Genomic DNA, 72,089 nt, shown 5'->3' with positions numbered 1-72,089 from the left:
CATTTTACCTTATTCTACTATTTATAGCACGGGGACGAATTACCCGCAAAGGAAGGGAAGAAGGGTATAAGGATATAGGGACAATCACACACGAAGATCGATAGCTGTAAGGAAAACATATATATGGGACATGTAATCAAGGTCTAACCGAGCCAACACATCTCTTACCGGCACATTGGGCTGTTTTACTCGGGCCCGAAGGGAGTTTTCTAAATTCGATCTGGCGACCAGATACACCTCGCACGACCTAACAACGTGCTCGATGTCGTGATAACCTTGGCCACAAACGCAGAGATTGCTGCTGGCAAGATTGAAACGGAAGAGTAGTGCATCTAACGAACAGTGATTGGACATGAGTCCAAAGAAGGTGCGAATAAAGTCCCGACTCAATTCCAGACTTTTGAACCACGGTTTGAGGCTAACCTTAGGGATAATCGAGTGAAACCACCGGCCCAATTCATTTTCATTTCACTTGCGTTGCCAGTTATCGATGGTATTTTTGCGGACTAAAGAATAAAATTCATTGAAGGCGATTTGATAAATATCGCCTTCAATTGCACCTACACCTAATGAGTCAGCCCTCTAATGAGTCAGCCCTCTCATTACCCGGAATGGAGCAATGTGAAGGGACCCAGATAAAGGTAATGACATAACAGCGTCTGGATAAAGCACTCAAAATTTCTCGTATTCTCTCAAGGAAATACGGCGAGTGCTTTTCCGTCTCACTGAACGGATAGCTTCGACAGAGCTAAGACTATCCGTTACAATGTAATAGTGTTCAACAGGTCGTGAGGCGACGCTGTCCAGCGCCCGGTGAATCGCTGCCAATTCAGCAATATACACTGAGCAAGGGAACTGAAGACTATGGGAGGTGCTGGAAATTTTGTTGAACACTCCAAATCCTGTGGACTCGTTTATAGTGGACCAATCAGTAAAGTACATATTATCACAATTGATACCCCCATACTTTGCATCGAAAATCGTTGGAGCGATCCTCGATCGTTGATAATCTGAATATCCATGGATATCTTGCTTCATGGACAGATCAAAATGCACAGAGGAATTGATGTAGTCAGGAAAACAAACACGGTTGGGAATATACAAAGAAGGATCAACCTGCATGGAGATGAATTTATGATATAAACTCATGAATCCAGAGTGAAAATTTAACTCGATCAGCTGCTCAAAATTTCCGATCACAAATGGGTTCATGACATTACACCGGATAAAGAACCGAAGAGATAATAAATTGAAGCGATCTTTTAGTGGGAGTACGCCTGCCAAAACCTCGAGACTCATGGTATGCGTTGAGGACATACATCCCAACGCAATACGGAGACAAAGATACTGAATTCGCTCGAGTTTAATTAGGTGTGTTTTGGCAGCTGATTGAAAACAGAAACTGCCATACTCCATCACTGAGAGAATAGTTGTTCAATACAACATTATGAGATCTTCTGGATGGGATCCCCACCAGGTGCCGGTAGTTGTACGGAGAAAGTTTATTCTTTGTTGGAATTTTTTACTCAGATACCTAATATGGGCCCCCCAAATCTTTTCAATATTATCTGATGAAAGTCTGCTACATCTTTCACTGCGAACTTGTCCTGCTTTCGGAAAAACTCGCTCACATGGTACTGAACTGAAGTAGTTTCGTAGGTGTGTATTCTATGGATGTCTTATTGTCCTTATCAACGAGTGGTGTGCATAGTTGTACTTTCTGTTATCCCCAAAACCTTGCTGCTTGAAGCGAGGATCTAGCAGTATTGGTTAGGCTACTAATTAACTGTATTGTATTAGTCAAATCATTTCATTCGATACGCATATGCGGGAATTGCATGAAAAAGTAATTGGCCATCTAGGAATTGGATTTATCATAAATAACTGTGCTAGTGTCTAGTAGAGATATATACGATGGGGTTTTCAGAAGAAATGTAGTCTGTCATTTTGTAACGATCGCCATTTTGGATTTACATAGTTCATAAATGTGTTCTACACCAGATGCTATCCCTGGTCATTATGCACAATGCTACAGTGCGTGCGACAACCCTCGGTTGAGACAACGATATCTCATATCCATATTTCTAACCTGACCCGTCTCACAAAAATTGGTGCCCCCCTAACCTCGAGTAAACCGCGAGTAATCGGTCGAAACCTACTAAATATAGGCTCGCCCATCTCTAATTTTCGGTTTGAATAAGAGTTGTATGTCTAAAATGACACCATGGTCCTTAATTTCGCTAACGCACTCTATTTACATGCCGAACAATACATAGTTGTGCAATATGGTCTGTCTCGTGTACGAAAACGAGATAAAGAACCATTTAGCGGGGTTCACCTCCAATCGATTGAGAATACACCAATCGGCAAAAGCATCAATTTTTCGTTGAAGGAAGCGACAGTCTTCAATCGAGCAGATCTGAAGGTAATTTTTTAAATCATCTGCATATGATAGCCGTGGCCCTTCAATTTCCAGAATTTCGCAAATGAAGTATATCGGAAATATCAAGGGCTCAGCAACGGAAAAAGAGAATTGACAATTCCCAATTCCCAGGTATGATTGGAATCATAGCAGAAGGTTGCCGTTAATCCCAAGCCTGTCCAGTTTGGCGGCAGCTATATGGTGGTTCAATTTATCAAAGGCTGCAGTCAGATCAGTATAAATGGCGTCCGTTTGGGCATGCTTTAACATACTGTCAGTTCTAATGCACGGTTTGCTGAGAGCGTCGAGCGGTTCCAAAATAACGATCTCAAACAGTTTTGCCAAAGCGCATAGCGGGGTTAACATCCCGTTTATTTGTCATGTGCGTTTTGAGAAAAGCTGAAGCAATACAGTCGGGTACCGGGTTGAACGACGTTTGTAGAGGCGAATGAACTGCAAAGTTTAAAGCCTCTTAAAAACAAAGAAACAACAACAACGACGTTTTGAGCTTTGAGAATGACCTGGAAATCATGTCCGTATTGATGTCAATTCTATTCAAGGTTTGGGTAGAACGAGTGGAGGTAACTAGCGGCATGCCTCATATGGTCGACGGTCAATTTTTCGTGGGTGAAAACACTGGTGAATTTCACTGAGAATAGATTGCAGATACTACGATGAACGTAACATTGGTCTGATATAGCTATCCGGAAATCGTCGGCATTGCTGTTGGAGTTACAAAAACAGCACTGGAGTTACAAATTAGCACTGAAAAAACATTAGCATGGGTAACGAAGTGTTTGAATTTAATATGACCTGAAATGTGTTTAGCATACGGATCAATAATTGATTTTAGTCTGTCCGACAATTTTTTGGCGAAGACTTTAAGATAAATAAATAAATAGAATATGTTTTTCTTCTCTCTTCAAGTTTACATCGCATACAGCTCTAGATGAAAAAATAAACAAGTCATCAATATTCACCACCCAAGGATCATCTATGGTAAATGATATAATACAATGCTACCTAGCGATTGCGCCTGAAGAAACGTATGGAATACGGGTTAATTCACTGCCGTCGTTTTGTTTAGCTAATCGGCAGGTACAGTATCATACCAATATTCCACCCTCATCAAATACATTTCTTTTGTTTCGATTTAGATCTACGAAGTATTTTCTAAAGTGTCAGACTTCCCAATAACTGCTGTTAAGGCACAGAATAGTGACATAAAATCGACACAAGTTACATCAACTGTTGTTGGAGAACAAACAATAATATCAGAAAAGACGTCAATCACATCTTCAACAATCGGTTCAAACTGTATTGTGAAACAGAAAGTTCTTATTTCTAATAGCACCATAATGGATCATGTGACCATTGAAGAAGGGTAATATATTAATGATCAATGCTTTAACCAAATAATATTATATCAATTTTCAGGGTAACTATCGACAATTGTATCATTTGTGACAAATCGATGATCAGTTCCGGTTCTACACTTCGAAACTGTTTGATTGGTTCAAACTTCCTGGTTTCTAGTAATACAAAAAAAGAAAACGTTCATCTTTCGAACTCGGATGGCTTTATGGAAATATAAAGTTTAATTTTTTTTATTTAATTTTTTATTTTTGGTATAACTCAATTACAATCAAAATGAAGGTAATAACGATATACAACAGCTATACTAAATGATAGAAAAGCAAAAATCCAAACCATCGACAACGAATTTGTTTCTCCTCTATTGCTATACACTATTTGCAATCCACACTTATTGAATTTTACCGTTGCTTGTCCCACGGCAGGATTAGTACAGACTATCCAATCCTTTTTTTGTTGAACGATTTCGGCAATCAAACTGAACTTTGTAACTTTCACAATTTTTACCTGGAATAAACAAAATATGATATTGATAGAGAACAAATAAAAATACACGCGAAATACACTTCCAACATACCTCAACCAACTTTCCCAAGAGATCCTCTTCCATTGGTACTAGGAACTGTTCATAAAACTTGTTGTGACCCACGTAGTGTTTTTTATCGTGAGAAATCTCCGTTACTAGTATTTTTTGTTGTTCGCCTATTTTGTATTTGCTCGCGTTGGGTTCATAGCTATAAAATAAATCAGTCAAACGCTTAGTCCGAGTTTTCACTAAGTTTGGTGGAATCCGTTGCATTTTCGCTGCCGGGGTACCTGGCCTTGGATAGAACTGATTAATGAAAAGGCTGGGAAAGGCATATTTCTCGCACAGCACCATCGATTGTTTGAAATCGTTTTCAGTTTCCGTTGGAAAACCACAAATTATATCTGTAGCGATACTTATTCCAGGAACAGATATTCGTAGAAAATCCACAATGTGTTCAAAATCCGCCCGGCAGTATTCCCGTTTCATATCGGCGAGAACAGAATCAGAACCACTTTGAACCGGCACGTGAAGAAAACTATACACCTTTGGATGAGCTAAAATTTTCGCCATCTCTTCTAGATATTCCAGTATATATGGTGGATTTGTCATGCCAAGACGAAGCATGCAACCGTCAGGAATCACGTCAACCAACTTCCATAGCAGCTCAGGTAATGACGAACCAATATCTCTTCCGTAAGTACCTAAAATAAAATGTAATGTAAATACAGCAGAAATTCAGTGAATGTTGATCATTAAACCAGCAAGCCGGGATAAAAGACATTCCAATAGGAAAGGCATAAACATTTAAATTTTAAATATATTCCTAATCATACTCACCCGTATCTTCCGAAGTGAGCCATATTTCGCAAACGCCTTCATTGAAAACTGCGGCAGCTCTTTCAACAATCTCATCCACCGGGTAACTAACCAGGTTGGCACGAGCAAATTTGGTCTTGCAATATGTGCACGCATTCAAGCATCCAGAGTTGATGGGAATAATCTCGATCAAAGGATTTTTTCTCACCTTCGGAAGGGCCAACTTAGGACCTGCAACCCGTTTTCCGTCCACTTTTTTAGCCTGTAATAATTGCACCGAATGTCCTTTCAGAGCTTCGTCCACAACCTCCACCACCCGATCTATTTGATGAACCCCAACAACACTAAGGCCCTGGATATAATCAGACTTCGGGGCTGCCTGCGGAACACAACCTGCCAATACGACATGTTTGCCAATTTTACGACCATTCACAATTTCATTTCTGAAGGTATCCTCCGATGGGTTCTTTACAGTGCAGCTATTTAGCAACCACAAATCTGCTTCCATTTTATCCGTTGTTAGGTTATACCCATAGGCAGCTAGTAGACCGGCCATATACTCACTGTCCGAATTATTATGAGCACAACCCCACGTTCTTATGTATATATTCTGAGTACCGGGAAGAATACTTTGTAGAATATTCTTCTCGACTGGTTCCACTTTGGGGTCAGGATCTTTAGCATTTTTAATTCGTTTGGCTCTGACGGTTACATTTGTATTCTTTGAATATCTTTCAATCGGTGTGATATCATTGGATCCTATTAAATCTTCTATATCGTGTATTGCTTCGTTACACGACGTCATTTTGTGTGCTCCACGAAATTGTAATTCGTAAAATTACTAAAACTAATATGTTCGCCGCGTTGTTATGTTCGGAATTGAAAAATAAAAATTTGCATGTGAATAATCAAGATACTCTAGTGAGGTGAAAACGTTATATCAAAATTAATGTCAATCCAAGATACATATATGAAAGTAGGTGAGGTCATTTTATCACTACACTGAGAGGAATAGTTAGTAAATACGACGAATTTGTTGGTACATGTTACCAATTCTCTAGTCATTTTCTACCCTACTAATCATTAGTACATATTACGAAAGAAAAATGGTAGGCACAAACGTCAAACAAACTACGATTTGTTGGTTCAACATTGGTGCAATATTAGTGAAAATTTTGCTTCTCATTTGTGAGAGATAATCATCAGGGATAATAAAAATGTTTTTTAATAATTATTTTTAATTTTAAAAATTCTATTTGATTACATTTAACTCCACATATTTAGAATACATAATAATAATAATATATAACTTATTCTATGAGCAGCGTACACGAGAAAAGTTCCCGTTCCTCTTCCTGCTGCATCGCTCTAGTTTGCATTATTTAGGGAGTGTCGGTAGCACCAGCCCATTTCATACGCATTTTGTTCTCTCGTGTCTCTATGAAGAAAAGAAATACATATGTTAATAATATTAAATATGTATATATATAATGAAACGTAACATCAACAAAATGCTTACCTCCGAATCGCTTCATCTCCAAAATAGAAATAGCGATTGCAAAGTGCGCACATCACAGATGTTAGGTATGACAAAAAAACAAAGTTACTAATGGTATGAAGTAAAATCTACGAATCTCTGGTAGGAACGTTCATTGCGTCTGACATCGCTTTTACGCAATTTTGGTAATATTTACAAAACATTTGTATATTCTACCAATGTTTTGGCTACTAAAGATTTGGTAGCTGCTTTTACTTAACTATTTCTCCAGTGTACAGATGGCCGTACACTGTTTGTCCGGAGGTCAAACATTAGACAGAAAAAGTTTGGTTTGAAATTTGTACAAACACTGATTTGTTTGCCATTCTTCAATTTTCAATAGTGACAAACAATATCAAAAATTGAACATGGAAAAATTGACTGAAATATTTAAGGTATCCTAAGGGTGCTCATACACTGTTTGACCGAAGCCAAATATTTGACTTTTTTGGACAGATAAAATTTGGTCAACGTGTACTGATCAAATATATTCTACACAAAACACGACAAGCAAATATTCAATTATTGGATGCCTAAAATATTTTTTCAGTCTGTTCTTCGAACCTGTCGGTACATGGTTAGGTTACCTTGAATATTTCAGTTGATTTTTTCCATGTTCGGTGTTTGATATTGTTTACTACTGTTGAAAATTGAAGAGTGGCAAACAAAATAGTGTTTGTGCAAATATCAAATCAAACCTTATCTGTCAAAAAATAACAAATATTTGACCTCCGGGCAAACAGTGTACGGCCACCTTAACTATGTACCGACTGTAAACAGATGGGGTTAATTAAAGTTTTTTTTTTGTTGAATAAAACAAAAACGGTTTTGGATATCAATGAAATTCTTTATTCATTTGAAAGTACATTTGATGCCATTATGTATGGAACTCGATTTTTTTTGCATGGCCACCATGGTCACGCTTGCAGATGTCCAGACGCTGAACCCAATTTTCGACGGTTTTCAAGCATAAATTGGCCGATACTGCTGCAATTTAATAACACGCTCACCAAATTTGGTTTTCAATAAATCGATTGTTAAATTTGCGAATTCACAGTAAAGTGCCGGTCTTGATCATCACGGAAAAAGTACGGCCCGATGACGCCGCCGGACCACAAACCGCACCAAACGTGTACGTGTGGATTGCTGCCTGACTAATAACGCATTTTGATGAAAATCCGGATCATTTTCAAGTTGTTACTCAGCCCAATGCACGAACATACGAAGCTTCTGGTGGTCAAGCGGCTTCAGTTCTTGCGTCAATTTGATCTTGCAAGAATGTAGGCCAAGATCTTTCCGCAAAATTTGCCACAACGACGTCACAGAGGTGCCCAACGCTTGAGAACGATGTGTGAGAGACTGATTTGAGTCTTCCTCAATTGATGGGCTAGCGGCAGCAATATTCTCGACACTACGGACACTTCTTTGTTTCACTGGCGCGAGAACATTTTGTACTGTGCCTGTGGATTCAAAATTTTCCACTAGACGCTCAATTGTTGACCTGGCAGAACGATTATGACGAACACAAATTGGACGTAGCGCTTTTAAAAATGAGGCCATTTACTCCGAATTTTGATAATAAATCTCGACACGTTGTTGGATCGTATATCTTTACATTATAAAATGGCAAACCTTACTGAAAAGAAATGTCAAGAGAGCGGGAAAACATATGGCGTCTAGTTATTCTAGGCAAATTTGCTTGTCTTGTTTTGTGTCGAATATATTTGATCAGTACACGTTGATCAAATTTTATCGGTCAAAAAGAGTCAAATATTTGGCCCCGGCCAAACACACTAAGAGCAAAATTCGGTAGTAACTTTATCGCAAGGTTGCAATGTGCAGCAAACGTCAAAATTTTGTTTTGATTCTCTCCGTTCACCGTTGGTTGTGATTGAGTTGTTTTACAACATAGTGATTTTCGTTTTTTTTTAGACGAGAGCATTCCCACCAGTTGCTAAATTTCGGTTGCTAAACACAATTATGCAAATGTAATTTTCCGATATATAGTGCCGTTTTTTACCTCTACGTAATTTGTGCAGGACGCATTACAGGATATCTACGTCCACGCAACAATCATTAGCGATGGAGATCGATTCACGGTCGAATAAAGATCGATTCATCCATACAACTACTCGGTTCGGCAAGAAACTGTTGTTATATTAATAACTAGCTAACCCGGCAAACTTCGTCCCGCCCATTTACTTGATTAATTCTCGAGTAATGCAGAAATTTGTGTTTTATTTGTATGGCAGCCACCCCTAAGAGAGGGGGGAGGGGTATCTAACCACCATAGAAACATTCATTGCACCCTAAAGTTTCCATATGCCTAATTTGGTTTAATTTGCTTGATTAATTCTCGGGTAATGCAAAAATTTGTGTTTCATTTGTATGGCAGCCCCCTCTAAGAGAGGGAGAAGGAGTATCTTAACACCATAGAAACGTTTATTGCATCCTAAAAACTCCACATGCCAAATTTGGTTTCATTTGCTTGAATAATTCTCGAGTAATGCAGAAATTTGTGTTTCATTTGTATGGCAGCCCCCCCTTTGAGTGGGGGAAGAACTGTCTAACCATCATAGAAACATTTATTGCACCCTAAAACTTTCACATGCCAACTTTGGTTTCGTTTGATTGATTAATTTCGAGTAATGCAAAAAATTGTGTTTCATTTGTCTGGCAGCCCCCTCTAAGAGAGGGGGAAGGAGTATCTTATCACCATAGAAACATTTATTGTATCCTAAAACCTCCACATGCCAAATTTGGTTTCATTTGCTTGATTAATTCTCGAGTAATGCAGAAATTTGTGTTTCATTTGTATGGCAGCCCCCCCTTTGAGTGGGGGAAGGACTGTCTAACCATCATAGAAACATTTATTGCACCCTAAAACTTTCACATGCCAACTTTGGTTTCGTTTGCTTGGTTAATTTCCGAGTAATGCAGAAATTTGTGTTTCATTTGTATGGCAGCCACCCCTTAGAGAGGGGGGAGGGGTCTCAAAATATCACGAAAACCTTCCCCGGCCCCAAAAACCCCTACATACCAATTTTCATGTCGATCGGTTCAGTAGTTTCCGAGTCTATAAGAATCAGACAGACAGACAGACATCACTCCATTTTTATATATATAGATAGATGATCATATCAACTGTCTCTGCTGTCCGGTGGTCTAACTGAACAATGGAAGAATAGAAGGAATACTCTTACTTCTTAATAACTACTTTGTAATGTACTTTGTTATGTCATAGAAGGAATATATTTACGCCTTAAAATGACAACTGTGTAATGTACAAATTATTGAAAACGATAAAACATGTAACATGTACACGATTACAATTCGGCTCTGGTACTGCTTAAATGCTAATGAGCCTAAATAAATAAACAAATGAGCTGTGTATGTATATGTGTGTGAAATCAACATTAGCCATGAATGATGTCCGCTCGTCGTGATGTGTCTTCTAGTTCGCACGCAAATGTGTTTTCATTCCATTCCATATTATGTTTGGCTTTAAATTTTTTCAGTTCATTCGCCTCTAGTCCTGAGGAGAACCCTTGTGGAAAGTAACTATACTGCATACTCCTCCTTCACCTGTCTTAAGAATGCTCGCTGGCAACGATTTTGCTCCGATGACCATCAAACAATAAGTGGTGTGGTTTCAAATCGCGGATGGCTTATTTATACCAAATAAATTGAAAACGGGCAAAAACGAATGTCTTAGTTCCTCGGTTTTGACGGTACGGGAAGGAAAGCACACAAATCGGCAGAACAAATGTATGGAAAAATGGGAATGCTTCCTAAGAATTCGTTCGCTGTGAAAATAGACGACTATTTTCAAATTTTATTAACTTTATTCATAAAAACGTGACCTTCCTGAAAGACATATTTCTACGTCAAAAATCTTACTGTGAATTCTGCAGATTGTATATTTATTAAGAATATAAGCAATGTTCTTAGTAAATATACACTCTGTCCATCTACCATAAGACCACCCTGATTCTTTTCTTTGCAACACAAACAGTTAGAATTTCCGCAAGATACATTCATACATTGTTGAATGCTTAGAATAAAGTATATTTAACGTCAATTTCGTTCAAAAGAGTTGTTTGTTTATTTATTGTGCCTTAAATATAATATTTTCAGCTGTCCAGTTTCTATAAAACCATTTCAAAATTCATGAGTATTATCACTGAAAAATTCGAAACGACCGGCTGATTTACATGTCAATAATTGGAAACATTGCCATTTCGACTAATAACCTGGAAAATTCGTGTTGGAATACTATTTACCAAATTCTGATGAACGGATTTCTCGATATGTTTCCATGTTTCCAAAATTACGACCTTAAGCTCATCAATCGTGGTGTACCACTCTCCGTCAGTGTAGATCCTGCGTACCAGGATCCCCCTAAGATTTTCGACAGGATTCAAGTCTGAAGAGCGTGCCGGCCAGTTCAAAATCCATTGCTTAGTTTCCTTGCTAGTATGAATAATAGCATTGTTTTGCTGTAATGTGATTTTTGTGACGATTGCACAGAATCCCGCCCAAACCATGCACGAGCCTCCACCTAAATTCCTGGTTGGAAAAAAATATTTTTACTCCTTCCGTAAATCACACCGGTACCAATTGAAACCATCAGAACCATCCAAATTTAACTTTTTTCGTGGAAAATACAAGAAAGACCTGTTCTTATAGAAGTTGGACAGAGTGTATATACGATATATAAAATCGTGTTAAAAACATATTTTAACATCAAATATGATACTTTTTATGATGAAATATCCATCCGTTTTCCAATAATTAAAAAAAATCAATTCCATGCAAATTCCAACGATTTTGTGCGCTATTTGCTAACCCTAGCCCGAGGACGCTTACAGCATACCTGTTAGTTGTCTATGTACTTTGGGAATCGAAACATTTCTCAAGACCAAGGTGTGTATATACATACTAAAAGTGTGACCGTGTCGTCAATAAGTGCACGAGGGGAAATGGTATGAATATACAGAGCAAGGCGCATACAAGTATATCCTAATACTTATGACAGACATACAGCTGTACTACCGTTGTACTTCGAAAGTTGTATGTCTGTCACCATGTACAACGCTAGAACCAAGGTGGTATAGTAAGGTGGAACGTTATGTCAGAACTGCTGTTCAGCCATTACTTGAGTTCGAATTGACAGAGACCAAACGAACGGCTAGAGTTTTCCGAGAAAGAGGATAACAAATGGCATGCAATGATGAGTGCATACCGCTATGTGTTTGCTGCGCATAAACGTTGGTTTTGTTTACGCTGTTAACATCATTGTTGTGTTTCGGTGACTGCTGCAAGTTGTTGTCTGCATTGCTGTTTTACGGAATGTGAGGGTTGTTGCTGTTGCTGCTGGGATTGGAGCGATTGTGGGAGCTTTGCTAGTGGGTATATGAAAGGGTCACTACCGGCGGGCTTGTGCCGTACTGCTCTAAGTTCCATTCGCTTTGGTGGAATTAGTCGTTGGCGACCCATTAGGATTGAGTGATAGCGATACGCTGTGGATATCCATGCATATCGTTTCCCGGCGACAGCTGCTTTAGCTGGAGACTCACCTGATCGTACGGGTTGTGAGACACAACAGCTAGTTCGATTGAAACCGGCCCAGCGTATGTATATGTTGGTGTGGACCGCTATGTAGCATAAAAATTAGACCTGCTTTGTTTATAAACAAAAAAGTCGCTGTCATTTTTTTATCCCCTCTCGCATCTTCCATGCCTTATCATCATACTGTCCGAAAACGAACCACCTGTCAATTCCAGCTCCTTGGCTAGAACCATGCAAGCAACTCGGTACAATCGCTGTACCTGTACCGACCTATTTTACCGCTGTACATGGCTACAGCTGTACTGTGCGCAGCGCCATAGACGGTTAGTGGTGGGTAGCATGAACAAACCGATCAAAACACTTGGTAAACGTTCTTTTCATTGACTTTCTCTTGAGTTATTAACTCAGATTTTAAACTTGTTTGTTATGTTTGATAGTTTGAATGCTAAATAAAAACCTTTTTCATTGAAATATATGGTGAAAATCGGAAAAAATTCTGATTGTCAGTTTGACATGCGGTACAATGTACAACCAAAGTATTTTTTTTTTTTTTTTTTATCCAAAATATATATTTTTATTAAGGCTCATATGGCGTCAGCCTAACGGGGCCGGGAGTTCAATTTTTCTACAATGTTTGCTTACAACTATGTTAGTAATATGTAACCGATTACTCGCGGTTGGCTCGAGGTTAGTATTACAAGTGTTCTCATAATTGGTATGTTGCAGTCTTCGATGCTCTGTACGTGTGCCCGACACGGGATACCTGCTATTGGGATGCAGCTGACCATTAATCAGCAACGCCCCCCTAGTCTGTACCCCATATCTAGCGTGGTGCGTCTTTCTCGACTCGAGGAATCCAGGATAGAATGGTCACTAGCCGGCGCAATCATCAGCTTGTGTAGAGTTGTCATAAGCGGTACAACCTTTGGCTCTTGTTGAATGATCAGTGGACTGCACAACCTTTGGTCCGTGTATCTGTAAAGAGAGTATGTATGTATTGCCGCGACTAAGTAAAAGTTTATCGTTTGGATAGGAGGGATATGAAACGGGGACACAACGAAGGAAACATCATTAAACGTTGACATCGGCGTTTCTGAGGAACAGGTATAGATGAAGCAGAAGATCAGGATCACGGCTACCTAAGATATCCCGGACGGGGATATCCGATTGTCTGCCTTGTGCTCTCAGTACTCTAGAGAGCTGAGAGCGAGCAGCATGGAACCGGATACACGACCAGACAACATGCTCGATGTCGTGGTAGCCATCGCCACAATCACAAAGATTGTTTGCTGCGAGCCCAATGCGATAGAGATGCGCAACCAAAGTATGTCTGTTAGAGATGTGCCATCCGCTCATGAGCTGTTCCGAAGAATCGACTCTTTGAAGTGAGTTGACGCGGAACAGCTCGCAAAAAAAAATCAAACAGCTCTTCAGCTCACTTTGATGATGATGAAGGAGAGAAAAGAGCTGTAGAATTGAAGAGAGTGTGTGAGCTGTAAGATTCAAATGAACTGACCGTCTCTCGCTCTTCGTGTTAAGACATCAGTTTAGTTTAATTTGTCCCTCGTCTTTTCAACTGTTATATTCGCGTTGACGGAATTGAGCTTTGTTTACCAGTTTAGGGGGCGCCAAAAATAATAATTGGCTCTCAGGCAGAATGAACACGTTTTTAAAATTCAAATTATTAATGAAAATTAACTTCTGTGTATCAAATGAGTATTCTATTTCAATGAAAAACACTTTGTTTGCAGGCGGTGCAAAAATCTCATAAGTTTTTTTTTTTTTTTGAAGAAAACTTTCTATTGTAATGTAAAGCCTCAGTAAAAATGTCGGAAATGTTGTACTCGCCGAGTCTGTTGTAAATAATAGTCTGGAATACGTGTTTCAAGTAATTAATAATATGGTGTGAAAAATTTCATTTGAATTTTAACATTTTCAAACTGGCTTCGTGGCTATCGAGTTTGGGACCCAAATTGAAAGTCGGCACTGACAACTGAGCTGAAGAGCTGTTCATAAAGAACAGCTCATTTAGATGAGCTGATATGATCAGAGCTGTTCATCATGATGAGCTGATTTGCACACCTCTAATGTCTGTCATGGTACGATGGTACCTGTACAACACTGTACACGTACAACGCTAGTACAGCTGTATGTCTGTCCATGGTATAAGGTGAGGTCGTTTCGTCACTAACAAGGAGCTGGAATTGACAGGTGGTTCGTTTTCGACAGTATGATGATAAGGCATGGAAGATGCGAGAGGGGATAAAAAATGACAGCGACTATTTTTGTTTATAAACAAAGCAGGTCTAATTTTTAAAGCAGCAGTCGCCGGGAAACGATATGCATGGATATCCACAGCGTATCGCTATCACTCAATCCTAATGGGTCGCCAACGACTAATTCCACCAAAGCGAATGGAACTTAGAGCAGTACGGCACAAGCCCGCCGGTAGTGACCCTTTCATATACCAACTAGCAAAGCTCCCACAATCGCTGAATTGCCAATCCCAGCAGCAACAGCAACAACCCTCACGTTCCGTAAAACAGCAATGCAGACAACAACTTGCAGCAGTCACCGAAACACAACAATGATGCCAACAGCGTAAACAAAACCAACGTTTATGCGCAGCAAACACATAGCGGTATGCACTCATCATTGCATGCCATTTGTTATCCTCTTTCTCGGAAAACTCTAGCCGTTCGTTTGGTCGCTGTCAATTCGAACTCAAGTAATGGCTGAGCAGCAGTTCTGACATAACGTTCCACCTTATTACACCGCCTTGGTCACTAAGTTGGTTAGGGGAACGGTATATGAAAACAGTACGGAAGAAAGCAGAAGGGGAATGATTTGCCTGAAGCGTGAAAGAGACAGACTGATCACGAGCGAGCTTGGGCACAAGCGTATTGTGTTTTGTTTACAAACAAAACACAGTAGACTTCCAAGGTGGCTGAAGAGTGGTTTTAGCAAGTTGGCCCACCTTAGGATATACTTCTAGGCGCCTTGATTCAAAGCTTAATAAGAATCTGACATTTGTAAGCAGAGATGCCAGGTTTATAGATATGTCTGTAAATTACGGACGTTCCATTTTTGTTACAGACTTTTTTTTTATAGTTTTATAATCTCATTCTAGGGAACATAAATAGATGCAATTAATTACACTGGCTTGATGCTGATGCTGCAAGTGGGTAAGATAATCGTTGTTCCAAATTCGTTTGATTTTTCGTTAATAAATCAAACAACCAGTCTGTGTTGTGTTAGACCCACTCACATCACAAAATTGAGATTCTATTGTAGTGCTTGACTTTCACTCTAGTAATGTCAGTAAAATTATTATAATGATGATGTTTCATACGAAAATGATTGAACAAGCGTAAGAATATCTTGTTTTTACAATTAAAGAAATATGAAATAATTATTTTTATTCAGATTTTCACAATTCAAAACAGCCTGCAAATGTGATAGAGTGTACAACTACACACTACTAAAAAAATGGGACTGAAGGTACAGTTTCGACATCGCGAATTTTGACAAAAATTAACTTACCTCAAACTAAAATTTACAGACATATTTCCACATTACGGACGTGAAACAAACATCTGGCCTCCCTGTTTCTAAGTAGAACACACGTTTGTTTTCCGGTGCATGTCGGATGAATGATACCTATTTTCAATTTTCTTTTCATTAGTTTTGCAATATATTCATATAATCGTACAAAGCACTAAAATTGCGACAATGTCGGAAATTCTGAACGTGCCGAGCTCAGCATCTTCTGATAGGTAAGAAAATCCATGGCGTTTATTTTTACACTGTACTATTGAAGTTGTAATATTAGTTTTAGAGAATAAAGTTGTAGTTTGTTTTTAGTTTTCCTTAGAAATATATTATTTTAGAAAGCAATTTTGGTATGTGATTTAGATTGCTATGCTTAAATTTCACGTTCACGTTTGCAGAGCATTAAAATTAATTTTCATGTATACAAAATAATGGCGTTGAGGTAAAGCGATAAACTTTAGAATTGGTATTTATATTTAGAAAGTACCTTTCCAAAAAAAAAAGTTATTAGAAGTTGGTTAGTAAGTCATCGTCATTTGCAAACTATAAAAGCTATCCTATTCAGTAGATCATTCAACTTCTTCATTTTTTGTATCAATTAGTAATTTGTCAATACTTCGATCGTGAAATAGAATAATAATCTTATACGTGGAAAGAGTGGAAATAATATATTCTGTCGATTGTATCGTTCATACAGCGAATGTACCGAACAAAAAGGTGATACGGATGATGCATTCATAGGCGATCTTATCAATTCTCGCGATGGAACAAACAGTATAGATATAAGTCGATGCTGTCCCGCCTCTCCAACGACGGTTCCCGTTAAATCGAGTCGCTCGAATTCATCCGGTTCACAAATACGTTCACCAAAAGCAAGACGGCAACGAACAACATCAGTCAACCAAAACACAATTAACCAAAATGAAGCCATAATTCGATCGAACAATCGCACAATATACACTGCTGGGCGGCCTCCTTGGTACAATTGTGCAGGCCAACAAGTGGAACCTTTCGTCATTGGAATTTGCGGTGGAAGTGCTTCTGGGAAGACAACTGTTGCTCGAAAAATCATCGAAAGTTTGGATGTTCCGTGGGTTACATTGTTGTCAATGGATTGCTTTTATAGAATATTGAACGAAAAACAACACCTCCAAGCTACCAGAAATGAATACAATTTTGATCACCCGGATGCATTTGATATAGAACTTATGAAGGATGTTCTACAGCGTTTAAAAGAAGGGCGAAAGGTTGAAGTTCCTGTTTATAATTTCGTAACTCATTCCAGAGAAGCTCATACGGTATAATCCCATCAAGCTGATGTCTCGAACTTGAATTGAACTCATATTTTACTCCACAGAAAACGATGTACGGTGCTAACGTAATTATTTTCGAAGGAATTCTGACTTTCCATAATCCAGAAATACTCGAGATGTTGGATATGAAAATTTTTGTCGACACTGACTCAGACATACGTCTTGCGCGACGTTTGAAGCGTGATATCCAGCAACGAGGTAGAGATTTGGAAGGTGTTCTTAAACAATATTCTACTATGGTGAAACCCGCTTACAGTAATTACATTGCACCTACAATGGCCCACGCTGATATTATTGTTCCTCGAGGCTCTAGCAATGTCGTTGCTATCCATTTGATAGTTCAACATGTTCACACGCAACTACAACTGGTAAGTAAATGGATTTAAGGTGAAAGTGGAAGGAAGCCACAAACCAAAATGGATGTCACAATGGCGCTCATTTTTTTCATCTCCCTGCCTCACCTCTCGCCCGAAAATTAATAATTTTGCGAAACAATGTGAAGAAAATGATCATTTTCGCACACTTCCCATCAAGTAAGTTTTAGCGCGGAACACTGCCACAGCTGCCTCTGCGGCCAAAAATATTAAACGGAAAAGTATTACATTCGATCAAAATGTCTCGGCCAACGAAGAAAAGAGTTAAGGCTCTCCAACGTGAATATGTGAAAACAATACGATCAACGAAGGAAAATATTAAGGAATTACCAACATCGTGTTACTGTGCGGAAGAACTTGTTAATACCATAGGAGCCCAATTCGCATGTGTTATAAAATTGTTCATGTTACGCTCGCGTATGGGGCTGTCCACATTGCACGTAACACATAACATAAAGCACGATTTTAGATGGAGGCGAATGAACTGCAAAGTTTAAAGCCTCTTAAAAACAAAGAAACGAGAAACGATTTTAGACTTCCTCCTCTTCCTCCGTGGACCGAGCTGTGTTTCCCTAACACGGACTTCAAAATCAATGTGCCTGGGGCAATTCGCTTTGCAAATACATGCAAGTTGGGGGTATTTTTGTTCCCACCGAGCTGTATTTCCCTAACACGGCCATCAAAAACAATGTGCCTGTGGCAATCCGCTTTGAAAGTACATACAAGTTGGGTGCGAGCAATCCACTCTTAGATGAATTTCAAAACAATGATGTACTTCTAAATTGAGAAGCCTGGGAAAATCGTCATTTCAGACACTAGAGGTAAAAGAATTTTCGCGGTTCGAAAATTACGTAAACATGAGAAATGCAATAATTTCAGAGTGAAATGTAAAATACAATGATCGTTTGACAATTCTTCCGTTCACATATTTTGGTAGTTCTAGACGTCATATCAAACGTAGAAGGACGGTCATCAAATTTACTTGTGACGAAAAACATAATCTATTACAATGTATGAATTGATCTTACATGGCAACTGTTCAAACCTTTTACTTACAATGCAAATAAGTTGAACTGAACTGAACTCGAAAATTGTTTCAATCGATCGATAATTCAATCAATACAATACAAATGCTTACTATGACAACGGTAGTCCCATGTCAACCATCCGGTTATATCATAGATATAACCCACCCATTTTTTGAGGTAGGACTACGTCTTACATTAAGGGTGCCAAATCAGAAAACAGGTCACGTTTTTATGAAATAAAGTTAACGTTAATAACTGTTTTTGCTGCGAATGGATTTTAACGATTTGCACATCGATCGTATCGGATTTTTCTAAGATTTGTTTGATATGCTATACATTACAATCCCATAGTCTGCATATGGTTTAAATTGATGAAAATTGGAAGCATTCCCATTCCCCCGTACATTTATTCTGTCCATTTGTGTGCTTTCCCGAACAGAGCTATCAATAACGGGCAACTTATGCAGCCGCTAGAATAGAAACAACGAAGGGGGATAGCGAAAAGATAATATTTGCGAAGTAGATTACCTTGGAGTAATCCCAAAGATCTACCAAGCTATGAGCACCGCTGTAAGCTCACCGGACTCGATTTGTTACATGATCGCCGTAATATTTCTAAAGCCTGTTTCATATCGGACCTAATATTATCCCACGTCGATTGTCCTGAACTTCTGCAACTAGAGAATTTTAACATACAACGACGGAGCCTGCGGTCTCACAACTATCTCCAGCTACCGTTTTCTCGTACAAACTACGGCTATAATGAACCGATGTCTGCTATAATGTGTCGCGAATTCAACCGATGTAGCTCCTTGTTCGACTTTGGTTTGTCGCGCGCAACACACGTCTTAACTCCACGCTTGCATAGTAAGTTAGCTGTCAATAGCGTATAGGTATTGCATCTCATCTGAGGAAAATTCTCAGAATCTTTCTATGCCCGAAAAAACAAAGGTCGGTTATTCTGTTCGCTTCGTGTTTTATGTTTCCCCTCGAGCTAGTGAATATTTCACTTGAAGTGCATCTGGCATTGTAATTAACACAACCATCCGAGCTTGCCATGGCTTTGTGTGTGTTGCTTGTTTTCGTTGCACGAAACTTAGAATTTGTTCATTTCCTGTATATGTAAATAGTACACCTTCGATACTTCTACTTGCCAATCGTATTTACTCTCGTGCGCATCGGCTCTGTTCTGATACAACAAGCTCCTAGCTTTGTTGAGAGTTTTGACCGAGAGTCAAGAAACGATTTTTCATAAACGGTCATTCTCGTGATTTATCATTTTTATCCTTCAACTGTGTGCATCTGTTAGACGAGTGTTTGATCCTTGTTTAATGGCGATGCACGGAAGATGCCTCTCGTTAAGCAATCAGTGCAATGCGTGCATTGCTATAAAGAAACAAATTGCGACATATGACCAACTATTATATTGCCCTCGCAAAGGCAATAAAGAATCGTTGCTTCTCGAAATGATTCTACAAAACCTACAAAAGCAAGTCATAAAACCTTTTCAGGGTCCCCGGAACTTTTCACTAGAGAGTTATTTATGAAATTTCGTATGCGCAAATAATATCCGAAATGATAAACCAACAAATAAAAAAAAAGGTTGCGTAGTCCTACGTCCTAAGCGGTTTTGTCTCGGATATACCTCTCGATTTTTTTTTAAATTAAAAATTACCAAATAGTTACCTCGATTGCAGGTTATTCCATTTCAAGTTTGTTTCATGTTAAATTTTGTTTCTTTATTAATGAAAGAACGGAATTAGGAAAAATAAATTTTGGGAAGAACTTTATCAGAAAGGACTGTTTCAAATGACTTTTTCAATCGCACGAATAAGAAGTTCCGTGATGATTAGTTACTTTAACAGAATAAGGCATAATTTCATAAAAGTCGGAAGTCCATAACATAGTTTAATACTGGGACTTCAGATTCTGGACTATCATGCTTATTTACCAGTTCAAACTATAATCGATAACTTATGTAGAGTGAGCGTACGAGAAATAGAACAGGCAGTGTGGGAGTTATAAATTTGTTGTAATTCATGCGAAATTTGCTGTTAATTTTGCAAATTAGAGTTGAGAGAAATAGTTTACTATCTAGTTCTATAGTTATGAAACACTGGTGTTTTCGTTTTGTGAATGTTTCGCTCGTGAACAAAACAATAAAGTTATAATTGGCAATCTTATAAACGAAAATAGAGTAGTTCTACATACAAATCAAATGGCAAATTTTGTGGTATGATTTACTCGCACCGAATAAAACTCAAACGATCCGAAGAATTACGAACGCACCCATACCACTGAATTTGACATTTGGGTTTGTCGTCTGTTCGGATGATGATCGGATAATGATCACTACCTAACAAATCGGAGTTTGTCTGCCACAGCAGACGGGGCAGCAGGTTGCGACTAGAAAAACTCAAGTCTATCGCTGTTTCGGTGCGGCCTCGTATGAAGGTGGGAGACCTGTCATTCAATACTACGAGTTCCACCTCCTCTATAGCTTCTGTGATGACTCTACGCCCATTGTCGCTGGGACTATACCACGTCTGGTGGTGAAACTGCGAAAAGCGCAAATCAACTCGTTCTGTAGGTTGGGGATCCTCGGATTCGGCAAGTAAGGCGAGTTTATTGTCACCGGAGTGGGATAGTTGATTTTCACTGCAACAGCTGGAAGTTCTGTGTTTAGGTTCACTTCAGTGAACTGAAATGGCAGGCGCACCCCTACTGCGACAGAATGGTAGAAATTGGAGTGTGTTCTCGGTACCCATCTGTATAGGCCGAGGATCTATTCAGTGTTGTGGTGTCGACCTTGTGGACTTCTTGGATAGCCAACATAATCGGGGAGTATTCCCGGACGAGGAGTTCAAGATCGCCGTAGTTGTTGAAGTAGCCGTTCATGTTCCATTGGATGGCCAGCGTTGAACCCTACAACGGCTGTTGTGGGGGTCTCGCCGTGTGTGTGATGCTGGGATGTGCGTTGATGAGAGCCTATCCATACCAGGATACGGGGTTTGATGCGTGCTGTCGTTGTTGGGTTGTTGTTTTTGTAGATGGATGTTTAGGCTGAGTGGATGTGTTGCGGACCCCGACAGAGCTCCACAGGCAGAAGCAGCCTGGTGTAGCCCCGCTGTCGGCAGAGATAAGGGAGCCGCGGAAAAAATGTTTGATGCTTTCGGGTCTCCAGTTTCTAGCGTTGCAGGTTTTCTGCGTCCGGAGGCATGGTAGCTCGTCCCGCAATCCTCGACGACCGTCGGACTTTTCTTATCGGTGGTTTGGGGGAGCACACCGTGCGCCGGAGGGTGTTCCCTAGTTCCGGTTCATCAATAACTTCCGCACCTGGGGGGCCCCGGCTGCCCGGAGCTCTGTCTGTCTCCATCTGTTCCTCGTTGTCTTGCGAGAAATACGGGGGTTGTACCTGCTTGTCCGTCTCGCTTTTTCTGCGAGGAAAAAGCGAGACGGACAAGCGGGTAACCTCGCTGTCCTGCGAGGAATACGGGGGTTGTACCCGCTTGTCCATCTCGCTTTTTCTAATGGGTGCCGGGGGTTGTCTGCCAGTTCCGGTCCTCCAAAGACTTCCGCACTGACAGGGCCCCGGCTACCCAATAGGATGTTGTCGATGGTGAATTCGCGGTTGATTTTGTTGTCTTGGTTGCTCGAATTATCCTCTCTGTCTTGTTGAATGTGAGTGTTCTGTTGGTTGTGTTTGTGAGCCATTGAGGCTTGGTTCGGTGGTATTTTTTTATCGAAAATATATATTTTTATTAAGGCTCATATGGCGTCAACCTGACGGGGCCGGGAGTTCAATATTTCGACAATGTTTGCTTTATAACTATGTTAGTAATATGTAACCGATTACTCGCGGTTGGCTCGAGGTTAGTATTACAAGTGTTTTCGTAATTGTGATGTTGCTGTCTCCAATGCTCTGTACGTGTGCCCGACACGGGATACTTCCAATTGGGATGCAGCTGACCATTAATCAGCAACGCCCCCCTAGTCTGTACCCCATATCTAGCGTGGTGCGTCTTCTCGACTCGAGGAATCCAGGATAGAATGGCCACTAGCCGGCACAAACATCAGCTCGTGTAGAGTTGTCATGAGCGGTACAATCTTTGACTCTTGTTGAATGATCAGTGGACTGCACAACCTTTGGCCCGTGTATCTGTAAAGAGTGTGTGTATGTATTGCCGCGACTAAGTAAAAGTTTCTAGATCGTATAGGAGGAATATGAAACAAGGACACAACGAAGAAAACATCATTAAACGTTGACATCGGCGTTTCTGAGGAACAGGTATAGATGAATCAGAAGATCGGGATCACGGCTACCTAAGATATCCCGGACGAGGATATCCGATTGTCTGCCTTTTGCTCTCAGTGCTCTAGAGAGCTGAGAGCGAGCAGCATGGAATCGGATACACGACCAGATAATATGCTCGATGTCGTGGTAGCCATCGCCACAATCTCAAAGATTGTTTGCTGCGAGCCCAATGCGATAGAGATGCGCATTTAGGTTGTAGTGATTGGACATAAGCCGAGATATCACGCGAATGAAATCACGACCTACATTCAATCCCTTAAACCAAGCACTCGTCGAGACCTTAGGGCATCCCCACCGATTGGTTGCTATAAGCGTTGGTAATTTGACAACTTTAATCGTTGCTACTTTGGATAGCAACCCCGGTCGCAATAGCAACCCTTTGGATTTTTGCACCGGTCGTTGCTATCATGGTTGCCTCTTCAATATTTTCTTTTTCGCACCGGACGAGGATGTTCTTTTTGTTGATATGATTGTTTGCTCCGAGATTTGAAAAACTCACGCGCCGTGGAAAGAAAAGCAAAAATCACTGTTTCATACAACAACTTAATCATGACCATCGCAGAACGGAAAGAATCAAAACAAAATTCCGACTTCTGCTGCAAATAGCAACCTTGCGATGAAGTAACTACTGCGTTGCCAAATTTATGAACCGGCTGCTACTTTGGGGTGCGTTGTTATTTTACTCACCCGAATGGCAACTCCCGGTGTGGTTGCAAAGTTATGGTGAAGGGGTGCCTAATCGTATTTAGCAACCGAATTTAGCGAGTGCGTTTAGTTTACGAAAGCGCACTTCAAGCTCAAAAGAAACGTGTTCCTGCTACCACTTTCCGACGTCGTCCTCCATCACTTTGGTGGGACAAGGAGTGCTCAAAGGTCTACCTTGAAAAATCATCCGCTTTCAAAAAATTCAGGAAAACTGGATTAGTGGAATGGTTTCGAAAGTACCAAGCTCTAGAAGCCAAACTAAAAGGTCTGATTAAAGCAAAAAAGCGTGGATATTGGCGGAAGTTCGTCAATGGTTTGTCAAGGGAGACAGCTATGAGCACTCTTTGGAATACGGCTAGGAGAATGCGTGGCCGGAACCATACAAATGAAAGTGAGGAATACTCTGACCGTTGGATTTTCAAATTTGCAAGAAAGGTTTGTCCCGATTCCGTTCCTGCACAAAACGTCGTACGCGACATTCCGCTCCAAGGCGATTATGAGAATTTTTCGATGGTAGAATTCTCAATTGCACTTCTTTCATGTAACAATTCAGCTCCGGGGTCGGACAAGATTAAATTCAACTTGTTGAAGAATCTTCCCGACTTGGCGAAACAGCGTTTGCTGAACTTGTTCAACAAGTTTCTGGAGCTGAATATTGTCCCACATGACTGGAGGCAAGTGAGAGTGATAGCCATACGAAAACCCAACAGGCCGGCTTGCGATCACAACTCGTATAGGCCGATTGCAATGTTATCCTGTATTCGTAAATTGTTAGAGAAAATGATTCTACTTCGTTTGGACAAGTGGGTTGAAACGAACAATTTTCTGTCAAATACGCAGTTTGGCTTCCGCCGAGGTAAAGGGACGAACGATTGTCTCGCGCTGCTATCTTCTGAAATCCAAATCGCATTTGCTCGCAAAGAACAAATGGCTTCCTTTTTTCTCGATATCAAAGGGGCATTTGATTCAGTTTCCATGGAAATTCTCTCAGAGAAACTTCATAATCGTGGACTTTCACCAATTCTGAATAATTTCCTGTACAATTTACTCTCAGAAAAGCACATGTTTTTCAATCATGGCAGCTTGAAATCTTCTCGTTACAGTTTTATGGGCCTCCCACAAGGCTCCTGCCTAAGCCCCCTCTTGTACAGTTTTTACGTCAATGATATAGATGATTGCCTAACTAGAGATTGCACGTTGAGACAACTTGCAGACGATGGAGTTATTTCCATCACGGGTAATAATCCTGCCGTTCTGCAAAATTCCTTGCAAGATACCCTGAACAACCTGTTCACGTGGGCTCTCAAGCTGGGTATCGAATTCTCTACGGAGAAAACTGAAATGGTCCTTTTTTCTAGGAAGCACGAACCCGCCCAATTCCAGCTTCACCTATCCGGCAAAACGATCAAGCACTCGATGTTTTTCAAATACCTTGGAGTATATTTTGACTCTAAATGTACCTGGGGAATACACATTGCGTATTTGAAACAGAAATGCCAGCAAAGAATCAATTTTCTCCAAACAATAACCGGACATGGTGGGGTGCCCATCCAGGAGACCTCATTCAGTTATACAAAACAACGATATTATCAGTGTTAGAATATGGCAGTTTTTGCTTCCGATCAGCTGCCAGGATTCATATTCTCAAGCTGGAGAGAATACAATATCGTTGCTTGCGTATAGCCATGGGGTGTTTGCATTCGACACATACGATGAGTCTCGAAGTTTTGGCAGGAGTACCCCCGCTTACTCTTCGGTTCACAGAATTATCCTACAGATTTCGCATCCGTTGCAAGATCATGAATCCATTGGTGATTGATAACTTCGAAAATCTACTCCAACAAACTCCTCAGTCAAGTTTTATGTCTCTATACCATGAGTACCTTACCCATGAAGTGCACCCTTCACCGGGCATCTCCAACCAAGTTTGCTTCCCATACTTTTGCAATTCCTCTGTCAATTTTGATCTGTCCATGCGACAAAAAATCCATGGAATCCCAGATCATCTACGCTCCGATTATATTCCGCCGATATTTTCGGCAGAATATGGGAAAGTTAGATCTGATAAAATATTCTTTACTGACGGTTCATGCATAAACGGGTCCACTGGCTTCGGCATCTTCAATGAAAATTCCAGTGCCTCTTTCAAACTCAAAGATCCTTGTTCCGTGTATGTCGCTGAACTGGGTGCGATATATTACGCATTAGGGATCATTGAAACATTGCCCATCGACCACTATTTTATTTTTTCAGACAGTCTCAGCTCAATAGAGGCAATCCGCTCAATGAAAGTTGATAAACGCTCATCTTATTTCCTAACAAGAATAAGACAACTATTGAGTGTTTTGGTCGAAAAATTATTCAAGATTACCTTAGCATGGGTTCCCTCTCATTGCTCGATTCCGGGGAATGAGAAAGCGGACTCGCTAGCTAAGGTGGGCGCTTCAGAAGGCACACTTTTTGAAAGGCAAATTGCCTATAATGAATTTTTTCACATTCCTCGTCAGTATACGCTCGTAAGTTGGCAGCGCATGTGGAGTGGTGATGAGTTCGGTCGTTGGTTACACACGATTATCCCTAAGGTCTCGACGAGTGCATGGTTCAAGGGATTGAATGTAGGTCGTGATTTCATTCGCGTGATATCTCGGCTTATGTCCAATCACTACAACCTAAACGCGCATCTCTATCGCATTGGGCTCGCAGCAAACAATCTTTGTGATTGTGGCGATGGCTACCACGACATCGAGCATGTTGTCTGGTCGTGTATCCGGTTCCATGCTGCTCGCTCTCAGCTCTCTAGAGCACTGAGAGCACAAGGCAGACAATCGGATATCGCCGTCCGGGATATCTTAGGTAGCCGGGATCCTGATCTTCTGCTTCATCTATACCTGTTCCTCAGAAACGCCGATGTCAACGTTTAATGATGTTTCCTTCGTTGTGTCCCCGTTTCATATCCCTCCTATCCGATCGATAAACTTTTACTTAGTCGCGGCAATACATACACACACTCTTTACAGATGCACGGGCCGAAGGTTGTGCAGTCCACTGATTATTCAACAAGAGCCAAAGATTGTACCGCTCATGACAACTCTACACGAGCTGATGATTGCGCCGCCATTCTATCCTGGATTCCTTGAGTGGAGAAAGACGCACCACGCTAGATATGGGGTACAGACTAGGGGGGCGTTGCTGATTAATGGTCAGCTGCATCCCAATAGGAAGTATCCCGTGTCGGGCACACGTACAGAGCATCGAAGACTGCGACATACCAATTATGAGAACACTTGTAATACTAACCTCGAGTCAACCGCGAGTAATCGGTTACATATTACTAACATAGTCTAAGCAAACATTGTCAAAATATTGAACTCCCGGCCCCGTTAGGCTGACGCCATATGAGCCTTAATAAAATATATATTTTGGATAAAAAAAAACAGGAAGTAGGTTATATCTATGGTATAACCGTAAGGGTGACGTAGGACTATCGTTGATTTGGAGATCATTTGTTTGAAGTTGAATCTAAATCCATTCTTAATGAATGAATAAACCAATATTTGGGGGACTTTGAAAACGAGAGCGTTACGTTGGAGGCACAAGGTTTTATGCATCCAATATTGGATACAAAAAACCTTGTTCTGAAGAATAATCTTCAGAAGCTTTCCTGCTAACTGCAGTTGATTGACAAATCACAAAACCAAATGTATGTGGTCGCAGTATTATTTGGATAGAAAACATTAAAATAAACTCTTTCGCTTTAATGTAATTTTCAATTCCAAGGGGAACTGGCAGATTATATTTCAGCAACGATCACTTCTCTCCAGGTTTCTTCTCGATAACCAGCAAACGAAAAGAGTTGCGCGCGTGTATGTGTGTGTGTGTGGCGGCTGCTTCGATGTCTTCCCGGGGAACCGTTTTTCGATGCTGATACTCTCTTGGTCACCTCCTCTTCTCCTTCTGATCGATCGGCTTTTCTGCGCTCCCTCACAGTTAAAAAAACTGATTGCGTTCCAGGTCAGGTCAGGTAATGAATCGCATGATCCCTCGCCGTCCGGCTCGTCCAGCAACGATGTTGTCTAGTCGGTGTCCTCACGAAAAATGAATGCGTTTCAAGGTAAGGTAAGGTATTGTATTATAGAGACTTTAAACTTTTTCAGTTCATTCGTCTCTAGCCTTGAGAAAGACCCTTGGAAAACTTTGCTCTACTCCAGCACTACACCTCCACCCTCTTGCCTTGAGAAAGACACTCGATCCCCCGCCGTCCAGCTCGTCCAGTAACGATGTTGTCCAGTCGGTGTCCTGCTAATTACACTTGATTGAAAAATAACAAAATCAAATGTATTTGGTCGCTGAGTTATATGGTTAGAAAACATTACAATAAACTCTTTCACATGAATGTATTTTTCAATTCCTAGGGGAACTGGCAGATTATTTTTCTGCAACGATTAGATCTTTCCGGAATTTTCTCGATGCTGAATGGCATCTAAACGAAGAGTTCCTCGCGTGTATGTGTGTGTGGCGGCTGCTCCGTTATCTTCCCAGGGAACCGTTTGTGGCATCACTCTCCTCCTGATGGATTCCCTTCTGGCCTGAGGTACACAAACAGGCTCTTGGTGACATCGTTCATCCGTGCTTTCATGATAAACGAAGAGCTTCACCACAACAGCGACAACATGCTCCAATCACTGTTCAATTATAACTGAGTGGGTTTACGAGCGGCACTCGCTTATATACCGATTGTAGATTTCAATAGCCTGTTTTGAAAGCAATTTTAAGGCTATTGAAACAAGTTTTTGGATCAAAAAGTAACAAGTATATAACGCGTAGACATTTTATCTTTCGAATGAAATGTTTATCATATCATTTCGTTCAGTTGTTTAGGAGCTATTAACGCTCAAAATCTCGGTCTCCGGCGTAACGCTTTCGTTTTCGAAACTTTGATTTTACACCCCGGTATAGAAATGAAAGACGTAGTCCTACGTCAAAAAAAAAACCGAATTTAGCAACTGGTGGGGATGCTCTTAGGGATAATCGTGTGTAACCAGCGACCGAACTCATCTACACTCCACATGCGCCTATCTTAGCTAGCGAGTCCGCTTTCTCATTCCCCAGAATCGAGCAATGAGAGGGAACCCATGCTAAGGTAATCTTGAATAATTTTTCGACCAAACCACTCAATAGATGTCTTATTGTTGTACCAGTGACGGGTTTGTTGAAAGGTGGATGGGTATCGGTATTGCAGAAAGTTAGCTCAGGAAGTCTTTCCACAATGGAGTTTTTGTCGGTCCAACGTCTGTCCTTGCTACGCTTCTGCGAATTCGATCTATGGGGATATCGTGAAAGTGATCTTCGATTTAGTGGTATATTGCTAGTATATAGTCTCTTTTTCCGATTCATTTCTCGTCGGCGTCTGGGGTGTGGTGAATGTGGCAATGGTCCTAGGTGTTGGAGGGAGATTACTTGTAGCGAATAGAGCGGCTTCCAATTCGGCGATTCGCGCGTCTTTTTCAGCGATTACTTTGAACTTCTTTTTCATCGCGTTGATTGGGGCGTTAATTTTTTTTATCCCGTTTTGCACCTTCCTGTTGAAGGAGTGTTATGGCTTGGTCTTTCTTCGTGTTTTCAATCAGTAGTTGTTCGAGCTTCGCGTTGAGTTGCTTTAAACGGGTGGCGCTGCTTTCAATAACTAGGGCAGCGGTGGTTTTGTTTCGGTGTGCATTCGCAGTGCATGGTTTCTCGGGTGAGTACGGGTGGTTGCCGCTGCATGTGCCGCACACCGGAGATTTGACGGTGCAGCGCTTCCGCGGGTGGCCGTATTCGTAGCACCCATAACACAGCAACGGTGTTGGATAATATGGCCGGGTTCTCACTCTTATCCAACCGAAATCTATAGTCTGCGGTGCCACGGTCCCATTGATGGTAAGAATCAAGGTGGGTGTGGGAATTACTTTGCTGGTTTCTTTTCTCATTATTCTAGGGACATCTATCACTTTCTGTTCTTTCAATTCCTTCTTAATATCTTCTATTTCATATTCATTTGTTTCCGGACAGTATACAACGCATCTACACGGATTCAACGTGGGGTGTTCAGTGATTTTAATTTCCGTTCCACCTGATAGTTTGGTCATAATTTTTAGTTTGTCGATCAACTCCTGGTTCCCCATCTCTATTATGTAGGATGCACCTCTGTTTTCAGACCTCGCATCGGCGATCTTGGTCCTCAAAAACGACTCAAAAGATTTACGGATCTCGAAAGGTATTTTGGGAAGTTCTTTCGAAACCCCTTCCAAACGTAGAATTTGTAGCTCTCCATAATCCCCGTTAGCATCACCCCATTCGGGAAAATTCCTTCCCGTATTTATACCATCTCTTCTATTTGGGGGTCCACCATTTTCAGGGTCCCCGGGCGAGATCAGCGGGGAAAGAAACCCCCCGTTGCCATAACGGGAGGTTTATCGGTGGTTTATTCGCCAATATTCACTATATTGTGGTGTACAACACTTACGAAACTGAAAAGAGTTCGCGTATAACACTACTGAATTTATTTAACAATTTCTTTCGCAATTCCATCTCGCGTGGAAAAAGTGCGCGTTTAGTATGAAATAAAAATACAACTGTACTGACAACACAGATTTGACGCACTGGATTCGGGTACCCGAAATGTAAATAACAACAAATGTTATGGCGCCCGTTCACTGTGTTATTTTCATACTATACTATATTTTGTGAAAAAGCAACCCCCACGGGGGATTTCACGCGAGTCGACTATTACGGACCCCGAATTAGTTCGTTAACACCTTCCTTCCTTTTCGTGATATTCCGCGGATTCACTCCGAAATAACCGATGAAAATTTTATCAACAGGGAACGCGTATGGTCACAACGAATGTTTCCAAGGCGAGTGTGATCATTATTGTTATCATTCGTTGCATTGAACTAAAAATGATATCAACACCCGAAAATAACAAAAAACTCAAAATGACCGAAGTACGACTTCGTGTTATTTTGATTGCTTCGTTACTTCGGACGTATCGAGCGTCAGAGGAAAGTGGTGTCCGAAGTAACAGTCAAGTATTGAAAATTCGAATCTGTACATTGGACATTTTTTTTGTATCGGCGATAGAGAGGCGAAAAGGATAGATACTTGAACGATTGTTTTCTGAATGCGTTCAATGATTGAGAGCTAATAGTGTGCATCCATTAACTCGATTTGTTTACATTTAATGCTTAGGACCTTTTCAAAAGTCACGCGAGGAATGTATTCTAACGGTGGGCTTAGACTAGGGATATATTTATGTGAAGAAATATGATTAGATTTACAGAAATCGCATCAACCGTTTACATTAGCGCGAACCTTTATAACGAATATATTCATATTTCGGAGAATTTATTCACCTGAAGTAGAACTACATCCAACTTTAATGATTTCTCACCAGTGAGAAATTCACCAGCGTTTACATATGCCTGAATTTATTCTGTTCGTAGTGGTTATATATACCTCAAAGAAATGTATCATATATATTCTCACCCGTTTACATCTATTTTCGCGTGAATAAATCGATCTATAGCTATAAATCTCCCTAATGTAAACCCGCCATTATGGATACACTTATTCGAGGTATATATAACTTGAATAAGTTCAGCATATGTAAACGCTTGTGAATTTCTCACTGGTGAGAAATCACTAAAGTTAGATGCAGTTCTACTTCAGGTGAATAAATTCACCGAAGATATGAATATATTCATTATAGAAGTTCACGCTAGTGTAAACGGTTGATGCGATTTCTATAAATCTCATCATATTTCTTTACATGAATATATCCCTAGTCTAAACCCACCCTAAGACTCGTGTCAGTGAAGCGCCACACAGTCTTATGAGTGAATTGATCTATTTACGTACGAAAATCAAAACAAAATGTGTGATTCGCTCTTCTCTCAGAAACACTAGCTAGCCATTGTATTAGTATAGGTAAACCCACGTGTTAAAATGGAGTAATAGTATTTGTGAGAGAAGAGCAAAGCAAACGTAAATAGATCAATTTACTTATCAGACTGTGTGAAGATTCATTGACACGAGTCTTTAAATACATTTGAAAAAATAAATAACAATTCAATACTAAAGTAAAATGTATGAACGATATGTTCCGATGAACAATTGCAAATACAAATATACATAGAAGGTGCATTTGCATATGAAGTAAAATTCTAATTATACGCGAGCGTAACATGAGCAAATTTATAACACATGCGAATTGGGGCTCTTTTGGGTATTAACAAGTTCTTCCGCATAGTAACTTGATGTTGATAATTCCTCAATATTTTCCTTCGTTGATCGTATTGTTTTCACATATTCACGTTGAAGAGCCTTAACCCTTCTCTTCATTGGCCGAGACATTTTGATTGAATGTAATACTTTTCCGTTTACTGTTTTTGAAAGCATAGGCAGCCGTGGCAGTGTTCCGAGCTCTGCAATACAAGTTTCTTACCCAATGTAAAAGTTGGTAAAATTTACATTATAAACCTATTAAACGTGAAAATAATTATTGTATTGATATCAACACAATTTTATTCTATTGATTTTCATGACATGAAACGCTATGACTCAGGAACAACATTTTATTGAGTGGTTTTTATAGCTGTTTCGATTATGTTGTCTGGCTTCAGTGTCGAATAAATAACGATGCTTCACCAATGCAAACGGAACCATCGCCGAAGATTGAAAAATACAAATTTAACTTCCAGAGCACTAGCTCGAGTTTCCCGACGTTTTTCACTATATAGTGCGACAGCAGATGAAAATTTAATATCTTGTGAGTAATCGATTAGAGTTTGGTTGATATTACTTGATGGGAAGTGTGCGAAAACAATCATTTTCTTCACACTGTTTCGCAAAATTATTGATTTTCGTGCTAGGGGTGAGGGAGGGAGATGAAAGAAATGAGCACCATTTGTGGCTAGCTTCCACCTTCACCTTAAACGCATTGTAAATTCTTTCTTCTAATAATATGTGTTCTAGAGAGGATTCAAGTTGCGTGAAACATTAGCCCACTCTTACATAGGCCAACCAATGCCGGAGTCGCTCAAGCTGTTGCCTACAACGCCACAAGTATAACTTCATCAGATATCCTTCTTTACTGAGATTCATTTCATGACATTCCATTTTCAGGCTAAAGGTCTTCACACGTTCATCCGCAACGCAGGCACACCAAGGGATGAGTTTATTTTTTACTCGAAACGTCTGATACGGCTGGTGTTGGAATACGCCTTGAGTCTTTTGCCGTTCAAGAATGTCCAGGTTGAAACGCCGCAAAATGTGGTTTATGAAGGAAAACGTATGGCGTGCCAGAAAATTTGTGGCGTATCGATCCTTCGGGCAGGCGAAACAATGGAGCAGGCGGTTAGTGATGTTTGCAAACATATTCGAATTGGTAAAATTTTGATTCAAACAAATCAGCTGACGGGAGAACCTGAGGTAAGCGAAACTATAGAATGATTCGTCTCCTGCAAAATCGTACGTTGGTGTAGTAATACTTGTTCTGTTATTCATTCCTTTACGATTGAAAATATATTCACTGACTCGTATCTTTTCAGTTATATTACCTGCGTCTACCCAAAGACATCAAGGATTATCGTGTAATCCTAATGGACGCAACAGTTGCTACTGGTGCAGCCGGTAGGTTGAAAATTGTACATAGAAATTTATATAACATATTTTCAAAATATCTTTCCAGCCATAATGGCTATCCGAGTACTACTCGATCATGACGTTCCTGAAGAAAACATAATGTTAGTTTCACTGTTAATGGCTGAAATAGGCGTACATTCTATTGCGTATGCCTTCCCGAAGGTTCAGATAGTGACTTCTGCATTGGATCCTGAGATAAATGAAAAGTTTTATGTTATACCGGGGATAGGCAACTTTGGGGATAGATATTTCGGTACAGAACCTACCGACACGGAAGTATTGTATGAATGAAGCTTGTGATCAATAAAAGTTGCAACAATATATGTATATATTCATTTATGATAGTTTTCTTCCAGAAAATCATTCAAATAACAACATAATACTTAACAGAATATTTACAAGAAATGCCAAATGCTAAATACACTAATGTACACCTGTTACAAGTAACCTGCCAGGATATGAATTCATGATATGAGCTTATGAATCCAGAATGAAAATTTAGCTCGATCAGTTGCTCAAAATTTCTGATCACCAATGGGTTCATAACCTTACACCGAATGAGGAACGGAAGAGATAATAAACTGAAGCGACCTTTTAGTGGGAGTACGCCTGCCAAAACCTCGAGACTAATGGTATGCGTTGGGGGCATACATCCCAACGTAATACGGAGACAAACATACTGCATTCGCTCGAGTTTAATGAGGTGTATTTTGGCAGATGATTGAAAACAGAAACTGCCATACTCCATCACTGAGAGAATAGTTGTTCTATACAACATTATAAAATCTTCTGGATGGGCACTCCATCATCTGCAAGTTGTCTTAGGCTGCAATTTTGTGTAAGGCAATTGTCGATGTCTCTTACATAGAAGTTGTACAAAAGGGGGCTTAAACATGAACCCTGGGGGAGGCCCCCATGTAAGACAACCGACTTACTGCCGAATCTCCGTGAGAAAAATTCAAATGTTTCTCACAAAGCAAGTTACATATATAACATTTTATTCAGTAGAGGCGGCAGACCCCGAGAGTGTAATTTGTCTGTCTCTTTATGTCCAAGAATACTGAAGCCATTTGTTTTTTTTTTCGGCGTAAGCCATTTAAATTTCTGAAGAAAGCAACGCAAGACAATCATTCGTCCCCTTGCCCCAGCGGAACACATATTTTGTATCTGAGAGTAGTCCATTCGTTTCAACCCATCGATCAAGGTGAAAAAAGATCATTTTCTCCAACAATTTTCGTATACAAGACAGCATTGCTATTGGGCGGTACGAATTGAAGTCGGACGCGGGCTTTTCGGGTTTTTGAATAGCTATAACTCGTACTTGTCTCCAATCATCTGGAACAATATTATGCTACAGAAACCGATTGAATAAATTCAACAAATGATGGTAGCGGTGTGCCCCCGCTAACTGTGTCCGCTTCCATTTCATCAACTGGCAACGTGGAAAAGATATTCACCCTTATTCTCATTTACGGCCGTATCCGTATATTGATTCGTCGGATACGATACGTCGTCAAAGAAAAAGCTATCCTCATTTACGGCCGTATTTCTGTGTACTAGATTTCTTTGGGTGACCTGTTTTATCGATTACAGATGTTTTTTATTTTTACACTTGTTGACGTAGGACTACGTCTAACCGGAAGATATAGGGGGTGAAATGGAAATCTAGGCACTGAACAAGTAGGAAAAAATGCAAGATTTGGAACGCTTATAAATCGAGCATTTCTCATTAGACGCAAAGGTTTTTGCATCAATTAATAGGAAATATATCTACGCATCTATCATAACGAATAACATTTCATTTTTCTTGAGATAAATAATTGAATAATTGTGAAATATCAAGCATTGTCAGCTTAAAAATCCCCGCTCCGCTGCCGTAACGATCATTCTCATTCAAACCGTACACCACATCGGTTCGCATCACAACACATCAACAAACCAACCCAAGCAGCCATGTCTGGACATGGTAAAGGAGGAAAAGTGAAGGGAAAGGCAAAATCCCGCTCGAACCGTGTTGATCTGGAGTTCCCCGCAAGGGTAGCCAGGCCGAGCGCGTTGGTACCAGTGCACCAGTCCACCTAGCCGGCGTTATATAGTTTCGGCCGCCGAAGTGATCGAGTTAGCTGGTAAAGCTGCTCGCGACGATAAGAAAACCCGCATTCGGAACAGAACACATTCGGTTCTGTGGACATCAAGATAACAGGCAGTTGCAGCGAGTGGCGAGTGGCAAACGCAATCGCAAAACGGCATCAGGTAGCAGAAGAAAAAAGTTTGTTCTTTATACACACTGCTTTGGTGGCAAATCCAGAACAAGGCGGCATCGAGGGCGTTCGAAATGGTTTTTTTTTTTCAAAACCACGAGTACTAAGTTTTCTAAATTGGAACCATTCCATAAAACAAGGCGCTTTTCAGGGCCATTAAACCTTCCAAAAAAGAGTTTAGGAAATACAGTTCAATGCTTTCTAAAACAATATCCAAAATAATAATAAAACACAAATTGATTTTTTCATAATTTGTTTGCCAGGATATGATGAGTATGTGAATTTGGCAGTTGTTCTGAGCTTATTGATTTTCACCAATTCTTAAATTGCTTCTAGATTGAAAGTACAGTAATTTACACTTATCTCGACATTTAGCTAATTGGACGGACCTGTAATGCGACATATTTAGTCGGACATTTTTGTAAACATAGAGTTCGGGGTCCAAATTATGACCCCACATTGAAGGTCGACACTGTACCACTGTCATCGCAAATGTTCAATTACAGGTTAAAATTACCTCCAATCCGATACTGAGTGGTGGTAATGCGACGTGCCATTGAATGTAATTTACTGTAAAATATGTCACAAGCTGGATGGGAAGAAATTTTCCAACTGTGAAAGCTGTGGCGAGTGGCAAATGCAATCGCTAAACAGCAAGGTTTAGCCGAACAAGATGGGGATATCGAGTGATAACAAAACAATAAACTCTTTAGATTGAAGATAATTTTGTGATCCTGAAAAGGACCCTTTTTAGCCTGCATGTGAATCCAACGAGCGAACAAATCGTAATGAATGTATTTTTTTGCCATCGCTCCCTTTTAACGCTCATTCGTTCGTCTCGTTGGACTCATCATGTATTTCAATTCTTTGAAACAAACCATCGACTTCAATTGAGATAATTCAATAAGACATCGCAGCTGATGTCGATTTTTAAGTTAAGTCCTGACACTACATGAAAAAATTATTTTGTTGAGCATTTTCATCACCTCACACTTGTGATTCCTAGCATATGTCTTCAGTATTCCGAACTCTGCAATTGCCCGTATCACTCCTCAAATAGACCGAACTATCTGGAATCGTTACCCGATAAAGCAACTAGCAACTAACAATGTCTCAATTTGCATCTGCCGAAGTACAAATGCAAAGCACTTCTAGTTAGCCGATACATCAGAAGTTCTCTAGCCGCCTAGATAGTACGCCGAATGTAGCAGCAGTTCCAGCACTGTATACTTGTTTTGAAAAGCGCTGCAAAGACCGTTGAATATTTTCCCGATCGTCTCAAGCTAAATCCTACAGCTGCTTCTCTGCTTGATTTTTTCAGATCATGCAAAAACCCCAATGTTTTATGGGAGTCTGAAAAAGCATACGGAGCAGCAAACTTACCTCGGGGGAACGCTCTATGTATCAACCTGTGAACGGGAAAATATCACACGCGGCGTTACTTTGCAAAGAAAACCTAATGATTCACTTGTTCCTGAACGAATCTCAAATCAAAACAAAAAAGACGGGTGGGTAATGTCGGGGACATAACCGGAGTGACGTAGGACTATACAAAGGAGACAGCTTTTGTTAAATATGTATTTTAAATATATTGTTTTATTTTCTTCTCCTACGTGAAAACCTACCTATCTACCTGAAAAATGGATTAGTTTACTGTTTTCTCTATATGTTGATGATTCTGAAAAGAACCTTTGGTGTGGTGTTTTTGTTATCACTCGATATTCCCATCTTGTTCGGTTAAACCTTCCTGTTTAGCTATTGCGTTTGCCACTCGCCACAGCTTTCCCAGTTGGAAAATTTCTTCCCATCTTGTGACATGTTGTTCAGTAAATTACATTTAATGCGACGTGCCGGAGAAACACTTTGCCACTCACTGAAACTAATTGTTGCCTTGATGAGCGCCGAACCGAAGCTGCTCTGTTCTTGATGCGGGTTTTCTGATTGTCGTGAGCAGTTATGCAAGCCAACTCGAGCACTCCGACGGCCGAAACTCTATAATCGCTGTTAGGTATACTGGTGCTCCGGCGCCAATCCGTTCGGCCTATTTACCCTTGCGGAGCAATCAGTGAATGCGACCAACAAGGAACTGGAAACCTGCACGGTTCGAGTGAGACTTTGCCTTTCCCTTAACTTGTCCTCCTTTGTTACGTCCACGATGCCGATGCCGTACAACCACACGGGTTTACGGTTTGAAAGAAAATAAGATATTTTTTTGGGGTCCGTGTGTTTTATACTCTAGCGGTACACACTCACAGGATAGAGACAAATCGGCAGACTCAGCCAGAGGGGCGAGTCCAACGAGACGAACGAATGAGCGTTAAAAGGGAGCGATGGCAAAAAAATACATTCATTACGATTTGTTCGCTCGTTGGATTCACATGCAGGCTAAAAAGGGTCCTTTTCAGGATCACAAAATTATCTTCAATCTAAAGAGTTTATTGTTTTGTTATCACTCGATATCCCCATCTTGTTCGGCTAAACCTTGCTGTTTAGCGATTGCATTTGCCACTCGCCACAGCTTTCACAGTTGGAAAATTTCTTCCCATCCAGCTTGTGACATATTTTACAGTAAATTACATTCAATGGCACGTCGCATTACCACCACTCAGTATCGGATTGGAGGTAATTTTAACCTGTAATTGAACATTTGCGATGACAGTGGTACAGTGTCGACCTTCAATGTGGGGTCATAATTTGGACCCCGAACTCTATGTTTACAAAAATGTCCGACTAAATATGTCGCATTACAGGTCCGTCCAATTAGCTAAATGTCGAGATAAGTGTAAATTACTGTACTTTCAATCTAGAAGCAATTTAAGAATTGGTGAAAATCAATAAGCTCAGAACAACTGCCAAATTCACATACTCATCATATCCTGGCAAACAAATTATGAAAAAATCAATTTGTGTTTTATTATTATTTTGGATATTGTTTTAGAAAGTATTGAACTGTATTTCCTAAACTCTTTTTTGGAAGGTTTAATGGCCCTGAAAAGCGCCTTGTTTTATGGAATGGTTCCAATTTAGAAAACTTAGTACTCGTGGTTTTGAAAAAAAAAACCATTTCGAACGCCCTCGATGCCGCCTTGTTCTGGATTTGCCACCAAAGCAGTGTGTATAAAGAACAAACTTTTTTCTTCTGCTACCTGATGCCGTTTTGCGATTGCGTTGCCACTCGCCACTCGCTGCAACTGCCTGTTGTCTTGATGTCCACAGAACCGAATGTGTTCTGTTCCGAATGCGGGTTTTCTTATCGTCGCGAGCAGCTTTACCAGCTAACTCGATCACTTCGGCGGCCGAAACTATATAACGCCGGCTAGGTGGACTGGTGCACTGGTACTAACGCGCTCGGCCTGGCTACCCTTGCGGGGAACTCCAGATCAACACGGTTCGAGCGGGATTTTGCCTTTCCCTTCACTTTTCCTCCTTTACCATGTCCAGACATGGCTGCTTGGGTTGGTTTGTTGATGTGTTGTGATGCGAACCGATGTAGTGTACGGTTTGAATGAGAATGATCGTTACGGCAGCGGAGCGGGGATTTTTAAGCTGACTGGCTCGAGAATTACGCATGTGTGAGACGGCGACCAATGATCCGTTCATTTTTTTTCTTTTTCCTTTCCAATCGTGCTTCATTCTATTTCGCTGCTGCTCTGGTTTCCCGTTTTGGTCGGTACGATTTGAGGAGCACGAAATGGACCAATCAAAAATGGACACATTGTGCATTTTGACAATGCTTGATATTTCACAATTATTCAATTATTTATCTCAAGAAAAATGAAATGTTATTCGTTATGATAGATGCGTAGATATATTTCCTATCAATTGATGCAAAAACCTTTGCGATCTAATGAGAAATGCTCGGTTTATAAGCGTTCCAAATCTTGCATTTTTTCCTACTTGTTCAGTGCCTAGATTTCCATTTCACCCCCTATATCTTCCGGTTAGACGTAGTCCTACGTCAAAAATGGAGAAGAGGTAGCTCTTACTAAACATCCTCCAGAGTTAGTGGCTCTGGTAGACTCATGCAGAGGAGAAGACGTCCGTTGTTGCTTCGGACGCTCTGCCTTGTTTCACTCGTTTCACCTTTTAGAACAGCGCATTCTCACACGACTCGTCACTTTTGGAAATCTCCTCAATAGTGGAATTAGACTAAAGGACAGAAGAAGGTATTTTAAATTTTCTCGCGCTTACTCCGTCAATTTCATCGTGTACATCGATGTTCTGAGTACGCTTTTCTCTTAGCGGGCCAAACGCAACGTTAAATTCGTTGGTGTGTTGCGTTGCGGAGTCTGCAACTCCTTTGAATGGAAATTTACGCCCAACTCTTTGATGGATATAACATCACCGTATAGCTCAAGTAAGGTAAGTAGCGATTCTTCGTTTAAAATATTTTCGGACAAATCGTGGATTTTAACTTCCACTCCTCCGTTGTCCATTGACAACCGAACTTTAATGTTTGCTTTATTCGCCTCCTACTCGTGTTTCTTATTGTGATGCTCGACAGCATCCTGAGGTGTCTGCAGTTCGCAACATTTTACGTGAGCGCAGATTTGAGGATGGTTCATTTGTATCCTTTCCACTTAGTTAATGGACAGAGCAACAGTGAATGGGCACTTGAGGAAGTTGGACAAATCCACTTTGGAGGTGTTCTCACAGAAACGCACAGTAGTTACTTTTAACTATGATAGCTGTTGAAAACCTGATGTGTCAGTGAGGAATCGCAACCATTATTTTGTTTCCGAAGTGTTGGCACGCGAAATACTATTTGAAAAGAAAAAGTGATGAATTTGAATGAAAAGTAATGACGCTATATCATTCCATCCGGATCATAATATTGATCGTTTGAATCATCAAACGGTTGTTGATCATATTTTCCACGTCATCCGGATTATCAGCGTATTGCTGAAATTGTTAAATAACTGGTGAATCACTCTGCGCTGCGGAATGTAGACTTGCTGAATCATTGTATTAATTTCTGCTGCTTGAATTTTTAGATAAGCTTTAATGAAATCACTGGAATACTGAAGTTTCAACTTCTGTTCTTCTTTATCAATGAATGAGACTTTTCAGTTCATACGTTTCTATTCAACTTCTGTTATTCCAGTTCACATTAAAACGTCGAAGGATGGATACCATAATGCTGGGTTATAGCGCTATGATGGAGTCCAACGCTTCATCGTCAAGAAGAAGGAGAAGTGAAATTAGAAAGAAAAATGCTATCATGAATTTATCAGAAACAGAGTAAGTTGAACTTATTTTTTAAATAGCTTGAGGTTTATATGAAAAATTTCAGATTTAAAAAGAACTTTCGCTTGAACAAGGCAGCATTTCGGTACATTCTTCAGGAGATCCGAGAAAAGTTTCCTTGCCAAAAACACCATGGGCTATCGGTAGAGGATAAGCTTGCTGCCTGCCTACGTTTTTTTGCAGAAGGAGGCTACCAAAATGGAACTAGCAAGGACCATGATGTGGCAATAGCTCAGTCAACGTTCTCGAAGGTGCTTGACGAGATGCTGATTGTCCTCGAAACGAAAATTTGTCCAAAGTGGATAAATTTTACGATGACGCAAAATGAAATTAGAAATGCAAAACGATTTTTTTACGAAAAGTCAGAAATTCCAGGCATCATTATGTGTGTGGATGGTACACACATCAAAATAATTCCCCCAACTACAAATAGAAACTTGTACTATGATAGGAAAGGATTCTATAGCCTCAATACTATGATTTGTTGAGAAGAGATTTTTTGTTGATGTATGCCACCTTTATTGATAAATTTAACGACAGGATAGATACTGATGAACTGAAATTTAATTCAAAAATGGAAGCTTTATTAATTATGAAAATATGTTCATCAAACGCACATTATATAAATAAACGTATTATAATGAACAAAGTTTCAACAATCGAAAATTGTTTAAGATTTCGCACGAGCCTGGTTTGCTCAGTTGCTATTTTTTCTATTTTTCTACTATAAATTTGGATTTCAGAGTGCAGATTCATTACATTCAATTCAGTTTGCGTTACTTGTTCCGTTCCCACGGAAGAAAAATCAATATCATTTGCCACGCTTCCCAGAAACCACCAACGAAGCATAGAAAAAACAACAACGCAATTCGCGCTCGCTATAAAAGCGAGGAGCGCTGCCCGAGAATCATCAGTGTTTTACCGGCCACCGCGACGACAACATCAGGAGGAAAGCCCAAGCAGCAGCAGAAAATAAGCAGCAGCAGCAGCAGAACCACATATAGAAGAAGTGTAGAAGGAGAAAGAAATATATAAAAGAGTTATAAAGTTTTCGCCATCTTTTCCTCTACATTTCAAATTACAAAAGAGTTTATAGATCAGCCTTTTTTAAGGCTTTCCGATCAAACCCGAACACGAACACGAACCCGGATCCGAACACCAACAGCCGACGAGAGCTTCGACAGGTTCCGAGCTTGGAGGATCCCGAAAAGTACAGTCCACCTTGCGGTCTTTGTTCCCAGACTGAACATTACTACATAGTACATACCGCTCGAGGAAGGGTCCAGAATACCAAAAAAATGTTTAGCTATTGCAGTCTCAAAAAATAACAAAACGAAAAGAATGAACATTTGTTTTTTAATTTACAATCCTCTTATACTAATAAACTTGATGGAAAAACCAAACGACAAAATAATCGATGCAATTTTGCAAAAATTCATATAGTGAGAATATATGAAAATGACAATGATGAAACGAAGCACATTACTATATGAAGTAATAAAAAAAAGAACAACTACAAACATATAAAAATGTGATCATGAACAAGGGTAATGGCAGTATTTGCTTCCGATCAGCTGCCAGGATTCATATTCTCAAGCTGGAGAGAATACAATATCGTTGCTTGCGTATAGCCATGGGGTGTTTGCATTCGACACATACGATGAGTCTCGAAGTTTTGGCAGGAGTACCCCCGCTTACTCTTCGGTTCACAGAATTATCCTACAGATTTCTCATCCGTTGCAAGATCATGAATCCATTGGTGATTGATAACTTCGAAAATCTACTCCAACTGACTCCTCAGTTAAGTTTTATGTCTTTATACCATGAGTACCTTACCCATGAAGTGCACCCTTCACCGGGCATCTCCAACCAAGTTTGCTTCCCATACTTTTGCAATTCCTCTGTCAATTTTGATCTGTCCATGCGACAAAAGATCCATGGAATCCCAGATCATCTACGCTCCGATTATATTCCGGAGATATTTTCGGCAGAATATGGGAAAGTTAGATCTGATAAAATGTTCTTTACTGACGGTTCATGCATAAACGGGTCCACTGGCTTCGGCATCTTCAATTAAAATTCCAGTGCCTCTTTCAAACTCAAAGATCCTTGTTCCGTGTATGTCGCTGAACTGGGTGCGATATACTACGCACTGGGGATCATTGAAACATTGCCCATCGACCACTATTTTATTTTTTCAGACAGTCTCAGCTCAATAGAGGCAATCCGCTCAATGAAAGTTGATAAACGCTCATCTTATTTCCTAACAAGAATAAGACATCTATTGAGTGTTTTGGTCGAAAAATTATTCAAGATTACCTTAGCATGGGTTCCCTCTCATTGCTCGATTCCGGGGAATGAGAAAGCGGACTCGCTAGCTAAGGTGGGCGCTTCAGAAGGTACACTTTTTGAAAGGCAAATTGCCTATAATGAATTTTTGACGTAGGACTACGTCTAACCGGAAAATATAGGTGGTGAAATGGAAATCTAGGCACTGAACAAGTAGGAAAAAATGCAAGATTTGGAACGCTTATAACTCGAGCATTTCTCAATAGATCGCAAAGGTTTTTGCATCAATTGATAGGAAATATATCTACGCATCTATCATAACGAATAACATTTCATTTTTCTTGAGATAAATAATTGAATAATTGTGAAATATCAAGCATTGTCAAAATGCATTATGTGCCCATTTTTGATTGGTCCATTTTGTGCTCCTCAAATCGTACCGACCAAAACGGGCAACCAGAGCAGCAGCGAAATAGAATGAAGCACGATTGGAAAGGAAAAAGAAAAAATGAACGAAACATTGGTCGCAGTCTCACACATGCGTAATTCTCGAGCCAGCCAGTCAGCTTAAAAATCCCCGCTCCGCTGCCGTAACGATCATTCTCATTCAAACCGTACACCACATCGGTTCGCATCACAACACATCAACAAACCAACCCAAGCAGCCATGTCTGGACATGGTAAAGGAGGAAAGTGAAGGGAAAGGCAAAATCCCGCTCGAACCGTGTTGATCTGGAGTTCCCCGCAAGGGTAGCTAGGCCGAGCGCGTTAGTACCAGTGCACCAGTCCACCTAGCCGGCGTTATATAGTTTCGGCCGCCGAAGTGATCAAGTTAGCTGGCAAAGCTGCTCGCGACGATAAGAAAACCCGCATTCGGAACAGAACACATTCGGTTCGGTGGACATCAAGACAACAGGCAGTTGCAGCGAGTGGCGAGTGGCAAACGCAATCGCAAAACGGCATCAGGTAGCAGAAGAAAAAAGTTTGTTCTTTATACAAACTGCTTTGGTGGCAAATCCAGAACAAGGCGGCATCGAGGGCGTTCGAAATGGTTTTTTTCAAAACCACGAGTACTAAGTTTTCTAAATTGGAACCATTCCATAAAACAAGGCGCTTTTCAGGGCCATTAAACCTTCCAAAAAGAGTTTAGGAAATACAGTTCAATGCTTTCTAAAACATTATCCAAAATAATAATAAAACATAAATTGATTTTTTCATCATTTGTTTGCCAGGATCTGATGAGTATGTGAATTTGGCAGTTGTTCTGAGCTTATTGATAGTTGGGGACTTTCCTGATTATTCAATTTTCACCAATTCTTAAATTGTTTCCAGATTGAAAGTACAGTAATCTACAATTAGTTCGACATTTAGCTAATTGGACGGACATGTAATGCGACTTATTTAGTTGGACATTTTTGTAAACATAGAGATCCAAATTATGGCCCCACATTGAAAGTCGACACTGTACCACTGTCATCGCAAATGTTCAATTACAGGTTAAAATCGCCTCCAATGCGACACAGAGTGGCGCTTCGGCACGTCGCATTGAATGTAATTTACTGTACAACATGTCACAAAGCTGGATGGGAAGAAATTTTCCAACTGTGAAAGCTGTGGCGAGTGGCAAATGCAATCGCTAAACAGCAAGGTTTAGCCGAACAAGATGGGGATATCGAGTGATAACAAAACAATAAACTCTTTAGATTGAAGATAATTTTGTGATCCTGAAAAGGACCCTTTTAAGCCTGCATGTGAATCCAACGAGCGAATCGTAATGAATGTATTTTTTTGCCATCGCTCCCTTTTAACGCTCATTCGTTCGTCTTGTTGGACTCGCCCCTCTGGCTGAGTCTCTATCCTCTGCCGATTTGTCTCTATCCTGTGAGTGTGTACCGCTAGAGTATAAAACACGCGGACCCCAAAAAAATATCTTATTTTCTTTCAAACCGTAAACCCGTGTGGTTGTACGGCATCGGCATCGTGGACGTAACAAAGGAGGACAAGTTAAGGGAAAGGCAAAGTCTCACTCGAGCCGTGCAGGTCTCCAGTTCCCTGTTGGTCGCATTCACTGATTGCTCCGCAAGGGTAACTAGGCCGAACGGATTGGTGCCGGAGCACCAGTATACCTAACATCGATTATAGAGTTTCGGCCGTCGGAGTGCTCGAGTTGGCTTGCAAAGCTGCTCACGACAATCAGAAAACCCGCATCAAGAACAGAGCAGCTTCGGTTCGGCGCTCATCAAGGCAACAAATAGTTTCAGTGAGTGGCAAAGTGTTTCTCCGGCACGTCACATTAAATGTAATTTACTGAACAACATGTTACAAGCTGGATGGGAAGAAATTTTCCAACTGTGAAAGCTGTGGCGAGTGGCAAACGCAATAGCTAAACAGGAAGGTTTAACCGAACAAGATGGGAATATCGAGTGATAACAAAAACACAACACCAAAGGTTCTTTTCAGAACCATCAACATATTCATAAAGAGTAAACAGTAAACTAATCCATTTTTCAGGTAGATAGGTAGGTATTCACGTAGGAGAAGAAAATAAAACAATATATTTAAAATATATATTTAACAAAAGCTGTCCCCTTTGTATAGTCCTACGTCACTCCGGTTATGTCCCCGACATTACCCACCCGTCTTTTTCACATTCCTCGTCAGGACACACTCGTTAGTTGGCAGCGCATGTGGAGTGAAGATGAGTTCGGTCGTTGGTTACACACGATTATCCCTAAGGTTTCGACGAAAGCTTGGTTTAAGGGATTGAATGTCGGTCGTGATTTCATTCGCGTGATATCTCGGCTTATGTCCAATCACTACAACCTAAACGCGCATCTCTATCGCATTGGGCTCGCAGCAAACAATCTTTGTGATTGTGGCGATGGCTACCACGACATCAAGCATGTTGTCTGGTCGTGTATCCGGTTCCATGCTGCTCGCTCTCAGCTCTCTAGAGCACTGAGAGCAAAAGGCAGACAATCGGATATCCCCGTCCGGGATATCTTAGGTAGCCGTGATCCTGATCTTCTGCTTCATCTATACCTGTTCCTCAGAAACGCCGATGTCAACGTTTAATGATGTTTCCTTCGTTGTGTCCCTGTTTCGTATCCCTCCTATCCGATCTATAAACTTTTACTTAGTCGCGGCAATACATACACACACTCTTTACAGATACACGGGCCAAAGGTTGTGCAGTCCACTGATGATTCAACAAAAGCCAAAGGTTGTACCGCTCATGACAACTCTACACGAGCTGATGATTGCGCCGGCTAGTGACCATTCTATCCTGGATTCCTCGAGAAGACGCACCACGCTAGATATGGGGTACAGACTAGGGGGGCGTTGCTGATTAATGGTCAGCTGCATCCCAATAGGAAGTATCCCGTGTCGGGCACAGGTACAGATCATTGAAGACAGCAACATCACAATTACGAAAACACTTGTAATACTAACCTCGAGCCAACCGCGAGTAATCGGTTACATATTACTAACATAGTTATAAGGCAAACATTGTCGAAATATTGAACTCCCGGCCCCGTCAGGTTGACGCCATATGAGCCTTAATAAAAATATATATTTTGGATAAAAAAAAAACAAGGGTAATATATAGTAGAAAACAGCATTAAATTTGAATGTTGCAACATATAACAATTTCTGTACTGGTAAATGCATTGTAGGAATCCAGTTCTCTCGTGACATGTAAGAATTAACATGTAGAATTCGATACATTCTAAGAATTTCTAGCGCTCATGGGACCACCACGTTTCTGTTGATACAATTTTTTCGTGACGGAGGGTAGCTGCCCAGCAGAATCGGCTTTGCAAAGAAATATGGTATATAGGTCAACGACTGGGAACAGTTAATTGAAGGGATTGCAACTGTTAGCAGTTTGACCAAGAACCGGAAGAATTCGCTGCATGTATGGAAAAACCGATTGTATGAATGGCTACACAGCTACATTTGGTTCGCCGTTGTTAATCACAGCGGCAACGGCAGCAATTCGACTGTTCTGATCACAAAGCACCTTGCGTTAAGATGAAACTGGAAGCTAGCCACAAATGGCTGCCACAATTTGCGCTCATTTCTTTCATCTCCCTCCCTCACCCCTCGCCCGAAAATCAATAATTTTGCGAAACAGTGTGAAGAAAATGATCGTTTTCGCACACTTCCCATCATGTAATATCAACCAAACTCTAATCGAATACTCACAAGATATTAAATTTTCATCTGCTGTCGCACTGTATAGTGAAAAACGTCGGAAAACTCGAGCAAGTGCTCTGAAAGTTGAATTTTTATTTTCCAAACTTCGGCAATGGTTTTGTTTGTATTGGTGAAAGCATCGTTATTTTTTCGACACTGATGCCAGATAACATCATCGAAACAGCTATAAAGACCACTCAATAAAATGTTATTCCTGAGTCATAGCGTTTCATGTCATTAAAATTAATAGAATAAAATTGTGTTGATATCAACGCAATTATTATTTCTACGTTTAATGGGTCTATAATGTAAGTTTTAGCAACTTTAACATTGGGTAAAACAATTGTATTGCAGAGCTCGGAACACTGCCACGGCTGCCTATGCTTACAAAAACAGTAAACGGAAAAGTATTACATTCAATCAAAATGCCTCGGCCAACGAAGAGAAGGGTTAAGGCTCTCCAACGTGAATATGTGAAAACAATACGATCAAAGAAGGAAAATATTAAGGAATCATCAACATCGAGTTACTATGCGGAAGAACTTGTTAACACCAAAAGAGCCCCAATTCACATGTGTTATAAATTTGCTCATGTTACGCTCGCGTATAATCAGAATTTTACTTCATATGCAAACGCACCTCCTATATATATTTATATTTGCAATTGTTCATTGGAACATATTGTTCATACATTTTACTTTAGTATTGTATTGTTATTTTTTTTTCAAATGTATTCAAAGACTCGTGTCAATGAAGCGCCACACAGTCTGATAAGTGAATTGATCTATTTACGTGTGCTTTGCTCTTCCCTTACGAACACTATTACCCCATTTTTACACGTGGATTTACCTATACTACTACAATCGCTAGCTTCCACCTTCACCTTAATCCAGCATTTTTTTACGGAGCAAAGCGTTCTGCATTTTGTATTGGGTATGGACAGAAGCTCACGCGGCTGTTGGGTTGATTGCATGTTGCATGTCTAGTGAATCAGTTGCATTCTCAACGTTATTTTTCATGAGCATTCGACGCAAATTATCGGTATGTTGGTTTTTGCTGAACATTTGCATTAAAAATTGCTGAACAATTATGCATTTGTTGACATGATTTTGTGCTAGAATGTCGATTGAAGGTAGTATTCGGCTCAGCTGCGAAATGATGATTAGTCAGTCCACTGTAATCAGTCTGCAAACTTCGGTTAGAAAACTGTTGGTAGTTCTGCGGTGTTTGGTTGCGATCGACGCCGTTCGTCATTATTTGAACTGAACGACTGATTGCACGCATTTCATCTACTGAACCACTTGCTAAAGTGCGATCCTGGAAAGCTGTTATTTTTTGCTTTATCCGCCTCTAGCAGCGAATCAAGCTTTATGAATTCCTCAAAGTTGTTCATATTAAGACTAGCTTGTCTCGGTTGCTAATGAAATTTAAAGCTAGAATCTTTAACTTTTTCACTGGTCATTTAGTTGTAACAGAGGACAGTTTTTGTCGGGGTCGGCGGTTGCTTAGAAGGGATTTTCTCAATGCCAACAGCTGACTAGTCATATAGCGGATAAGTCGGGTACACACGGACTGCATGTCCCATAGTGTGATAGTCGGCAATCCGCAATTTAGAATAGTCGGATCCGGTTTTTCTAGCGGAAGATTGCCTTCGTATAACTATTTCGAACAGTCATATTGTTCAGTATACAAACATTTCCTATTTGTCCGAACAAGTCTCACCAGTTGTATATCTCGTTTGTTATAAAGCTGCACAAATAAAAACCACAAAAATAAACTCCAATGTTCAGATAACTGTATCATAAATTTAATGCTTTCGATACGTAAAACACATCCTATCTGTCAACGATGTCGATAATGTAGTACACCAAAAACTTGATCTAGTACGACTGTAAATTGAAAATACGACGAATGGCTCGTACGAAAACAAGGATGGGATTTGCGTACGTATCCTATTCGTTCGAAAACTATGATAAGGGTGATTATATGCGATTATGATTTATTCGGATTTCTTTGATTTCTATATATATGGGTCACTCTATGAAAAATGTATCGTTTATTAAGAGTTTTCAAATGCATATAACGCACAATCGTTCTTACGATATATGTTATAGTATATACCATTAGACTGCAAATTTATCCAGCATTTGAGACATCAACAGTGGAAATAATAAAACAAGTGAGCAATTTAACAAACAAAAGATGTATGTTTTGCGAGCGGATGCGAAGGTAAATCATGTATAATGCATTCTTTCTTCCAACTTCGTACCCATGAATTTTCCATGAAAATTGCGTGCAATTCGTGCGTTCTATCTAGCAAGATGATAAAGTAATCAGATGTAAAGGCTGATTTAGACGATGCCAGTCAGCGCTCTATTTGAAGTATCCAGTGAACAGAGAACAGACACTCTGTTCAAGTTACTTTTACCAGTATCGAACAAGTAATTGACCTCTAACTTGAACAGAGTGTCTGTTCTCTATTCACTGGATACTTCAACTAGAGCGCTGACTGGCATCGTCTAAATCAGCCTTAAGATTTCATGTATCACTCAAACTTCATGCAAGATTTCATCAAAGTAACGAGGAAAGTGTCATCCATACAGTGATCGTTTATTAATTAGGAAGAAGCACCGATTATCATGAGAAGACTTATTTAGATCGGCATTACATCGCATCACAACAATCAGATGAAATGAAATATTAATATTCTTCATGATTCATATTTATAATTCTCAATGACTCAATTCCTTCTATGATGGATTGAGCAGTAGAACCAATACGACTTGATTGTAATAGTCTGCAAACGAACATTATTTCACCGAAAAAGCTACTGCCCTACGATGCCTAATAATAAGAATAAGACAATGGAAAGAAATCACCATAATACCATAGCTATCCATTAAAAATAAAGCAACTTCATGATTTAATGTGTATTTTACCTCAAAATATCACGAAATCGTGAGTATTTTCAACTTGTTTTTTCATTCCTTCCCCATACATTTAATATTCATTGTAATCAATGACGATTCACAAATACTTCGTCTACCATTCCACCCTGTTATGTGTCCCACTGATATTCATTTATCATTTTCAGTTAGACAGTTGAACTTCCTGTCAGAAGCTTATTATCTTTCTTTGTTCGTTACAAACCGTTTGAAGTTTGTGAGTACATACGACAAACGGTCCTTTTTATTTATTTATTTATGACCCTACTACTTTTTATTTGAAAAAAATCACACATATTTATAAAAGGCGTAGGAACACATTTAAATACGAATTATAGTAGTACTGAATCTGTAAATCCTTAAAAAATTCAATATTTCCAGATTTTTTTTAGTACTGCAATTTTTTAGGAATTTATTTTTTGATAATGGTGAATTACATATGGATTCGAAAAATAGTCAAAATTTCTAAACAATAGACATTTTTACTTCCTTTTCTACTTTTTATTTCCTTACTCAGCCAGACCGTTTATCCCGTACAACTCGTGAACGTTTTGGCCAATAACTTTATAGTAAATAAAAATATTCTTTATCGAATGAGTACTATCTCGAAAATGTGTTTTGGGTTCTTTCAAATAACTTTTTTCAATTTTCTCTAAATTTATTTATTTCACCCATACAAGTTGTACAGGTTTAAAACAAGGGTTATAAGGTTATTCATAGTTGTACAGGCCTATAACTTTTCTTAGACCCTTTTTCGACCAAAATTTTGCTAAAGATAGATAAAAATATTTTCTATCGAATGAGTATTATCTCGAAAATGTGTTTTGGGTCCTTTCAAATCACTTTTTCCAATTTTCTTTGAATTTAAGATTTTCTTTTATACAAGTTGTATAGGTTTTGGTCTATAACTTTTCTTAGACCTTTTTCCGACCAATGAAAATTTGGCTAAAGATATATAAAAATATTCTTTATCAAATGAGTACTATCTCGAGAATGTGTTTTAGGTCCTTTCAAATAACTTTTTTCAATTTTTTTTAATAATTAATTTCTCCCATACAACTTGGCCTATAACTTTGTTCAGACCCTTTTCCGATTAATAAAATTGTGACTGAAAGATAGGTTAAATATATCTCTATCGAATAACTTCGATTTTTTTGATCTTCAAAATTCTGTATATTTTGCTATATTGACCCATGCTCACGTTTCAGTCTATCACCCTTATACTTATGACAGACATACAGCTGAACTACCGCTGTACTTCTAAAATTGTATGTCTGTCACCATGTACAACGCTAGAACCATGCAAGCAACTCGGTACAATCACTGTATCTGTACCGACCTATTTCACCGTTGTACATGGTTACAGCTTGTCAATATCAACTGCTCGTAGCGCCATAGACGGGTAGTGGTGGCACCATGAACAAGTTTTGTCAACACCGAATCAAAACACCGCAGTGTTAAATATTCAGTTAGAGACAAATGAACTCCCAGAGTTTAAAGTCTCTTAAATCCAACACCAATTCCAATTCCTATTCAGTTCGTGAGGAAAAAAAAACTATAAACTATATATACCTGTGGCCAAGAGTAGTTGAACAACGGTAATGGAGCTAGCAAAGAAAAGGAAGGCTACGATGCTCGATAAATCGGGGATGCTGGTCGTCATTGAAGTGTGGAAGGACAATATTCTGTCCCTTCGGAGCACTTCCACGAACTCCCACATCTACAAGCAAATGTGTGAGGAGCTGAAAGGCCACGGCGTTATACTTACGGCGGTCGAATTGAAAAACCGGATCAATAATCTCTCTCGGAAGTACAGGTAGATACTTTTTGAAAAGAATATAAAATCAAGTCAAAATAATGGCATATTTGGTCCCTACGTGGGGAAATGTGCCCTTTGTCAAAATAATCACAAGTGCCCCTGATTTTCATAAATTCCTGATCCACTGAAAAAAATCATTAAATTAATGCCAGAGATAAGATATTTTTGTGGCATTTGTGATTATTTTGACAACTGAGCTACTAAAAAGACATATTTACAAAGCATACGGACCAAATATGCTTTTATTTTGGCTCGAATTAACATGCTTTTCGGCTGTTAAAACGTTTGAGTCAGCAGTCTACGGGCAATTTTTTGAGATAGTGTACTTTTTCCGATCCGAAAGAAACGCCATGGGGCCCTCGGGAGGATCACCTTCTTCTTGGGATTATTTTGATATCCTACACAGCTTTCTCCATACTTATAAACAAAACAGCACTCGCGATTTGATGGATGAGTTGATTGGTTCCGGTAAGTTAAAAGTAATTTTGACAGTAAATTTTCGAAAGAAGGAGACTGCATGGATCGACTTTCTCTTGTGTTAAACATCATCTAGAAAGCTTTCCTTACCATTTTTAATTTATTAAATGTGAGATAAGAACTTCCCTTTCAATTTGAGTCGTACAAATATAGTATCAAATCTCATGCAATGGGTGACTTTAGCGGTGGTCCAAATGACCTGTTTGGTATAATTATTCTGAAAAGAATCAAACTGAGACCTTGCAGAATCATGCGCGGAACGTGAATGTATGTAAATAACCACTCAGTCTTAGCATACAAATTCATTTTCATTGAAGCAGCTTTGGATTTATGAGTAATTTGAGTTGGGTTCTGATTCAAGATAGAATAGATAGTTCATCCGGCATCTTCTGGTAAGTATTCCAGCCAAATTTTATAGTTTTTCACTCAACTTGAAAACAGTTTTTTTTATCTATATCAGGCATTAACGAAGCAACTAACAATATCTTTTATTTTGTTCCAGATGATGACTACTGCGATGCTGAGTATTTAGATTAAGCGTACAACACGGAGAACGACACATTCGCTCAATCTATGTTTATGTCACCTTCTGCGCCGACATCGTCAGTATCATCGCCATCACCAACACTGCCATCATCAAGCCGCAGGCATTCCGCTCCTAAAAAGAGAAAACAAAATGTGCAGGAAAAATTGTTGGAATTGGCTATAAAAGAAAACGAAAATATGGTTACTTTTATGGAGCATTCCAAGACTACAGATCTTCAAATAATCGAGCTCATGAAAGAAAATAACGCGTTGATGAGCAAGCTGGTCGATAAAATTTGAATTGTGTACTTGGAAATTTGAACCAAATAAAACATATTCAAAAAATCAAATGAATACAGAAATTGATAAAAAGTTTGCGGTGAATATAGAGGGAGATAATGGGACAGTTTCCCTGTGATATTTACCGAAATGTACCATCAGTGCGTTTCTAATCCTGGATGCTGATGCGTTTTCGTTTCTTACTATCAATCCTCTTTGTGGTTGTTGCTTCGAATTTAAGGTTTGAAGCTGGATCATCCATTTTTTGTTAATATGGTCATTGTGGTTGTTACATAGGTTATGTATAATGCAGCAAGTTTTGATAATTGTATTGACATTATTTAGGTCGACCTCCAAACCTTTCCCGATTCTTCTGAAACGGGCCTTGAGATAGCCGAAAGCATTCTCTACAACCCGTCGGCATGCTGAGAGATGATAATTAAATAACTTTTCATGCTCCGGCTGATCTACAGAAAATAGAAACGGCTTCATCAGTCTGAAAGCCGAATCGCCGATCAACAGCATCGGTACTACAACCCCTTCGATTAGTTTCGAATGCGCTTTAAATGTCTCGTTCGTGCAGTGTACTTTTTTGAGTTTGGAGTTCTCAAAAATAGTTGAATCATTTGAACGGCCAGGAACTCCTACGTTTATATATGTGAACCGGTAACGATGATCCACCGCAGCAAACAGAATAACCGAATGCCATCCTTTGAAGTTATAGTAGTCGGTTGCCTCATTTTTTGGTACTTTGACTTCTATATGGCATCCATCAATGGCACCGTAGCATTGTGGAAAACCCAGTTTCTCGAAGCCACCGACTATTTCTGATATCTTTTCCGAGGTTGGTGGGTATGCGTCAAACACTTCGTGTTGCACAACATCTACAACCGCATTGCAGATTTCAATGACCAGTTCACCCGTAGTTGTTCTTCCTACACCGAATAGACTTGCAATAGTTCTATATTCCGCTGACGATCCGAAAGCATACAGGGCAATAGCGATGCGTTTCTCCAACCGAATAGCAGACCGCCAAAGAGTATCTTCTCTTTGCAGGCGATGTAATTTTTTGACCAACAAATTAAACGTACATCTGTCAACCCGAAACGTGTTTTTGAACTTTTTATCACTAAACTTTGGTACTTCATCTTCCCAAAATCTAGAATTTTCTACCTGAAAGACCGACATAGTTAGAGAAATTAAAGTTGATATTCAAATGCATCTTACAGTTGACCACACCCTACGTTTTCGGGAATTAACCGGACTAGAAAGTAACGAAACGTATTTCCTGTAGAGCTTCCTAGATATCGAAGCTAACATCCTGTATTTTCTGCTCTGCTTCAACAGCATTTGAATTTTTCTGTTATTTTGAATCATTTTCGTTCTGATTACGTTCAGCAGGATGCCAATGGATCAGTTAGAGGCCAATTACTTGTTCGATACTGGTACGAGCAACTTGAACAGAGTGTCTGTTCTCTGTTCACTGGATACTTCAACTAGAGCGTTGACTGGCATCGTCTAAATCAGCCTTTACAACGCAAGTACAGCTGTATGTCTGTCCCTGGTATTCACCCTTATCATAGTTTTCGAACGAATAGGATACGTACGCAAATCCCATCCTTGTTTTCGTACGAGCCATTCGTCGTATTTTCAATTTACAGTCGTACTAGATCAAGTTATTGGTGTACTACATTATCGACATCGTTGACAATCAGGAGGTGTTTTCATATCGAACGTGTTTAATTTATGATACACAGTTATCTGAACGTTCGAGTTTGTAGTTTTGATTTGTGCGGCTTAATAAAAACGAAGTATAAAGCAGGTGAGATTTCTTAAAACATGTCCGGAGGATTTGTACTCTCAATAATATAATTGTTATAAATTGGTGAATGCAGATAATCTTCCGCTAGAGGAATAAGATCCGGCTGTTCTAAATTACAGTTTGCCGGCTATCATACTATCGGACATGCAACCAGTGTGTCCGCTCTATTCGCTATGGACCAGTCAGCTGTTGGCATTGAGAAAATTCCTGCTCTGCAACCGCCGTCCTGTAGCAGCAGATGACCCTATTGTGTCAAATTTTGCAGCAAGGTTCTGTCGCAATTACGAGTTCAGCAACCGGAACCAACATGTTACTGTGAAAATCTACATAAGTGCAGATGAACAATGACAACAAGATACAGCAAACGAGGAAGAGCCAGAATGGGTTTCGGCAGGACCTACCTCTCGCCTGGACACAATCAAACTTTGTGGATTCGATGAAGATAAGGCGTTGATTGAGGTATCTTTCGATTAGTCGACATGCTAGCACAAAATCAAGTCAACAGTAATATGATTGCTCAGCAACAATTTTTAATGCGAATTTTCAGCACAAAAACTAACAGATCGATATTTTGCGCCGATTGCTCATGAAAAACAACGTTGAGAATGCAACTGATCCACCACAAATGCAACAACAGCAACAATCAACCCAACAGCCGCACTCTCCATCCCAACGTGAGCTTCAGTTCCATACCCAATCCAAAATGCAGAACGCTTTACTCCGTAGAAAAACTGCAGGAGCAACGCAAGGTGCTTTGTGATCAGAACAGTCGAATTGCTGCCGCTGTGATTAACAACGGTAAACCAAATGCAGCCGTGCAGCAATTCGTACAATCGATTTGTCTAAACATTCAGCGAAGTCTTTTGGTTCTTAGTCAAACTGCTAACCGGCCGGTGACAAATATCCTAATGGTACATATTTCTCTGCAAAGCCGTCTGCAGGAGCAACTATTCTCTGTCACGCAAAAATTGTGTCAACAGAAACGTGGTGGTCCCATGAGTACTAGAAGTTCTTAGAAAGCATCGAATTCTACAGATCACTTCTTACATGTTACGATAGAACTGGATTCTTACAATGCATTTACCAGTGCAGAAATTGTTATCTCTTGCAACATTCAAATATAATGTTGTTTTGTACTATATATTACCGTTCCTCATGATCATATTTCATATGTTATGGTTGTTCTTTTTCTTTTATTACTATTTATAATAACGTGCTTCGTTTCATCATTGTAATATTTTTTTGGGCAAGCGAAATCTTGATACAAATTCTCACTGCCTGATTTATGTTTTGCAAAATTGCATCGATTGATGTGTCGTTAGGTTGTCCCATCAAGTTTATTAGTATAAGACGATTGTAAATTATAGGAACGAATGTTCGTTCTTTTCTCTTTGTTATTTTTTTTAGACTGCAATCGCTAAATATTTTCTGGAAAAGCCGTTGTTTAACTTCACCACCAGCAAGCGTCAGCATCTCATATATTGCCTAAAAACTGTTTCAATTATTCTCATGTGAAACTTTTACCCCTAGCTTTGCTCGAGTCTCGTGTTCAAGTATCTAGAAACAGCGGCAGCCAAAAAGGAGAAATCGACTACTACTACTACTACGGAGGTCGGCGCTCTCGTCGAAAAATTCCTCCGGAAGGCTGCACAAGCGATGGAAGTTTCGATTGTAAGCGATGGTCCCAGGAGGATCCGCACGATAATATTGGTCCCTATTCGCCCAAATGGTCGCCCATTCCAATGCATACAGGCTTCAGTGGGAAACCACCACCACCTTCAGTTGCACCAACAGCAGCAAGAGCTACAGCTGGTCGTTCTAATGTAGGTTCGCTTGGGGAGCACGCACCCCGCTGCAGGATCAGCACGAACGAAAGAAGCAGTCGAATAAGTAATATGATCGCATTCGGAAGAGTTCGAAGTCAACTAACCTATTCGTTCATTCACAGGGCCGACATTTCTCCAGAAGGTGATTTGACACTTGGTAGTGTCCGATGGAAAGATGTGAACGTTAGGAAATATCCAACCTTATAGGTATACCACTACATTTCATTCAAATTGTATATCATAACATCTTTCATTACTCCAATTACAGCACCAACACTAACATCACCCTACGCATGTCGCGTTACACCTGAATATTCCATGCTTCTTATTCAAAAACAGGAAGTGGGTTATATCTATGGTATAACCGCAAGGGTGACGTAGGACTATCGTTGATTTAGAGATCATTTGTATGAAGTTGAATCTGAATTCATTCTGAATGAATGAATATTTGGAGAACCTCGAAAACGAGAGCGTTACGTTGGAGGCACAAGGTTTTATGCATCCAATATTGGATACGGAAATATCCTACTGATGGGGAAGAATAATCTTCAGATACTATCCTGTTGATTGCGATTGATTGGAAAACCACAAAACCAAATGTATGTGGTCACAGTGTTACATGGATAGAAAACATTCAATTAAACTCTTTCACATGAATATATTTTGAAAATTCCCAAAGGAACTGGCAGATTATTTTCAGTAACGATTAGATATTTCCACATTTTCCTCGATACTGGAAGCCCACCAGTGGTTAATGCCAACTCGATAACCACCTGTTAATAGCACTTGATTGAAACATATTTGGTCACAGTGTTACATGGATAGAAAACATTCAATTAAACTCTTTGACATGAATATATTTTGAAAATTCCCAGAGGAACTGGCAGATTATTTTCAGTAACGATTAGTTATTTCCACATTTTCCTCGATACTGGAAGCCCACCAGTGGTTAATGCCAACTCGATAACCACCTGTTAATAGCACTTGATTGAAACATATTTGGTCACAGTGTTACATGGATAGAAAACATTCAATTAAACTCTTTCACATGAATATATGTTGAAAATTCCCAGAGGAACTGGCAGATTATTTTCAGTAACGATTAGTTATTTCCACATTTTCCTCGATACTGGAAGCCCACCAGTGGTTAATACCAACTCGATAACCACCTGTTAATAGCACTTGATTGAAACATATTTGGTCACAGTGTCACATGGATAGAAAACATTCAATTAAACTCTTTCACATGAATATATTTTGAAAATTCCCAAAGGAACTGGCAGATTATTTTCCAGCAATGATTAGATCTTTCCGGAACTTTCTCGATGCTGAATGGCATCCTAACGGAAAGAGTTCTGCGCGTGTATGTGTCGATCCTTCGCCGTCCACCTCCTCCAGCACGTTAGGCAACGATGTTGTCTTGTCGATGTCCTCACGAAAAATGAATGTGTCTCACCACCAGAATATCGCTTAAGTATGCTTTTTGTGTGTGATTGAATCGAGAGAAGGTGTGGTTTACAATGGCAATTTGGAAGGCAAACTAGAGGGGAATGAACTCTCTGAGCTCGGAACTTTCGGCGACTGACCAATAATCGATTGCGGGCGCATACAATATTGGATACGGAAATATCCTACTGATGGGGAATAATCTTCTGAAGCTATCCTGTTGATTGCGATTGATTGAAAAACCACAAAACCAAATGTATTTGGTCACAGTGTTACATGGATAGAAAACATTCAATTAAACTCTTTCACATGAATATATTTTGAAAATTCCCAAAGGAACTGGCAGATTATTTTCAGTAACGATTAGATATTTCCACATTTTCCTCGATACTGGAAGCCCACCAGTGGTTAATGCCAACTCGATAACCACCTGTTAATAGCACTTGATTGAAACATATTTGGTCACGGTGTAACATGGATAGAAAACATTCAATTAAACTCTTTCACATGAATACATTTTGAAAATTCCCAAAGGAACTGGCAGATTATTTTCAGTAACGATTAGATATTTCCACATTTTCCTCGATACTGGAAGCCCACCAGTGGTTAATGCCAACTCGATAACCACCTGTTAATAGCACTTGATTGAAACATATTTGGTCACAGTGTAACATGGATAGAAAACATTCAATTAAACTCTTTCACATGAATATATGTTGAACATTCCCAGAGGAACTGGCAGATTATTTTCAGTAACGATTAGTTATTTCCACATTTTCCTCGATACTGGAAGCCCACCAGTGGTTAATGCCAACTCGATAACCACCTGTTAATAGCCGCGCGTGTATGTGTGTGTAGCGATGTCTTCCCAGGGAACCGTTTGTGGCATCACTCTCCTCCTGATAGATTCCCTTCTGGCCTAGGGTGCACAAACAGGCTCTTGGTGACACCGTTCATCCGCGCTTTCATGATAAATAAAGAGCTTCACCGCAACAGCGACAACATGCTCCAATCGCTGTTCAATTAGAACTGAGCGGATTTCCGAGCGCCGCTCGCTTATATACCGATTGGTGATTTCAATAGCCTGTTTTGAAAGCAATTTTAAGACTATTGAAACAAGTTTTTGGATCAAAAAGTAACAAGTATATAACGCGTAGACATTTTATCTTTCGAATGAAGTGTTTATCATACCATTTCGTTCAGTTGTTTAGGAGCTATTAACGCTCAAAATCTCGGTCTCCGGCGTAACGCTTTCGTTTTCAAAACTTTGATTTTACACCCCGGTATAGAAATGAAAGACGTAGTCCTACGTCAAAAGTAATAAAGTTTTGATAAAACTCTTAAATAGTTTTGAGAAATACGCCGTGCATGACTATTCGAATCAAAATAACGAGATGTTGTACGAACTTTGTACATTCACTGGTGTTTCTTTATTATCCAAAAAACATGAAATAATTTTTCGCGAGGAATGTTGAAATTCTTGATCTTAGCTCGATCTGGTTCTATTGTCAATCATTCTCTCTTAGTGAGTTGAATTATTAATAAACTTTGTTGGAAAAATGTGTATTATCTCGCTTTCCCAGCATTTGTGTCAGAAAACAACTGATAGCATCGATTGAATAATAATGATCAACACTGGACATCCTAATGTATTCTTGTTAGGTCTTCTACAATATTGATTATATCACCTTCGGCCACTTCCTTCTTAGTTTCATCCACGTCGATCTGCAATACAAATGCATCGTACATTTTTTCCCGACTTAAATCTAAAAAGCTTCTACAAGGTCTCCATCAATAAATCCCCCGCAACGTCCCGTTTTCATTTCGGTATGATAACTATGCCAATACGAATAATCAATCTTACCAACAGATTTGATCTTCTTCTTCTTGAATGGCGTTAACGTTCCCTTGTGGAACTTTTGCCGTCTCAACGTATGCATTAACTAGCGTCATTTATTAATACTTGGTCGAGATTTCTTAAGCCAAATAACACGCCTTGAATGTATTCCGAGGATCAAGCTCTTGAATACGCATGACCACAGTGCAAGTCGAAGGAAATTTCTTTGACGAAAAATCCCCCGGCCAGAACGGGAATCGAACCCGAACACCCGGCATGATAATGTGAGACGCTAACCACTCGGCCACGGGTGCACTAACAGATTTGATTGTGGGCCTGATTCAAGAATACATTTCACGGTGGAAACGAAATAAACGGCACGCCATTGAACTACGTTTTACGAGTTAGTGAAGTGTCGAAGATAATGATGAGTTTCCAGGCAGAATGTGCACTTTTCAAATAAAAAATCATTAATGAAAATTAACTTCTTCGTATCAAACTGGTATTCAATGTGAGTGGAAAACTTTGTTTTCTTCATGTGATATAATAATCTCATACAAAAATTTAATCTGAAGATAATTTGATATTATCATGATAAATTTATGGGAAACTAATCTCGCATCCAGATGTCGACACCGTACCGTTGTCATCGCGAATGCGTTTCATACCGTTTCCACCGTGAAGTGTATTCGTAGTGTATTCGAGAATCAGGCCCTGTGTCAGTCAAACTTTCTTGTATCTTTCGAAGAAATTCATAATTCATAATCAGGTGGTATTCGTGTGACCAGACCGATAGCTGACCAAAATAACAAACAGCCCGTTGTCGGCGTCGTACGCTCACCAATGTTTTGCATCAATAGCGAACCGTGGCGGAATATATTCATCATATTACCGAGATGCAATTGAGCATCCTGTAGAGGCGAATGAACTGCAAAGTTTAAAGCCTCTTAAAAACAAAGAAAGAAGAAGAAGAATTGAGCATTTGCTGTCGTACGTCGTCCGTTGTTGTGGCCCTTCAAATTAATACAAAAATTGTTCGTATGATAAACAGAGCTACGGAAACCCTATTTACTACTAGCAAACAAATAGATTGTTCTGATATCCTCCCGAGGAAGGCATTGTCATCTAATATTTCTACTGCTGGCATCCAATTTGGTTGATAGTCGTGAGCGATCTCCTCAAAATTATCTAGCGTGACAGATCGAATCAAATCACCCACCAAAATGAAATCGCCTGTTAAAAAAAACTGTTACTCTGAGGAATCCAAGTGATTGCATTAATCTAGTTTATCCTTGGTTTTACAATATAATCCATCACGTTATTGAAATGGTTACATTCAAGTCGCAAATCCTTATCATCAGTCCACTCATACAATCGTTCGGTTGAATTGATGCGAGCCAATACACGGCCATTGAACTTAATGAAAGAATAGCACGCGCTCTTGATTCCCTTCTCGCTAACTTGAGTGAGGGCTCCATCCGCGTAGTGATAGATGATAATACTTCCTACTTTGTGTTCCGGTTCCGCTTGATACACCAGTGCTGTGACGACGATGCATTCGAGTCGTTACCCAACTTCTCCGAAATCAATGACATAGTATACTCCGTTTGCATGAATTGATGTGCAATTTCAACTTCTTGACCAAACTCGGCACTGCTGGCTCCTGGCTTGAGCAGTACCATGTTGCTCGAGTAAGTTACATTTGTCGTCTGAGTTGACGCGCTCTGTCTCGAAGGAGTCAGACCACTCGAGTCCTGAAGTTGCATTCGCACCGTTATAACATCGAATGCTTGAGAAACTTCCTGATATGCGGTATGACGTGGCGACTCACCCTGTTACCGTTCGAATGTGCAACTTTAAATCTCATCAATTGTACCAAGAATAACCGAATTTTTGATTGCAAGAGCCAAACTGTCCTGATACGCTTCGGCATTAAGTGAGCACATACGATTTATTTCCTTCAGGTTGACATTCGAGAAAACTAGCTTGTGGTTGGAGCTATAAATAACATTTGGGCGATCCGAACAGGTAAATACCGATACGTTTTCAGAATTGTCGGCTGGCTTCCAATTGTTACTTTTTTGGTGTGTTGGTCTGTATTTTTCTTCATGACGAAGTAAAACATATAACCGTCTCCGAGGACACACAATAATTAAGGGCAACCAGTTCTGAACGGCTGGAGCTTTCGTCCAAGGGAGAGATGTTCAGACATGTTACATCATAATCTAGTGTGGCAGTGTTAAGGGAAAATAATGTTATTATTGTGAACATGGGCAATTGGTCGTTCCATACCTTTTGTGCACCAATATGCCTGCTTCAATCGTCATCGTGGTATACTACCGATTCTTATCCAATAACAATTAGTCCCCCAAGTGGAGTTGGCATCGGGATCAACATCGTTGCTTCTATCTCAACGTTTACTGTTTCCAGGCGATTTTAAGAAAGTTCTATCCTTCAAATTTATTTCGTGAGTTTTGATGTGTCGTCCCTTCAGATCTTGGTGAATAGCACAATAAGTCGCGACACGCGAGTGCATTTGCGTTAATTTAAAAAACACCTTATGATTCACTTGAAAACTTGAAGACTGCGAGTCTCAAATCAAAACAGAACAGAAGTGTAAATAAGAAAAATATCTGCCGTCGATAAAACAGTTTACCAAAATAAAATCTAGTACACAGAAATACGGCCGTAAATGAGGATAGCTTTTTCTTTGACGACGTATCGTATCCGACGAATCAATATACGGATACGGCCGTAAATGAGAATAAGGGTGAATATCAATCAAAGTATGTATCGTGTATATTGGAAATCGCATAAAATGTGAAAACTCGATATCATATACCATTATCAAATTAAGTCGCATATCGGTATAATAAACATCAATTTTATGATGTACATTCACCCTTATTCTCATTTACGACCGTATCCGTATATTGATTCGTCGGATACGATACGTCGTCAAAGAAAAAGCTATCCTCATAGCCGTAGAAATAGCCGTATTTCTGTGTACTAGATTCATTTTGGTAAACTGTTTTATCGACATCGGTGAAAGATGTTTTTTTATTTTTTCACTTCTGTTTTGTTTTCATTTGAGATACCTACATTGGGTACAGTTTTTGTCTGGAAAAAACGGAAATTCTCGGTTTTCTGAGTGATCCGCAGACATTTTACTGTGCGAATAACGATTGCCAAATTATTCAGGTTACTCCATAACAGCACGATTGATCCAATGTGACAACGAATCGATGATATGCGAATGGAATCCGCCGAAAGATAAGTGCATTAGTGTAGTCGCGTGAAATTCATGTCAGCTTGCATGTGTAACTGCATGCGACATTCATTATATCGAAATTAAAGCAGGCAAGTCGGAGCACAAGAGGTATGAAACGGTCAATTGCACATGTTCACAATAACATTCTTTTTGTTCGCCGCAAAAGCCCCTCGTTTAGAATCAGTAACGGTAGCTAACGTGATCTGCTACCTGTGACGGGTGATCCAAGAACTAAATAGGTAAACAAATGAATAGGGAAAAATCGTAAACAAATATAACAAAAGAAAACTATTGGATTGAAGTGCGAGATAAATAAGCGAATTTATTAAAATTAAATTAAAATTCTGTTTGTGATAAGAGAACTGAAAGGAGACTGAAATGTGAGTTCTAAAATGAATTTATACTGAATTTTTATGTCACAATAAATATAATTTACAGCTTTAAGCTGATCACACCAAAAATACGATTGGTTGATTTTCGCTGGAAGAACTCCATCAAATCTATCACAACACTTTTCCCTCGGCACTGTCACATTCAGTCTTGAACGAAAGCCGTTCGGAACCATTCGGCAGCGGTTTTCTCAAATGTCAACCTGAAGGAAGTAAATCATATGTGCTCACTTAATGCCGGAGCGTATCAGGACAGTTTGGCTCTTGTAACCGAATATTCAGTTATTCTTGGTACAATTAATGAAATTCAAAAGTTACACATTCGAACGGTACAAATGGGACCAGGAAGCTTCTCAATAGTTTGGTGTTATAACGGTGCGAATGGATCTTCAGGACTCGAGTGGTCTGACTCCTTCGAGACAGAGCGCGTCAACTCAGACGACAAATGTAACTTACTCGAGCAACATGGCACTGCTTAAGCCAGGAGCCAGTAGTGCCGAGTTTGGTCAAGAAGTTGAAATTCACAATCTACTTATCATCGATTAGAATACGTTCGAGTTGCTACATGCACATCAATTCATGCAAACGGAGTATACTATGTCACTGATTTCGGCGAAGTTGGGTAACGACTCGAATACTTATTGCATCGTCGGCACAGCACTGGTACATCAAGCGGAACCGGAACCCAAAGTAGGAAGGATTATCATCTATCACTACGCGGATGGAGCCTTCACTCAAGTTAGCGAGAAGGGAATGAAGGGCGCGTGCTTTTCTCTCATTGAGTTTAACCGTCGTGTATTAGCTAGCATCAATTCAACTGTACGATTGTATGAGTGGACTGATGATAAGAATTTGAGACTTGAATGTAACCATTTCAATAACGTGTTGGCATATATTGTAAAACCAAGGATAAACAAGATTAATGCAATCACTTGGATTCCTCAGAGTAATGTTTTTTTTAACTGGCGACTTCATTTTGGTGGGTGATTTGATGCGATCTGTCACGCTGGAGGTAATTTTGAGGAGATCGCTCGCGACTATTAACCAAATTGGATGACAGTGATTTCCTCGGGCGGATAACAGAACAATCTATTTGTTTGCCTAAAAGATGGGTAAGTAGGATTTCCGTAGCTTTGTTTATAATACGAAAAATATTTGTTTTTATTTGAAGGGCCGCAGCAACGGACGACGAACGATAGCAAGTACCAAAGGTTGCTCAATGCGATCTCGGTGATATGGTGAATGTATTCCGCCACGGTTCGCTCGTGATGCAAAACTTTGGTGAGCGAACGACGGCGACAACGGGTTGTGTGCTATTTGGCATAGTCAGCGATGCAATTGGTCTGGTCACACAAATACCACCCGATTATTAGAAATTATGATATTCGAAGAAATTCAATTACAGGGAAATTTGACTGACACAATCAAATCTGTTGAAAATTGCAGATCGACGTGGATGGAACTAAGAAGGAAGCGGCCGTACATGATATAATCAAGATTATAGAAGACCTAACATGGATACATCAGGATCCAGTGTTGATCATTATTATTGAATGGATGCTATCAGTTGTTTTCTGGTTGACGAAACGAGAAGTTACAATTGTTTCTAAAAAAGTTGATTAATAAATCAACTCATTCAAAGAGATGTTCGAACTGGCTGCTGGACGAAGATCGAGCAAGCTCATGAATTTCAGCAATGGTCACGAAAAATAATTTCATGTTTGTAGGGTAATAAAGAAATTTCAGTGAACGTATTGTTTACTACACATTATTTTAATTGGAATAGTCATGAATATTGTATTGGAGGAATATTAAAATATGTTATGGGATACAATTTATATTTCATTCAAAGTGATCAGGTATACCTATAAGGTTGGATATTTCCTAGCGTTCGTATTTTCTCATCGGACTTGACACTTTCAAGTGTCAAATCATATTCTGAAGAAATATCGACCCTACGAATTAATAAATAGGTTAGTTGATCTTGGAATGCGATCATATTACTTATTCTTATTCGACAGCTTCTTTCGCTCAAGCTGATCCTGCAGCGCGATGCCTATCTTGAACTCTTCCTCAAGCGAATGTATTATGCCACCACCACCGTGGCTTTCATCACTGAGCAGAACTGAAAGACCAGTTGTACCCGCAGATGACAACAGGAAAATGTTGCTGCTGTTGGTGCAACTGAAGCTAGTGGTGGTTTCCCACTAAAGCATATGTGGATTGGAATGGGCGACCATTTGGGCGAATAGGTGCCACCACTATCGTCCGGACCCTCCTGAGACTAACGCTTACTATCGAAACCTCCATCACTTGTGTTGTATCCAGAATCGAAGTGAGCACGTCTGTTCCGGGTACCGTCCAACAGGCTACCGGAGAAATTTTTCGACGAGCGCCGACCTCCGTAAGGCAGTTTTTAGGCAATATACAAGATGCTAACGCTTGGTTTTGCAGAAAATATTTAGCGTTTGTAGTGTCAAAAAATAACAAAGCGAAAAAAAATTAACATTCGTTTCTATAATTTACAATCGTCTTATTATAATAAACTTGATGGGAAAACCTAACGACAAATCAATCGGTGCAATTTTGCAGAATATAAATTAGATAGTGAGAATTTGTATCGAAATTCCGCTTGCATAAAAAATATAACAATGATGGAACGAAGCACGTTATTAAGAAAAACCACAAACATATAAAAATACAATCATGAGGAACGGTAATATATAGTACAAAACATCATTAAATTTGAATGTTGCAAAATATAACCATTTCTGCACTGGTAAATGCATTATAAGAATCCAGTTCTCTCGTAACATGTAAGAATTGATCTGTAGAATTCGATGTTTCCTAAGAAGTTCTAGCGCTCATGGGACCACGTTCCTGTTGACACAATTTTTGCGTGACGGAGAGTAGTTGCTCCTGCAGTCGGCTTTGCAGAGAAATATGTACCATTAGGATATTTGTCACCGGCCGGTTAGCAGTTTGACTAAGAACCAAAAAACTTCGTTGCATGTTTAGACGAATCGATTGTACGAATTGCTGCTGTATTTGGTTCACCGTTGTTAATCACAGCGGTAGCGGCAGCAATTCGACTGTTCTGATCACAAAGCGCCTTGCGTTGAGTCTGCAGTTTTTTACGGAGTAAAGCATTCTGCATTATGGATTGGGTATGGAACTGAAGCTCACGTTGGGATGGATAACGCGGCTGTTGGGTTGATTTGTGCTGTTATTGCATTTGTTTTGTTATATTCTCAACATTGTTTTTCATGAGCATTCGGCGCAAAATATCAGTCTGTTGGTTTTTGGTGAGAATTTCATTAGAAATTGTTGCTGAGAAATTATTTTATTGTTGACTTGATTTTGTGCTAGCATGTCGACGGATCGATTGGCGAGGCGTTGATTGAGGCATCTTCATCGAATCCACAAAGTTCGAGTGTGTCCAGGCGAAAGGTAGGTCCTGCCGACAGCCATTCTGGCTCTTCCTCGTTTCCTTTATCTTGGTGTCGTTGTTCACCTGCACTTATGTAGTTTTTCACAGTAACATGTTGGTTCCGGTGGCTGAACTCGTAATTGCGACGGAACCTGGCTGCAAATTTTTACACAATAAGGTTATCTACTGCTACCGGACGGCGGTTGCATAGCGGGGATTTTGTCAATGCCAAATACCGACTAGTCGTATAGCGAATAGGGCGAACACACACGCATTGCATGTCCGATAGTATGATAGCCGACAAACCGCATTTAGAATAGCCGGATCTTGTTCCTCTAGCGGAAGATTATCTGTGTTCAACAATTTCGAACAATCATGTTATTCAGAGTACATATCGTCCGGACATGTTTTGTTAAAATCTCACCAGCTTTATATCTTGTTTTTATTGAGCCGCACAAATAAAAACCGCAATAATAAACTCCAACGTTCAGATAACTTTGTATCATAAACAGGGATGGTAAAAAATCACATTCAACGATAAATGAATAAGTATATCCCTCTAGTCGGATGTTTTTAAATCACCCCCAGCAGGCGAGGCTCTTTTATTCTTCATATGTACACAGAGAGAATACTTGGAACGGTGAGCTACCAAGATCTCAAAAAAGAAATATGAGAGCGGAATCCCAACTGCTTGCACTCTCGAAGCATTACTTCTACTACTCAGGTTTTATCGTGAGTGCAAGCCACAAACGATTAATCCCATTCCATAGAGCGGATGATGAGTTCTTGATCGGAAAGTGTAACAAGAGACGATCAACTGAAATCTTACGACACTCATCGAGGGATTTTTAATTCTCTATTGCACTGTCCGCAGTGAGTGGCTTACTCAGTCTCGTGTCGATTTTATTTTGCTGTCGTCTCCCGCCCGATAAACAGCAGACGGGTAATGGATGCAATTGATTAATTTTATTACCAGCAGATTTGGGCGAATCTCATCCCGCCCAAAATCGTTTTTAGATTCCAATAATTCTGAACATTCACATTTCTCTCCAAATAATTTTTCCAACAGTAATTCAATTAGTGACTTCACGAAACACCTTTCGAATTCGATTGAATTTCAGACCCTTTTTTATTTTGTAGATAAAACGGATCACATATTTGATTAATTCAATTCTGTGTGGTTACGTTCTTCGTTGCGAATAAATGTAATGAAATAGTATGGACGTATGATATTCATGTATCGTGGACTTCCGACATATGTGGCAGTAGATTTGTCGAACGACTAATGTTTTTTTATATCCCTTCAAACTTGTTGCATCTCTCAAGTGTACATACTGCTTTGACCGCAGATTTGCATGGTAGAATCTGGTTAATTTCAGGTATTCAGTCTTCATATTGTCGAATGAATACTGTTGGAACAATAGGTATCGCAGCAAATGATTATCAACATCTTACCTTATCATCAAACGGTATGCGAATAATTTCAGTGAACTGACGGCATTGGAATATATGCTTAGTGAGGACCACACAATTATTATCAGAGCGAATAAACGTCCGACTGGAAGTCATGAACATCAATTCAATGTGCCCAAGATAAATTTATCCTTTGAAGGTCATTAACCTTTCTAAAGATGATCAGATGGAATATATTCCAATGTCGTCTAGAATAACCTGTCCAACACCTTATGATCGTAATATTGTTTTTGCTATTATTCTGATGTTTCATAACACGGCACTCTATTGATTATTCGCCGAAAATGAATAAAAAATATCCTTGAAGTTAGCCTACGGTTTTAGTAGCAGTGCAATATGGTGAGCCAGTCTCAGGATAAGAAAACATTTAAAAATAAAGCTTTTTTTTTGAATGAATCAATAGTAAAACAAAACGTCAAAAAATATTCAGCTTTGTGATAGCAGATAATCATTATACATTTGAGTTGTATGAGTATTCCATTCCCCCACAAACTGTGGATAGTCTATCTGCATACAAATTATGTAGAGTGCCACAATCCAGAAAAATTATGAGCAAATATTTACGTGCTTAAACAAAAAAACACATGTTGACATATTTGCGCTAATTTATGTTTTTTTATTAATTCAAGGTAATCAAGGTCTTTTCTAGACACCAGTTTACTCGGCCCCGAAAAAAGTGGTCTGTATTTGGGCAGGCGGAAAAATATATCTCGCAAGACCACGTGTTCGATGTCGTAAAAGCCTTGGCCAATAACGCATTTACATTAACTCATAAAATTAGTGATTTGAGAGGGATTATTGTTTGTAGTCTCTTGATTAATTTAAACACCATCTGAGAAATCCTCCGTGAAACATGAAACATTAAAGTCGTCCTATCTGCTGTAGCGCATTTTTTTTATTTTACCCAGTTTCATCGAAGTAAACGCGCTCGGAAAGGAAAATTGAACGCCCGGATGAGAGAGCGAGAATCGTACGTCATAGAGACACTCATTCCCATGGAGCAAATTCTTGTTAGGAGTTGAAAGCAAAACGAGGAAGGAGAGTAACTCAATTATTCGAACTAGTTTCAGTCTAGCAATGCTTTGGTCAACTCAGAGTTACCAAGAGAAAATCATTTGGTTATGATGGGTGAGGATTAATAGTTAGTCGCAGTTTGCACAGATTACGATCTGTGCAGTTTGCGATTAATCGTAAATCACATCATGCTCCCTTGTTTTCCATCCTTGATCATAAATTAAACACGTTCGATACGTAAACACCTCCTGATTGTCATCAATGTCGATAATGTAGTACACCAATAACTTGATCTAGTACGACTGTAAATTGAAAAAACGACGAATGGCTCGTACGAAAACAAGGATGGGATTTGCGTAAGTATCCTATTCGTTCGAAAACTATGATAAGGGTGATTGTCGTAAAATATCACCCTTATTCTCATTTACGGCCGTATCCGTATATTCATTCGTCGGATGCGATACGTCGTCATAGAAATAGCTATCCTCATTTACGGCCGTATTTCTGTGTACTAGATTTACTTGAGCAAACTGCTTTATCGACATCGATGACACATGTTTTGACGTAGGACTACGTCTAACCGGAAGATATAGGGGGTGAAATGGAAATCTAGGCACTGAACAAGTAGGAAAAAATGCAAGATTTGGAACGCTTATAACTCGAGCATTTCTCAATAGATCGCAAAGGTTTTTGCATCAATTGATAGGAAATATATCTACGCATCTATCATAACGAATAACATTTCATTTTTCTTGAGATAAATAATTGAATAATTGTGAAATATCAAGCATTGTCAAAATGCACTATGTGCCCATTTTTTATTGGTCCATTTTGTGCTCCTCAAATCGAACCGACCAAAACGGGCAACCAGAGCAGCAGCGAAATAGAATGAACCACGATTGGAAAGGAAAAAGAAAAAAATGAACGAAACATTGGTCGCAGTCTCACACATGCGTATTTCTCGAGCCAGCCAGTCAGCTTAAAAATCCCCGCTCCGCTGCCGTAACGATCATTCTCATTCAAACCGTACACCACATCGGTTCGCATCACAACACATCAACAAACCATCCCAAGCAGCCATGTCTGGACATGGTGAAGGAGGAAAAGTGAAGGGAAAGGCAAAATCCCGCTCGAACCGTGTTGATCTGGAGTTCCCCGCAAGGGTACCTAGGCCGAGCTCGTTAGTACCAGTGCACCAGTTCACCTAGCCGGCGTTATATAGTTTCGGCCGCCGAAGTGATCGAGTTAGCTGGTAAAGCTGCTCGCGACGATAAGTGGCGAGTGGCAAACGCAATCGTAAAACGGCATCAGGTAGCAGAAGAAAAAAGTTTGTTCTTTATACACACTGCTTTGGTGGCAAATCCAGAACAAGGCGGCATCGAGGGCGTTCGAAATGGTTTTTTTCAAAACCACGAGTACTAAGTTTTCTAAATTGGAACCATTCCATAAAACAAGGCGCTTTTCAGTGCCATTAAACCTTCCAAAAAAGAGTTTAGGAAATACAGTTCAATGCTTTCTAAAACAATATCCAAAATAATAATAAAACACAAATTGATTTTTTCATAATTTGTTTGCCAGGATATGATGAGTATGTGAATTTGGCAGTTGTTCTGAGCTTATTGATTTTCACCAATTCTTAAATTGCTTCTAGATTGAAAGTACAGTAATTTACACTTATCTCGACATTTAGCTAATTGGACGGACCAGTAATGCGACATATTTAGTTGGACATTTTTGTAAACATAGAGTTCGGGGTCCAAATTATGACCCCACATTGAAGGTCGACACTGTACCACTGTCATCGCAAATGTTCAATTACAGGTTAAAATTACCTCCAATCCGATACTGAGTGGTGGTAATGCGACGTGCCATTGAATGTAATTTACTGTAAAATATGTCACAAGCTGGATGGGAAGAAATTTTCCAACTGTGAAAGCTGTGGCGAGTGGCAAATGCAATCGCTAAACAGCAAGGTTTAGCCGAACAAGATGGGGATGTCGAGTGATAACAAAACAATAAACTCTTTAGATTGAAGATAATTTTGTGATCCTGAAAAGGACCCTTTTTAGCCTGCATGTGAATCCAACGAGCGAACAAATCGTAATGAATGTATTTTTTTGCCATCGCTCCCTTTTAACGCTCATTCGTTCGTCTCGTTGGACTCGCCCCTCTGGCTGAGTCCGCCGATTTTTCTCTATCCTGTGAGTGTGTACCGCTAGAGTATAAAACACGCGGACCCCAAACAATATCTTATTTTCTTTCAAACCGTAAACCCGTGTGGTTGTACGGCATCAGCATCGTGGACGTAACAAAGGAGGACAA

General features: G+C 39.8%; 4 protein-coding genes and 2 pseudogenes across 7 annotated transcripts in view; 4 read left to right on the top strand and 2 right to left on the bottom strand.

Moving 5' to 3' along the window:
• LOC129770006 (translation initiation factor eIF-2B subunit gamma) overlaps window positions 1-4,368 on the top strand; it is an 87,923-nt gene extending 83,555 nt beyond the window's left edge. For all 4 annotated transcript variants that reach the window (XM_055772584.1, XM_055772581.1, XM_055772583.1 and 1 more), the window contains exons 6-8: window positions 3,350-3,520; window positions 3,580-3,806; window positions 3,860-4,368. In XM_055772584.1, coding sequence (XP_055628559.1) covers window positions 3,350-3,520; window positions 3,580-3,806; window positions 3,860-4,016 — 555 coding nt within the window. In that variant the 3' untranslated portion in view covers window positions 4,017-4,368. The remainder of the gene's footprint in view (window positions 1-3,349; window positions 3,521-3,579; window positions 3,807-3,859) is intronic.
• On the bottom strand, window positions 4,043-6,065 carry LOC129770003 (threonylcarbamoyladenosine tRNA methylthiotransferase). The gene is made up of 3 exons (XM_055772576.1): window positions 5,163-6,065; window positions 4,374-5,026; window positions 4,043-4,303 (listed from the first exon to the last, which is right to left on the bottom strand). Exons 1-3 carry the CDS (start codon window positions 5,944-5,946, stop codon window positions 4,058-4,060), a joined length of 1,683 nt encoding a protein of 560 aa, XP_055628551.1. The 5' UTR covers window positions 5,947-6,065; the 3' UTR covers window positions 4,043-4,057.
• Window positions 6,066-15,856: 9,791 nt separating this feature from the next.
• Window positions 15,857-33,552, top strand: LOC129770002 (uridine-cytidine kinase-like 1). The gene is made up of 7 exons (XM_055772575.1): window positions 15,857-16,025; window positions 16,499-17,099; window positions 17,159-17,482; window positions 32,549-32,638; window positions 32,699-33,004; window positions 33,124-33,205; window positions 33,264-33,552. The coding sequence occupies exons 1-7, from the start codon at window positions 15,982-15,984 to the stop codon at window positions 33,506-33,508; spliced, it is 1,692 nt and encodes a 563-aa protein (XP_055628550.1). The 5' UTR covers window positions 15,857-15,981; the 3' UTR covers window positions 33,509-33,552.
• A 21,764-nt stretch (window positions 33,553-55,316) lies between these two features.
• Window positions 55,317-57,372, top strand: LOC129771365 (uncharacterized). The gene is made up of 5 exons (XM_055774926.1): window positions 55,317-55,540; window positions 55,629-55,755; window positions 56,612-56,971; window positions 57,030-57,114; window positions 57,176-57,372. The coding sequence occupies exons 2-4, from the start codon at window positions 55,668-55,670 to the stop codon at window positions 57,056-57,058; spliced, it is 477 nt and encodes a 158-aa protein (XP_055630901.1). The 5' UTR covers window positions 55,317-55,540; window positions 55,629-55,667; the 3' UTR covers window positions 57,059-57,114; window positions 57,176-57,372.
• Window positions 57,373-59,921: 2,549 nt separating this feature from the next.
• On the bottom strand, window positions 59,922-62,461 carry LOC129766439 (DNA damage-binding protein 1-like; annotated as a pseudogene).
• Window positions 62,462-63,286: 825 nt separating this feature from the next.
• LOC129770314 (DNA damage-binding protein 1-like) lies at window positions 63,287-65,840 on the top strand (annotated as a pseudogene).
• Window positions 65,841-72,089: the final 6,249 nt, after the last annotated feature.

The sequence above is a fragment of the Toxorhynchites rutilus genome, chromosome 2 (assembly GCF_029784135.1).
Source record: "Toxorhynchites rutilus septentrionalis strain SRP chromosome 2, ASM2978413v1, whole genome shotgun sequence".
NCBI classification, from domain to species: Eukaryota; Metazoa; Arthropoda; class Insecta; order Diptera; family Culicidae; genus Toxorhynchites; species Toxorhynchites rutilus.
The sequence above is the reverse complement of the archived record's forward strand: the minus strand, read 5'-3'. Positions and strand labels throughout refer to the sequence as shown.

What these genes read in the sequence shown, in the direction of transcription:
- LOC129770003 (XM_055772576.1), bottom strand. Translation starts at nt 5,946, where the DNA reads ATGACGTCGTGTAACGAAGCAATACACGATATAGAAGATTTAATAGGA. An exon ending in GCTCACTTCGGAAGATACGG is followed by an intron (nt 5,027 to 5,162) that starts GTGAGTATGATT and finishes ATTTTATTTTAG; the next exon opens with GTACTTACGGAAGAGATATT. An exon ending in TCTTGGGAAAGTTGGTTGAG is followed by an intron (nt 4,304 to 4,373) that starts GTATGTTGGAAG and finishes TGTTTATTCCAG; the next exon opens with GTAAAAATTGTGAAAGTTAC.
- LOC129771365 (XM_055774926.1), top strand. Translation starts at nt 55,668, where the DNA reads ATGAAAAACAACGTTGAGAATGCAACTGATCCACCACAAATGCAACAA. An exon ending in GCCGCACTCTCCATCCCAAC is followed by an intron (nt 55,756 to 56,611) that starts GTGAGCTTCAGT and finishes TTTTACCCCTAG; the next exon opens with CTTTGCTCGAGTCTCGTGTT. An exon ending in CGAAAGAAGCAGTCGAATAA is followed by an intron (nt 56,972 to 57,029) that starts GTAATATGATCG and finishes GTTCATTCACAG; the next exon opens with GGCCGACATTTCTCCAGAAG.
- LOC129770002 (XM_055772575.1), top strand. Translation starts at nt 15,982, where the DNA reads ATGTCGGAAATTCTGAACGTGCCGAGCTCAGCATCTTCTGATAG. An exon ending in AGCTCAGCATCTTCTGATAG is followed by an intron (nt 16,026 to 16,498) that starts GTAAGAAAATCC and finishes TCGTTCATACAG; the next exon opens with CGAATGTACCGAACAAAAAG. An exon ending in TGTTGCCTACAACGCCACAA is followed by an intron (nt 32,639 to 32,698) that starts GTATAACTTCAT and finishes TTCCATTTTCAG; the next exon opens with GCTAAAGGTCTTCACACGTT.